Below are 72089 nucleotides of genomic sequence, written 5' to 3'. Positions count from 1 at the left end.
TGTGATCTCTGTCTGTCAAATAAGTAAATAAAGTCTTAAAAAAAATTAAAGATGTCAGTGAGTATTAATTCAGACTAACTTTTTGTGTTAGTTCCTATGGCTGCAGTAAAAAATTACCAGAAGTGGGATAGCTTAAAACAACAGAGATATGATCTCTCACAATTCAGGGATCTGGAAGTCTGAAATCTGTTTCACCACACCAAAATCAAGGTGTCAGCGGGGCTGCATCCCCCAGAGGCTTTAGGGAGGAGCCTACTCCTGGCCTCTTGAAGCTCTATTGGCTGTTGGCATTCGTTGGTTTGTGGGCCCACCATACCATTCTCTGCCTCAGTGGGCACACTGTTTTTTAGTCTTCTGTGTCAAGTTATCTCTCTTCCTTATGAGAATGTATGTGATTACATCAGGGTCCACTCAGATAAGGCAGGATAATCTCCCCAGCTCAAAATTCTTAATTTGATCACATCTATAAAGTCTTTTTTTTTTTTTTTTTACCATATAAAGTAACATTCATAGGGTCAAGGGATTATCTTTGAGGGTCAATATTCAATCTTCCATACTTTCGTTCTTGATTGTTTAATCATGAGCTAAGTTTCTACTGTCTATTCAAAAGAAGCAACTATCTCTGAGGTAAAAATGAGATGTTCAAATTTAACTTTTTTAGGGCTCTGGAATCACTGTGAAAGTAAAATATAGAATGGCAGAAAGTATCCACATTTTCCAATGCTAGGTAGTTTGCTTAATTATGGTAGCTTCTTTTACTATTTTATGTATACTCTCCCTACCTTATTTAGTATTTGACCTCTGCCTTCTTACTCTTTTTAAAATATTTTGTCTTCCGTTATGTCTTTAAGTTGATGGGGGATAAATATAATGAGCTGAAAAAAAAAACCGTATCTACAAAGTAACATGTTTTCATTTATTTTTTGTTAAGAGCTACTCTGCTGAAGTCCTTTAATTTTCTTCAGATATTAAATTTTTTTTAAAAAAGGGACTTTTTTGACTTTTGAACATATTTTGTGGGTATGCAGTTTCTGTTTACTTGTAGTCTGAAGAATGCCTCTAATCACCAGGTGTTTAAAACTCTATCCTTCTACAAAAATAATATTATGTCATATTAGCCATGTTAGACATAATCACAGAACTCATAATAAAAATCATGTCCCCTTTCTCTCATATTTGTCTTGCCCTTTCTTAAAATTTGTGAAAGAAAAGGAAGAGAGAAAGAGAGAAAAATTAAGCCACATAGAAAAGGAATATTTGGAGGAGTTTCACAGGTCAACACCCCAACACATTTATTTGCCCAAACTCTGCCACTGACTGGGTCTTCCAAGGTGGTGCCAATGTCCCGGAGCAAAGAGAGACCACTGTGGTTAAACAAGTGGCTAAAACTGAAGGTTTTCGTCTGGATCTCAGAGGGAGACCTGGTACTCTGTGCAAATATGGATGAATCCTGCCACTTATGAATCACTGATTATTGGTTTCTTCAACCAAGTCTTGCCTTGTCTTAATGGATACGTAAGTTCTAGGGACTCAGTGAGAAAGATACTGTTTTCTCTCTCCTGTTGTGTCTGTTCTAATAAATTCAAAATATCTTAAGAGTTGGTTGACTCTGACAGATTAATGTCAAGCATTACTTGCATGTGGAGGGTGTTGTTCCCTCTCAGGTGTTAGTTTTACAAAACGGCTTCGAGAAAACACTTGCCTGATTTTCCAACCTAGCCCTTCCTTTGCAGTGCTGAGAAATTGTTCATCCTTCTAAATATCAAATCTGAAGTGACATTCAATTATAAAAACATGATTATTTTCATATCCTTAACTTGGTTTCTACCCTAACCACGTGTCTTCCCTGTGTTTGTGTGTGTGTCTATGCATCTGTCACAGAGGGGAAGGAGGAATGGGAAATGGGATAAACATAGGTCACTTCACTGCTTACACACACTCTGGTGGCTCCCAAGCTCCTCCTGTGGCCTACAAGCCCCTCTGTGATCTGACTCCAGCTTCCTCCCCTTCTAGATCTAATAGCAGCCTGTTCCTCCAACACCGTGATCAAGATCTTCTCTTAGTTCTCCTGATGGCCTAACTTTACCCCCGGGCATTAATCCTTACTGTTGCTTCTGCCTGGAATGCTTTTTCTCCCCATTGCATGGCTCACCCTTTCTTATTACTGAGGTCCCAGATCACATGGTATGTCCCCAAAGAGGACTTCCCTTCTCACCCAGTATTACCTCGACCCTTAACTCTCTCCCGTAAGACTATTCTCAGGAATACTCAACACTATCTAAAATGTTCTATTTATTTGCTTATATTTTCATTTTCTGTTTCTTCCACATGAATATAAGCTTTATTGATCGCTATACACCTGGTTCCTAGAAAGAAGACTATTATGAAGTAGGTATTGCATAAGCACATATTGGAGAATTGAGTCTTTTATATTTCCTTCTCTTCTTACTTTGTTTTTTAATTTTGTGACCAAGAGGTACAGGAGTTCTGGAGAAGCTCAGAGCATTCCAAGTATGGATCCAAGTATAATAAAAGGTGCCTTCGGGTGGAAGATCAGGGAAGCACTTGGAGTGCTAGGATCTTGAACACTTGGGGATTTGGAGGTGAATTCTGCCCCTCCACCCACCACTTTCCCATCTACCCACACCAACCTCAGCTGGCCTAGCCTAGCCAAGAAACATCTTTTTGGTCACCTCTTCCCCCAAAAGACACTTGCAATATGGAGCACATACATCATTTAATCATCTGGGTGCTCTTGGCCACTTCCAATAGATGTGCTTCGGAACAGCATGTGTAAGCAAGCTGGAAAGATGGCACAGGCTTCTACAGGCGGGTAACGCACACCCCTGCCCTGTGTCCCACCCTGGAAGGGGCTGCTTTGCTGAGTCACTCTGGTAAGGCCAGGCTGAGGAGACAGCTGCAGGGACAGCCTCCTTTCTGGAGCTGTTTTCCTGGCCTCAGAGGAGGAGAGCCGAAATGGAAACTTCTAGCTAAATAGAACTGAAAGGTGGGGAGCAAGGACAGTGGTGGTCCTGGCTTTCTGCCCTCGGTAAATTACTTTTATTATTGCTCAATTCGAGTTACGTTAAAAGCAGACAGATTGTCTTTTTCCTCTTTTTGCTCCTTCCAGTAGGTATCCAAAAGTCTAAAAATTGATATAATTTAAAGTTAATGAAAAGAAAGTTCAGCAGCTGCATCAGATTTCATGCTATTCTTTCCCTCTTTTTAGTCTGGCCACCCCCAGCCCCTGCAGGCTTCTGTTGTGTGGCCAAGGGCACCGCACTGAGCAGAGCCCGTTCCGAGGCCATGGCAGGCTTCCCCGTGGCTCAGTCCACAGTAGCAACTCACTGTGCAGAAGGCAAGTGGGAGTCCTGTGCTTTGCTCAAGTTGAGTAGGTGAAGAATATTTCTAATTGTTCTGGTGGCACGACCGATGATGGTGCTCATTCCTGTTTTACATACTGTCTCCAAAGTGCCGTTTTGGGCTGTACGTTGCATATTTGATTCCTCCCGCCCGTGCAGGGGGGACGGTAAGTTCTGATGGCTTTGCAAGGAGCTTGCACAATTTACCGGATTCTCCAGTCATTGTAGGCATTGCATGTTGGTGTTAATGGTTGTACACAAGACATAGATTAAAAAATCCGAAGTGGTGGAAGGTTTTCCTGAAGCATGTAATTATGTGATACCTTCCGAGTGGTCCACTGCAACCCTACGAAAGGCAACAGGACTGACACAACACTGGAAAGATGGATGATCTGACGACGAAGAAAAATGGCTCATTTTTTGCACACTGAACCTTTTCGTGCAGCGAGAAGGGCTGGCTCTGTAATCCTTGTACTCCTCAGAGTATGTATGTTCTGGTATGTGTCTCCCCAGAATATGAGTCCAGCTTTGAAAGGGACATCACCAAAGGCAAAGGAAAGTGACTGGGAAGGATTCTCCAATGCCAACTGGCAACTGAAGCATTTGGAAGAGAGTCTATAAGTGAACCCACATTTGAAGACATGGGGTTTGGTGGGACTGTGCTTCCCTGCTGCAGATCTGGAGCTCCAGTGAGGAGACTTGGTTCATACTAACCATAGAGATGCTGATTACATCAACCCAAGACCTGACTCTAATCTAAAAGTCAGGCCATGACTGTGTTGATTTCCTAAGTACCTGGTCAAACATAATAAAACAATTCCCCTCCTCTTCTATCTTTGGCCCAGATTTTCAGATCAGCTGGAAAACAGGGTTGATAATAGGTAATGATAATGCTAAGCATAGATTATGCCCTTAGAATGTTCCGGCACTCTTTCCAGCACATTATAAATATGAAGTCATGTAACTGTCACAACAACCCTGTGGTAGGTTGCTCTTATTACTCTCATTTTATGAATGAAGGAAATTAGGGATAGAGTAATTAAGGTATTTGTCTAAGAGTCTAGAGCTAGTAAATGGTAGCAAAACCTAGACATGGACCCCAGGCAATCTGACCATTTCTGGGGTCTGTTTTTAACCAAGGTAAACAGGAAGCTCCCTTGGGGATTCCAGTCACCAATGTCATATAATCACCACCATATGCAGGCTCTCAAAGAAAGAGGCTGCTTTGGCCACCCCCTCAGTATTCCTGCTAACATTTATAGCTACTCTTCTTCAAACTCTTGGGTTACCATGAGTCACCTTTTTCATTTCATTATTTCCATTCCTTCAGGGTCACTGAGGTTGAGATCAGATAAGTAAATTTTATTTTATTTATTTTATTCTTAAAAAAAATGCATAGGAGAAATGTCCCGGAATACACTGGGAACATGAATGTGGAGTTTTCACCCTGTCCCTGGTCTTGCCTAGCCTCCATAAGAATACCGAGCAGGGGTTTGCAACTTGTCGAAAGAAGAGTGTGTGTAATTGCAGACCCCAATCAAACGGTAAAATATATTTTTTTAAGATTTTATTTATTTATTTGACAGAGAGAGATCACAAGTAGGCAGAGAGGCAGGCAGAGAGAGAGAGAGAGGAGGAAGCAGGCTCTCCGCTGAGCAGAGAGCCTGATGCTGGACTCGATCCCAGGACCCTGAGATCATGACCTGAGCCGAAGGCAGAGGCTTAACCCACTGAGCCACCCAGGCGCCCCAAACGGTAAAATATTTTAAATCATATCGCAAAGAATAAAGAAAAACATCGGGAAGGAAATTTGTGCCAGTTTTGAGCCAAATGTTTACATTAAAAAGGTAAAAGAGAGAGAGAGAGAGAGAGAGAGAGAGAGAGACGTTGAGTCACATGACCTTGAGCAAGCCGCTTACTCTCATCTGGGCTTCAGTTTGTTCTTCTATAAAATGAGTAAGTTGGACAACAATGATTTTTTCCAGCTCTAATACAATGATTTTAAGATAAGACATAAATATTAAGGGAAAGATTTGGGAGTAAACAAAGAGATTTGTAAAACATTTTTTCCCCTTTTTATATTTTCCCCTTTTTTGTAAAACAATAATAAATAACTTTTGACTGTAAATAACCAGATTCAAAATTTAAATCTTAAGAGCAGAAAAACATTTCTCCCTTTTGCCTTATGTCAAGGGCCATGACTGCACGGGGAGAGAAAAGCACAGATGTTTAGTGTGATTGGAAGTATAATCGGGGGTGGAAGAGAAATATTATTCCTAAAAAACATTTGAAAATCAGATAATTTCATTTAAAAACCCACCTGAAGCCTAATTGCTCTTACAAAAGAGTACAGGAATCTTCAGTAAATCCTAGGCTCCCATACAACACTGGTGCCTATCTTAGAGCCACTCTGACCTTCCAACTCTTCCTCATCCAGAACCACTTTTGTGTCATAGGAGGAAAGAATACAAAAAACTACAGGCAGATGTCCAAAGGCTCTTATGCTAACGTCTCTTTGGTCCCTTCCCACTGGTAGTGGTGTTTCTTCCTCAGCATGAAAGAAAAGCAGAGGAAGAGAATAAACTTGGGGCAAAAGGGGAGGTGGTTTGGGGTCAAGTGCAGTGTAGCCACGTCTCCTTTTTGACATCAGAGTTCTACTACTGTCAAAGCAATGGGTGTGGCTTGGAGTGTCTGCTCGTGGTCAGATGAGATCCTATTACATTTCTTCTTAAGGCAAGAAAGTCACCTCTCCTCCAACAGGATGGTTTGCTCATGTCTGTATTTCGTTTCTATTTTTAATTCACAGGCATGCTGTGAATCCGAATCTCGTCTATCTTAGCTCTTCAGAGTACCCAAGATGTCAATTTATAGAACTCTGCATTTAGGTCTGGACTAAGGAGGCTTGCATTTTGGGCCCACTTCTGGGACCAGCCCCAGGGGCCTCTGGCACAGGCAATGTGGCCCACTGAAGGCAGCTTTGGGCAAGTCTTCTGCTGGTTTTCTCTCTTGGATTCCAGTACTGACCTTGGCTATTTGAACATGGATCCATAAAATGCAAGGATCCCAATTTGCTCCAAACCATTCTATTTTCACATAGAGGTCCCTACCAGGACGTTCCCCAAATCCTGCCTCTATAGGGAGCCTGAGGTCTTGCTGCTGGGCAGGGTTCAACTAGGGGATGGTATGAAGAAATGACTCTGCCAGCTAGCTTTGAGGTCAGATCTATCGGTGCAAACACTTAATTCATAAGCCTGCCAGTGTCTCCAAAGCCGAAAGTTTGGGTTTGCCCTTCCCAGTATGCCTGGCCCACTACTCAAAGCTCTTTGTTACCTTTTTACTCCCTTAAAGGCTACATGAGGTATTTGGTATAGCCTGTAGTCTCCTGTATCTGTGGGAGTAGGGAAGAAGCCCACAGGATAGCTCTGGGCCCTAAAATTCTTACTCTGGCCCTTGCATGTCACTCCCCTGGGTCAGTGAGCCTCGGGGCTCCCAGATGCCAGGACTCTGAAGCTCCAGTTTACCCACTAAGTAGAGATCATGGCTGGGGAACAAATACAAGAAAATTATCTATATTATACTTCCCATGCTTACAAGAGGCAGGGGGATGACTGTTCTGTACATCGGCTGTTAAAGATAGAGACTACTAATCCGTGTGTTTCTTCAAAGTTCTTTGCTCTAGAAATTTTAGAGGTTACCAGTTTTCCTGGTTTCCTAATGAATTTCAATTTGTTGATAGTTCATACTCAACATTAAACACTTCCATAGCATTAATCACAGGCACTCTTTCTGAATCTATTACAGATAATCATCCCTTCATTCATTCATTCACTCTTCACAAATACCCAATGATTAGCCTTCAAAAAAACTGAGGCAGGGAGGTACAGAGAGAGTTGGTGGTTTGCTCATGGCCAGGTATGCCCAAGAATCAAGTATGATTCCAAAACCCTACTCTTAATGGCCATAATATATGGACTCTCAAACCTACATTGACACTGAATTCAACACGTCCTTAAAATATCATTCTGAGATTTTCCAAGCCCAGTTAAAGAGGATCATGGTGTTGAGTGTTATTTGCATGTACGTGCTTAAAATATGTAGTCTATATTGAAAGAATTTTTAAATTTAATTTTTTTTTTACTATTTTTTTTTTATTTATTTGACACAGAGAGAGAGGGAAACAGCAAGCACAAGCAGAGGGAGAGTGAGGTAGGAGAGAAGCAGACTCCCCGCTGAGCGAGGAGCCTGATGTGGGACTTGATTCCAGGACCCTGAGATCATGACCCAAGCTGAAAGCAGAGGCTTAACCAACACCCACCCAGATGCCCCTTAATTTGTATTTTTGTTGCTAACTTGAAGTGATAATTTATTGATATTTAAATTCTACTTTCTAGGGTTGGCCCCTTAACTTCCCTATTTTTTATTCTGTCTCCAAAATTCCTAAGCCATAAGTATTTTTAGACATAGAAGAGGTCAAGGGACATGTAAGAAAGGATGGCAACACAATTAGAAGTCTGTTGGCTTGGTAAATTCCCAGGAATTCCAGTTGAAAGAACTGTTTTTCTGGGCTTTTAGGTAAGGTTTGAAAAAAAACATTCTAGGAGAAGATTTGTGTACTTTTTTATTAATAACTCTTAGATAAGGTTATTTCATATTCTATAGAGATAGGGATTCTACAAGTTCCATTGGTAATCGCTTCCCTACTTTACACATTCGTGGTTAGGAATTTCTTCTTAATGTCTCTTCTAAATCCTTCCTACATAGCAAATTAGCATTTTAAAAAATCTATTATTTATTTATTTATTTATTTATTTATTTTTTAAGAGAGAGAGGGAGAGAGAGAATCTTAAGCAGGCTCCACACCCAGCAGGAAACCCAACACATGCTTGATCTCACCACCTTGAGATCATGACCTGAACTGAAATCAAGAGTCAGACTTGCTTAACAAACTGAGCCCTCCATTCCCCCAAGCCCCCCCAACAGCCCTCTTGCCCCCCGCACCCCATCCTGTTAGCATTTAAAAGGAAAACAGAGCTCACTGCCTTCTGAGCTATTCTTATAAGGGTTCCCACCCATTTTTTGAATGCAGATTGTATTCCAATAAAAGGGCAACTACCCAATTTTTTTACTTGAGGTCCACTTGAACTCCACCTTGTCTCCTGAAAATAGGAAACCAAAGAAGATTTATTCTTATTCTTATTCTTATTCTCGTTCTTATTATTTCAAAGCTGGTACGGTTTCCAACTTATGCGCCTTACAACTCTGCCGTGTCGTGTAGGGAAGCAGCTTCTTTTTTTTTTTTTTTTTTTTTTTTTTTTTAGGGAAGCAGCTTCTGCAAGCCGCTTGAGCTTCAGAGATCCTTGTGGAAATCGCTCTTGGAAACCCAGAAGGGAAGCTCCCTTTGTACTCTCAGCTTTTTCCAGCTCAGTGAGCCCAACAGGATGAGACGTGAGCCACATGGGTCCCAGAACTCAGCAGGGCGATGCTTCGCCCATGCTCAGTCTGGCTGCTGCGGTCCAGAGATCCAGGTGTGGAACTTGGTGGATCGGTCCGTGACGCTGCAGTGTTGAGGGAAGTGGCAGGGGCATCTGTTGCCAGGGGAGACAGCCCCTCACCTTTTCCCTCCGTGCTTCCTGGGTAGGCTTCCCAAGGCGGTTGTGGAGATGGCTGCACTTCACCAAGTTCCGGGGCCCCTTTCTGAGAGCTTCGGGGAAGACTCGCAGGCCACAGAGCAGGGGGAGAAATGTGCTTCCACCTGAAACTAATCATGTAGCTGGTCCCCGATGAGAAAATGTCTGCTGCTGCAGAAAGCAATCAGGAAGGGTCTTCGGGGACCCTTGAAAGACTATGAGATCCACGGGGAAGAGAGCGGGCTGGAGGAGGCTGGCCCCCATCTCTGCAGCTCCTCTCCCCAGGACTGCTCTGGCGGCTGAGCCAGATGAAAATGTCACCTAAGCAGACTTTTTTTTTTTTTTTTCATCCTGGTCTATACCCCTGCCTTAGACAGTGAAAACTCCTTGGCAACACCAGGCAGACGGAGCTTCTTTTCATTTTTAATTGAATCCTAAGAGGTATTTTTTTTTTCTAGAGGTGCCAGCTTAAAGTAATTACTAGAATTCCCAACTGGGCTAATCAGAGATTCATAGAAAATAAGATGGAAGAGAAGACCTTACCCAGTGGGTCTCTCTCATTCTGCTTGGAAGGCTCTCACAGTCCAGGGCAGTGATCACCGTTCTTGGCATTGTGGACCCTTAACGGGAGCTTCGGAATAAATCCCTGCCCTGGGAGGGAAGAGAAACTGATTTCCCTCCCTGGGTATCTCTCCTATGATGACCAGACACCTTCCATTTTCATCAGCTGTTTATCAAAATCAGTTTAGTAAAAGAATCATCTGATCAGCACTGTGTGTGCCTGTCTCAAGCTTGAGTTACAGATGACTCTCCCATGGGCTACTCAAGCAGAGTACCGTGACCCACAGATAAACCAGGCTTTGCGTTTCTGGCAACTTGTCCTGAACTTATGATTCCCCCCAAAAAGACAACCGTCATTAAAGTCTCGTTGTTATTATTGATCTGAGTCAGATAGGTGAGGCCTGCGCCATGGGGGCTGTGGTTCTGTGGGTAAGAGATTGTATCTTTCTGATAAGTCAGAAGTCACTAACGGGTTATTTTGAGCTCTCCCCAGTGGAAGACAATGGAGCATTTAGTAGGTTGTACAGTTACGTAAGACATCTCTTTCCAAACAAAGAGGAGGCAGGATACCCAGCCAAAGGCTTGAGCACGGGAGGCTGTGTGGTCTGGTAGTTCCAGGGAGAGACATGGGGCCAGGCCTTCCTGGGTTCAGCTACCAGCCGAGACTCTGACTCAGGGGGAGCAGAGCCAAGTCTCTTGGCTTGAGGCGGATAGACTATAAAACCCAGGAGAGAGAAAACCGCAGGTCTGTGCTCAAGGACTCTGGGGGAAAAGCACATTTTGGAAATTAAAAAAAAAAAAAAAGATCGCTCTGTTAAGTTATAATTTGGGAATTTTTCAACAAGAAATGAGCATTTTTCTTGCTTATGGCCTGACACGTCCTCTTCTGGGCAGCAGTGTGAAGCCAAGCCAGTGTCTGAGGGCGTTCTGTGTAGGATGAATAGAGAACCCCGGGGGTCTGAGCAAAGTTAGTCAACCTTGGTGAGTTCTCACAAGTAATGCTCAGGGAGCCTGGCATTACCCTCAGGGGCAGAGAGGTTCTGCATGAATTCTTCTTGCCCCCTCCTCCCACTTTTTTTTTTTTTTTAAACACACTCATTCTGCCTTCCACAGTAAAATGCCCTCTGAAATCGTGGGAGGAAAACCCCTTCCCTTAGATGTCTGGATGCTTCCCTTCAACCAGTCTGAGCTGAGATTTGCTCAGCTGTAACCAGCAGCCTGTTCAGCTGCAGACCCACACAGGTTCCCAAGCCACAGCCAGAGCTGGGGCTACTGGGAAATGTTCTCCGAGTCTCCCCAGATCCGTGACGGGGACTCTTCTGGTCAGACAGAGTAGGTGGCTACCTACATGACTGAGTTTGAAGGACTACTGGGCAAGTTCCCCCACCTCCCCTCACTTCCCCGCCCCCCCCCCACCCATCATGCCTCATTTTTCTGGACCTGAAAAGCTTTCTCATCTTTAGGAAAATCCTACTACGATGAAAAGAATATTTATGGGGCTCTCCCTACTTAAGGTTTTAACCCCCAAGCATTTGAGTTAACAATACTTGAGCTGATTGTAAAAGAAATGGGACAGGGGATGGGAGATGGGCAGATTTTGCTGTGGGACAAGGTAGGGAGGGGCAGCAGTCTCTTTGCTGGAAGGGTAGAAAGAGCCCAGGAGAGGAGAGACATATAAATCCCAGGAATGGAGGTGGCCTTCTTGGTCACTTTATCCAGAACTGTCCAAAGCAATATTAAAATATGGTGGTGGGTGGGTGTGAGGGTCACGTCAGGATGGTTGCTCTTACTTCAACACAAACTAGGTCAAATGGAATCCAGGTTTTCACTTGTAGCTCCCTCATGCGGACCCAAATATGTTGATGTCATTCCTCCCTGCATTTGCCTGACTGCATGTTCCCAGTCATTGGTTAAATAGCCATGTTGGGCGTCCCAGGTCCTAAGCTTCTGTATATTAAAATACAGTCAGCTCTCTCTCTCTCTTTTCAACTGTAATCTAGAAAAAATTAATAAAAACTTAAAAATTGACTCTTGCCCAAAAGGTATCTGAGGAGTCATTGTTTATTTTGTAAGAGTACATGAATTCTATCCTGAGTGAAAGAGAACTAAAAATAATCCACTGAGGGGTGCCTGGGTGGCTCAGTCAGTGAAGCATCTGACTTGATTTTGGCTCAGGTCATGATCTCAGGGTCGTCGGATTAAGCCTGTGTCAGGCTCCACACTCAGCACAGAGTCTGTTTGAGAGATTCTCTCCCTCTGCCTTTGCCCCTCCCTCCACTCTCTGTCTCTCTCTAGAATCAATCAATCACTCAATCTTAAAAAAAAAATCCACTGAGGCTAGTGACAACTTTAATCACAGAATTTTCAGATTCTATTTCTTCTGTCTCAGATAATTCACTGTGGCCAGCACTCCACTTTCAGACCTTCTCTGGGTCACCTGCCTAGAAAGATATAGAGAGATCCGCTGGGAGTGGATTGCATGAGATGATGGGCATCTTCTCTGCTCAGAAGTGCCACAGCCTCCTGTGGTCCTTGCGAGTCAGCCCCTTGCTCCCCATAGTTATAACTGCTCAGTCAAGGACAACACAGGGGGGCTGGACAGAAAGCCATAAGAAGCAGAGCACCCTACCCAGAGAGAGGCGTCGGTCTCAATCTCCAGGTTCAGAGACCCCGGAACTGCCCATGGACATCTCACTGTTCAGCTCCTTCATTGGGCATTAACCAAGGCGCCTCCACAATTCCTGGAAGCGGCAGGTAGGGCCAGGCCCCCTCTCGGAAGCCTCCACCTCCTTCTCCAGCAGGGGTCTGCATGAAAGAGGCTAGCCCAGCACAGGGGCCACAGATGAATCTCCAGGCCTCCGCATCCCCCTGAGCCAGCCTGAGAGCCTTATTAAATACCAAAACTTCATATCTCAGCTGAAATTTGTGCATTTTGGATTATGGCCTTAATATCTGCTTCTCCCCAAGAATAACAGATGACTCTATGTCCCACATCCCTTGGATGAAAGGATCTTTCTGATGACCTTCCCAAACAAACAAAAACAAAAAAGACTTCCTCTAAGAACCCATGCTTTGGAAGGGATCAATAAACATATATAAATATGTGTTGGAAAGAAATAAAGAATAAGTGGTTGTCTTCATGCGGGCATCCCTACACGTGAGTTTCATTTTTACTTGCCTACGATCTGCATTTTAAAAAGTAAAATAGGGGCGCCTGGGTGGCTCAGTGGGTTAAAGCCTCTGCCTTCGGCTCAGGTCATGATCCCGGGGTCCTGGGATCGAGCCCTGCATCGGGATCTCTGCTCCGCAGGGAGCCTGCTTCCCCCTCTCTCTCTGCCTGCCTCTCTGCCTAGTTGTGATTTCTGTCAAATAAATAAATAAAATATTTAAAAAAATAAAATAAGTAAAATAGCCAACACTGGTCCTGTACTTCAGAAAGACTAACTTGTAGAGGATGAATCTGTGAAATGAAAAAAATAATTTATAACAATTTATTATAAATCACAAAGAGAGTTAGACTCTATCAAGGGAGAAAGATTTCTGACTGTATGATTTCAATAACTTGCCACAAATTTATAAACATTCATATGAGTGTTCTCATATCCAACTTGGAGAATAAAGCTCTAGGTGGTATTTGCTGACTATGCTGAAAAATAGACCTTTTTATGATTCTTGAATGAGAATCGGTGACCCACAGGGTCAAGCATACCAAAGGTGGTTGATAGTTGGTTTTTTAAATAAATGAGGGGTTGTACATCACAATCTAAAATACAGACGGCTGATAATGTATGAAAGCCCAATAAAGTTTCATTGTGAAATGTTGGGGTTAAGCATGCTTCTATGAAACTAAATTCGAAGTGACATGAAAATCAGGAGAAATTTTTTTTTTTTTTTTTTTTTTGAGGTGACTGGGGTGGTGTTCATTACCCATGGCACCAAGACTGGCAGAGGGTAAGGGATTTGAACCCAGCGCTCTTAGGGTCCAAATCTGTGTTCAGTTCTTCACTCTTTCAGCAAATATTGGTTCAGGGTTTGTTATGTGCTGAGCACTGTGCTGAGCATGGGGGATACAATAGTGAGTAAAAATAGACATGGATGATGGATGGATGAATGGATGGATGGAAGATGGATACATGGATGGATGCATGGAGGATGGATAGATGATGGATGGATGGATGATTGATCAATTGATGGATGACGGATGAGTGGATGGGTGACAGATGGTTGGATGATTGATCAAATGATGGATGATGGATAGATGTATGGAAGATGGATAGATGGATGGATGGATAGACGGCTAGATAATGGATGGATGGATGGATGGCTGGCTGGATGAATGATGAATGAATGGATGAATGGATGGATGGATGGATGGATGGATGGATAGATGGATGGATGGATGGATGGATAGATGGATGGATGGTTTTCCTGATTTTCTCCTTCTCCCTGAGAGAAGAACCGAGAGAAGATGGCCACATTTGGGAAACATCCAGCTGTGCAAACCAACAAATAGGGATCCAACCAGCACATAATTCCGTGCACTATCACCAATAAGAGTTGACGCTATCTTATTTTAAAGCAGACCCGTGCACTATCACCGATAAGAGTTGACGCTATCTTATTTTAAAGCAGAATTTCTGTTGGCAACCCCTTTGATAATGTTCCTGGATTATGAAAAGGGAGTCACAGAAGGGGATAGCAAAGCAGAGCTATGTTTCTAGTTGGATGTGGGGACAGGAGAAGTGGCATAGGGCTATGCAGAACTTAGCTAAGGATGGAATCAACCAGATGTTTTTTAAGCTCTCTCTGAGCCAGTCACTTTGCTAAGTGCTATTTCATTTAACTTTCCCCGTGTTATGTTTTTCTCTACTCTGCAAATGGGGAAGCTAAACATGAAATGGTTTGTCAAAAGTCATGCAGCCAGAAAACAGCCGTCAGATTTCCACCCCAGGACCTGCAGCCCTAACACTAAGGATGGGAAGTCCAGCTCAGAGAGTGTATCCTGAGTCGTGATAACAGTCTCTTCCCATTCTACAAGCTTTTCTAACTCAAATAAACAGGAAGAACTACTGCATTGTATGGTATCATCAACTATTTAAATTGCCTCAGAGTTTCTAAGAAGCAGTCCTTACATTCAGATTTGAAATGGAATTAGGCTGTCCATTTTTCTGTATAATTAAATGTAGGATATGACTGAACATGTGGCACTCAAACTTGTATTCCATTCTCTAGGCCAAGCTTTACTTGACATTAACAGACATAAATTAAGAATCAGCATTCTGAGTATTTTCTGCAAGATGTTTTTCAGCTCTGGCTCTCTCCGGCCCCAGGGAGCATTTATAACCTTGACTTCCACGGTGGGTGCCATGTACCAAAACAGAGACAGTCACTGGAACAATGAAGTCAAAATGAATACCAGTTCTCATCCACCCCAAAACCAATTTTTTTTTTTTTTTTTCAGAGAGAGGGGAGGAGGAGAAGCAGGCTCCCCGCCAAGCAGAGAGCCCGATGTGGGGCTCAATCCCAGGACCCTGGGATCATGACCCGAGCCAAAGGGAGAGGCTTTAACCCACTGAGCCACCCAGACGTCCCCCAAAACCAAATTTTTGAAGCAAACACTCATCTGAGAGATTTTATGTATACAAGTTCACGTGTAACGTCCTTCAAAACAAATCCAAACAAGGTGTTTGCAGAGATTATGAAAATTTTATTAATAAAGAAAATCTGCATATGTGCATCCCCTTGAAAAATGACCACCTCAAACCTGTGGAAAGCACTATGTTTTCTAGTCACTGTTTCATCAATGCCAGAAAAATGCAATCACAACAACAGAAGGCAGACCAATATTCTTGAAGGGGATAATCATTCAAAATAATAAAATAGTAGAAAACCAGAAAAGAAGACTCAAGGTATCCATTTCACAGGCTGAAACACTAAGCCTTCAGCCGAACAAATGTTTACACTGGGAGTCAATATATTTGGCAGCAGCTCTTTTTAACGCTGCCCTGAAGACTCCATATCTGTTCAGAAACAGGACAGAGTTCTCAGAGTCTGGTAAAAATGGATAGCCAGCACAACTGACGGAAGTTAATAGCGACCCAGCAGTAGTTCACAGGCAGTCCCGAGAAAATGGAAAGGTGGGCTTTGTGACAGGATAGCACCGGTTTTCCAGGGCAACTTGGAAGTTTTCTCCTGATTCAATGACTGCCCCACCTTGTCCTCCAGAACCTTCCTTGGATACCCTCTACCCCACGCTTTACTAACAATCTATAAACATATTCCAGATACAACACATGCAAGAAGGGAAGTACAAGAGTATTTAGAGATTCTGATGTCCCAGCTGTGAATAGAGAACACACATAGCACTGGTCCTCACTCTTGGAACCCGCTGCCATTGCAGCTGGAAACCCCTCCAAAGAGATCATATAGACGTTTAATTCAAAGAGGGGAGCACAAAGTCAGGCCTGTTACTTGACTACAGTTTCTAGGGCCCGGCATAGCTATATTTTTAGGCTTGGCTCCAAGGAGCTGCCTCCACAGATTTGGACAGAGCGAGGGAGGCACAGATGGCGGCGGTCACGTGAAGGCACAGACCGATCGAGTGGGCTCAGTTACAAAGTCTGTACATTTAGGCTGCTGTATTCCTCCTATTTCAAGTACTGCCAAGTCCCGGCAGTTTCTCCTCTTTCCAAAGTCTTGATTCATTTAATTCTCCTGAAGGAGGTGGAAGAAGAGGAGGATTGCGCAAATCTTACTGTTTTATGGTTTAGAAGAGACAGTCACCATCTTGGCTCCTTGTCAGATTTCAAATGTAACATTTTGCTAAGTGTAAAGCTGTGTATCTGTTCCTTTTCTGTTGCCGTTATTATAACTTCAATATTTGCAAAACACAACCTCAAAATACTTTAAATCCAGCGCAAAGCAGTTTGTTATTCATGTAACACATTTCTTACACATATCAATACTCAGTTCACAGCAGGGGACTCCTTTCTCGGTTTTCTTTTCCTGTTTTATTTATTTGTTCCTTCTTTCACTTATGATTATTTTTTCCCTCTTTTAGGAATTTAAGAATGATTTAATTACGTAATAGCAAAATTCCCCAGTACATATATATGTATGTACTGGGGATTTTAATATATCCTGATTATTACATTACTACATTATATATGTGTGTGTATATATGTGTATATTACATTATATATGTGTGTATACACATATGTGTATACACACATATATAATATGTATATATGTGTATATACATATTTACATATATACATGTATATATGTACATATATACATATGTACATATTTACATATATACAATGTATATACACACATATATAATGTAATAATGTAATAATCAGGATATATATATATATCCTGATTATTATCAAACTTATGTCAATCCTGCCTGGTGGCATCATTTAGAAAAAGAAAGCACATAAGCTAAAGTTATTCTACCCTTTGAAATACCCTGTGAATCGTATGTAAAGCACCGAGCACTTTGGTGAAGAATTTTAATTTTCTAATATAAGACCTGTAGTGTTTGCTTTTTACAAAAAGTTGTTGAAAGAAATCAGGGTGTGCTTCCAGTGGTGCCCTATTCATAGTGATCAGCATTAAATCACGCTCTACAGGACAGCTATAATATTTCAGATAAGCAGCCATTTTCTTCCTTATGTAGGAAACTGTTCAGATCAGAATGCATTCAGTTATTGGTATTGTTTTTTTAACAGCGCACAGAGTATTTATCAGGTCGTCATCAGGATGCTGTAGTTTTTGTGTGTGATCAAACCTCCGCCCCAGAGTCTTATCCACTAAGCCCTCCAATGTGAATTCTTGGCCTGAGCTCTTGTGCAGGAAGGCCATTTTTAAAGCGAGTCAATACATAAAAAAGGTTTTCACATCTTTTAATCAGGTGTTTTATCTGGAGAACGTAAAAGCTATTTACAATCCTCCAACTGACTTAACGTTTTTCTCTTTACTTGGATATTTATATTGTGCAGAAATTGACACTACTGTCGCAATCAATGGGATTGTTCGACTATCTTCTAAGGCAAACAAGAAAATGCTTTTCTTTTAGGTTTGAATTTCATGACTAGTGGAGTCTATCAATAGGCAATGTGGAGAGGCAAATTCATCTCCATTATTATCTTGAATCTCTGATTTCACTAGAGCATGCTAGTAGAGAAAGATCTTGATAACATTTATGCTGTATGAATTTGCCTTCTGAGCTCTGTCCTTAAAACATGGATATTGTTCAAAACTTGATAATAAGAGAGAAAAGATTCCCACCATAGGGTACTTGTGCTTTTTTTTTTTTTTTAAAGTCATGGTAACTTAAAAACAGAACAAAATAAAAACTACCTTCCAAGTCAACGGGCAGATGCTTAAGTCAGGACTTCAAAACAGGAGTTGAAGTCTCCGGGGGAACTGTGCTTACAAGTCAATAGTAGGATTACAAATCAGATACACTTTTATGAATGGAACGCATGGCCATCCCCAGTCTTCCTCAAAAGGACTTAGCTGCCAAGAGAGATACTCCACAACATATCACAAATGTGCTATTTGTACAAACATCACCCATTACAAATGCTCTTGCTTTTGTTTAAATGAGTATTTTTAACCTGAGCTATTAATAAAAAAAAAAAATTCTCTTCTCCCTTGTCAAGCTTGGCTTTCATAAGAAAGAATCTTTAAGCCTCCTCTCTTGTGAGAGTAATTTCTCTGATGGTGCTACTACGTAAGAACAGCCAGGGCTCATTAAGTAGGCTTCGGAGCATAATTATAATTAACAATTAGGTAGAAATTAGTTTTAATGATTTGTTTTAGATGATAGAATAGAAGCATAATGTAATTATTTTTGAGCCTTCTACATCATTAAGAACACAACTACCACCAACTTTCAATTATTGAGAAGCAGACAATCATCCAAAGCATTTAGCAAGGGATCCATTTGTGGAGCCAAACTCAGGGAGCTAAGGAAAAAAGGGCCTCCGCCCAGCCCAGGTGTTTATAATTATCGCGCCTTTGCGAAGTCTCTTCCTCTTCTCCTCTGCTCCTTCAAGCTGTTTCATGCCTTGAAGACATCTCCACCAGCGAAAATAGAGAGGCTCAACCTGGCTGTTCAGCTCTCCTCCCCCACCCCTGCCTTTCTCTGAGACTTAGGGCAGATCATGGAGGGAGGTGGGAGGTTCTGGAAAAGACGGCAAAATTTACGACGTGGGCCTGAAATGCCAATTCACACTATAACCTGAACTTGCAGGAAAGAAGATTATACAAATGAGGAATAAAATGAGGACAGGTTTTCCCCACTCTCCGAAACTATCTAGATGACCATCCATTTCTGCTAACTGAAAGAAAGCTGAAGATTTTTTTGCTTCTACAGAACAGCCTCTCCCTTTACACCATTTCGGTTTACAAAAGTTTTCATGGGACTGCTCAACTTTCAGGAAGCGGGGGACAGCTATAGGAGGGATAAACTCCAGACGGCAAAGATAGACATGTCGTCTTTCCCTGTTCCGTGTTCTTTTAATGTCCCAAAGTCAGTTTGGATGTTAATTTCCCTGTAAGAGTTTTTAAAAATATTATGGAAACCTGAAGAGATGCTTTTATTTCCTGAAAAATACAAAAATATTCATTTAGAACAGTGACTATTAGTTACTGTCAAAAGTTTTTTTTTCCTTTTGTTTTTTTTTCCCCTCCTCTTTCTTTCTTCCTTCCCTTTCTCTTTTTTGACCTCAGCTCAGCAGTGGGCTGCTTCGTCTCCCACCCGTGAGCAAGAACGTTAGACCTTTTGCTGCTGACCTTCAGAAGCCCTGAGGGAGCACATTCTGACCCCCACGTAAAAAACCTGGTACCTGTGTTTCCACATCACAAAGCAGGCCAGCAAGCACACAAGGCCACAGAGCAAGTTAAGAATCATCTGGATGAGCAAGAACAGTTTGAAAGTGCCCGTGATGCTGGTGCAGTCCGTCACATCCCTGTACACAAAGGTCCTGCTGAGGGGCTCCTCGGAGGGCACCTTGCAGTGGCAGGCGTCGAGAGCCGTTCCGCAGGAAAACCAGGCGAGCTGCGAGTAGTGGTGGGCAGCAAAGGCCACGGCCAGCACGCAGACTGTTAGGCCCACGGCACTCAGCAGAAAGTACAACAGCTGCGAGAAAGCAGAACAGAACCCTTCCAGTTACCAAAGAACACGGGATGACTCGTGACAAAGCTAATGCATCAAAGCTGGGCTTTCTCTTCTCTCATCAGGAAGGTCCTGAGGGAGGGGCTGTTTTCGCCTCAGAAACGGAGTCCCCAAGGCAGAGGAATTTGATTTAATCATGATCAGTCCTTAAGCCCTGATCCTATGTTGATTTGCCTTACGGATGTTGGGTGCTTTTCCTAGATTGAGCCAACAATGTTAGCTTGGGATGTTTCTGGATGTAGCAGCCTGTTTAGATGACTCCCAAACATGAGAGCTGTCCCTGAAAGGCAGGCTGTGACTGTTTCTGGACCTCAAAAACTGCTCACCTGCAAAAAGACTGGGAAGTAAAGAACACGTATGCAACGGAAACACTGTGTTGGCCAGAAGTGGCTGTGATTGACCAACTGGCAATGCGGGTTAATAAAAACAGCGGTGTTCAATATAGTGATTGCCAACCTGTGTCCAGGAATGTCAGGATCCCCAGTGAGAGGTTGCTGGAAAAAAATTATGGTTCCAGAAGGTAGATGACTGAATGAATGTCAGCTTCATCACCTATAACCATGTAGTTCCTGAGCATAAAAATAAACCCCAAATGGCCCTTTATAGCTGCCAAGAGATTCTGAACACCATTGGCCTATGTGACAGCCTTGTGATGGAAAAGTCTGGTTCAAGAGCTAAACTCTGCTGCTAAAGAACCATGGAATCCCTGAAGAGGACATTTAGCTTACACCTGAAATGCGTTGATCAAAAATTGAGAGTGCTTATTGACACGGTCACCATTTAAAGCATTTTATAGAACAAGAAATGTTCCTGGGAGTGCACTGACCTACTGGAAACATTTCTCTTCGTGGTCCCACCTGCTGAGGGTCTAGATAAGGAACAGAGTCCCCAGCTGTTGGGACTGGTGCACTTGAGCCCAGTTCTTTGTGTGAGATTTGCAATCCATAGTTAAAAGCTGCTCATAGAGTAGTTCTGGTGAAGGTGAACTCCTCAAAGTAAGATTAATTCTACTCATGTCCAGGTTCAGATTAAAGTAGCTCTGAAAAGATTATGCACTCTCTCCACTTCCAGCGATTTGTCATTTAAAATAAAAACACATAGGGGTGCCTGGGTGGCTCAGTGGGTTAAAGCCCCTGCCTTCGGCTCAGGTCATGATCCCAGGGTCCTGGGATCGAGCCCCGCATCGGGCTCTCTGCTCCGCGGAGAGCCTGCTTCCTCCTCTCTCTGCCTGCCTCCCTGCCTACTTATGATCTCTCTCTGTCAAATAAATCAATAAAATCTAAAAAAAATAAAATAAAATAAAATAAAATAAAAACACATAACTCAGATTATAAAACATGGGTTCAAAAGTCCTCCGAGTGGGGCGCCTGGGTGGCTCAGTGGGTTAAGCCTCTGCCTTCGGCTCAGGTCATGGTCCCAGGGTCCTGGGATCGAGCCCCGCATCGGGCTCTCTGCTCGGTGGGGAGCCTGCTTCCTCCTCTCTTTCTGCCTGCCTCTCTGCCTCCTTGTGATCTCTCTCTCTGTCAAGTAAATAAATAAAATCTTAAAAAAAAAAAAAGAAAAGTCCTCCGAGTGATTCTTCAAATGGTGACAATTTCAAGTGCTTTCAAGTCTTAAACACGGAATACTTAAAAATGTATTTTTTTTCTTTCTTGTGTGTGTGCATGTGTGCTGATGCCCTAATCATGAGTCTGGTTTGCCTGAAAGCTTGACTGAGGGCACAGGAGGGGAGTGGAACCCACTGGCTAAACCATCTTGCCTTAGCACGGCTGCACAACCAAGGAGAAGCCCGGCTTCTCCGGATTTTTCTCATCAAATATATCGTAAACACGTACACTAGCCTTCCTCCTCAATCACTTGAAGAATCGTCAGTTGGAACCCACTTGTTTCATCTGTGAAACAGTTTATTGCAATATCTTCTATCTCAGGGACACAACAAGGAGAACTTCTATGCAACTTGTCTAGTCTCCCTTGGAGAAAGGGAAGCAGATAAATACTAATGGGAACCATTAAAAAAATTTTTTTTAAGATTTTATTTTTATTTATTTGACAGAAATCACAAGTAGGCGGAGAGGCAGGCAGAGAGAAGGGGAAGGCAGGCTCCCTACTGAGCAGAGAGCCCGATGCGGGGCTTGATCCCAGGACCCTGAGATCATAACCTGAGCTGAAGGCAGAGGCTTTAACCCACTGAGCCACCCAGGCACCTGAACCATTAAAAATTTAAAAAGGAAAGATTGAATATGTGCTATTGAACTCATCCTCTCCCTAAATTTTCAGTGGCCATGCTTTCTGCAAACACGATAGTGCCCAGGCTAAAGAGTATGAGTTTATTTTTGTGGGACCATCGGGGCAGAATATATGAAATATTCTAGGTGGTTCCGAAATCTTTGGGTCTGATGATCGACTTCAAACACCTGATACCAAGAGCCAGATTAAAGTGTGCCCACCAGAGCCGTGTTTCCAGTGCAGGCAGCATGGAACTGGGAACTATTTGCTTTGGGGACGTGGATACATTGGTGCCTTTACCAGCAGGGAAGGCCCAAATTAAAGGGATAATTTCCCACCTGAGAGTCATCTGCTTAGTAGAATGGCCCCAACTGGAGTTTTGTCTGCACATTTTCTTGCCATCAATGGATGGAACTGAGGAGGTCTTTCAATAACCCTCCTACCTCCAACACACACATACATCCTCAGTAGATCTCTGTAACATTCAGTGGGACAGTATCTTGAAGCAATGACAATAATCCCTCTTCTCAATCTGCAAATAATTCGGATGGTTGCAAGAAGAGGATTCACTTGTAATCACAGAAATCCATTTGCTGAAATGAGAATTTTGCCTATTTTTAAAAGATCACCTTTTGGTTTAGATATCAAAAGATTTGCCTGAGACATTTACCAAGTGCACAGCAGAGCGATGGTCAGGAGTACAAACAGGGGAGCCAGACTGCCCACATTGGAATCCTGATTCTCCCCTTCTTAGCTACGGACCTAGGGCAAACTAATCAATCCCATGTGTACCTACATTTCTTCACCTTTAAGTTTGGGATGATGATCACCTTTAAGCCTTGGTTATTATAAGCACCCAAAGAGCTGATATTTGTCAAGGGTTTAGAACTGTGTCTAGTACAAACTAGCACTACTTAAGCATTTGTGAAATCCATAAACAAATTACTAGAGATGGAGAGAGCTGCCAGTTCTCCAGACTCTTAGGATATCAACTCTACTGGCTTTGTTTTATTCTCTGTCACGCGGGAGTAACAGGCATACTTGGCTCATAGAAAGGATGTAAACTCTCTCTCTCTCACACACACACACACACGCACACACACACACAGGGCTTGCTCAATCTTAATTGAGCATCTTTAAGATGCTAGAAGCCAAGGAGAGCACAAACAAAAGCCAAGCCACTCAGCCCTTGGAAGGTGAACGCATTTCCATCGGGGTGTCTCTCACCCGCTGCGACTCTGCTTCTCCCACCCTGTGAAAGCATCAGGCCCAGTCAACAGGTGGGAGCCATAGAATCAAATTTCTTATCCGTGTAAGACACGAATACATATTTGATCGCCCCCAAGCCTGGGGGCTACCTCTGCCTGCGCTACAGCTACCGTTGCTTTTACTTCAGCTGACAGCAACAAGCTTCTGGGTGAGAATCTGTAATTTAAAATCGAGTGGCTTGTTTTACCTACACGGCACGAATAAACTACCCATGAAAGTGTGGGCGATGACCTTGGGAATGCGAGCAAATACATCCTGATAGAAGCAGGGCCGGGACGCATCTGTCTTGTCCGCGTCGGCCCGCGTGTCTGGCGCCCAAACCCGAGGGTGGGAAGGGGTGGGGGTCCGCGGGGTAGGCGGGGGTGCCGAGGCCCCGGCGCTTATGTAACAGCGGCGCCCGGCGCGCCCCGCTCGCTCGCAGCCTCTGATGGGTACCCGGCCAGCCTCAGGGAGCAGGGCGGTGCGGCTTCGATTTAATGACCCTCCCCAGCGGCCGGAGCCGGGAGGCCGCAGCAGAGGGAGCGGCGGCAGCCCGGGGGCCTTATGCCCGGGGGCACGCGGCGACCGCGCCTCAAAAATTCTCTCGGGGAATGAGCCCGGGAGGGCCGCCAAGCACGAGACCCGCACACGTTTCTGAAAATCGGCCAGGTGAGCCCCGAGAAGACGGGGCCACGAGGAAAGGCAGGAGGCCCAAGCCCAGGCCCCGAGGACCCCGCCAAGGCCGCCGGCAGGGCCCGGGGAGAGGGAAGGAGCGCGCCAGCGGCGTCGCCGGGAGGCCAGTGGTCGCGGGAGGTGGAACAAGTCCCGTGGCTGTTGCCTCCGAGAGCGAGGGAGCGGTGTCTGCGTGCGCGCGTGCTCAGGCTGCAGAGAGCCGCGGTGATCCCCCTGAGCGACCGCCCGGGCCATCTGGGTCTCTAACAACAGCGGGGTGGGGCGGTGGCGGGGGGTGGTGGGAATCTGCAACAAAGCTCAGGGCATCAACAGGCAGGCACGAAAATGCGGTTATGCTAGTGAGAAGCACCTCACCAAGATGCATTTCATAACCCCCCGCCCCCCCCCCCACCTTGCAATGATGTGGAGGCACAAGGAAAGTCGGCTGTAACTTGTTGTGCCTTTGGAAACCCTGGAGATTGACTGAAGCTCCTTTTAGACCTGAAGATAATATAGCGGGCACCTTAGAGAGCTGTCAGCAAGCATCATTAAAGGTCACATTCAGGAGAAGGGAAAAGTGCTTTCGTATTTGTCAATGTCTGTCACAGGTGGGGGGAAAAAAGGTAGCTAATGAGATCTTCCTAGTGGGGAATTCTCAACCTGGCCGACATTGGCACTGACTATTTTATTTTATTTTATTTTATTTTATTTTATTTTTGTCCTTGCTCCTTATTTTAAGTGCAGGTGTTGAGGTGGCTTCCGGGGTCTCCCTGAAGCTGATGCGGGTGCTTCTGCTGGGTCATCTGGAGGGGAAACGAGGGCATTTCACATAAGGGGATGAACCTAGCAGAGAACACTTTTTACCCTAGTGAAAGAGGTTCCTGTAATTTAACAGGGCACTTCTTACTAGGCTTTCTGGCTTTTTTTTTTTTTTTAAATCATCACTAAACTTTGCTATGTTTAGTCAGACCTCTACAAAAAAAGTAAACATGGACTGATGTCTGCTCTATCTTGCCTTCTTTTAAGAAACACCCTCAGAAAAAGTAAAATTTCCAAATGTAGGCATATCCATGAAATTCTATCTATTTTTAAAAAATAGAATCCCTTATTTTGTTTAATTAGAAAAGTTAGATCTAACTATTGGAGAACATTACAAAATTAGAGCAAAAGACTACAAACTGCAGTTGTCTTCCCACCACTCAAAGATAACTATTTTTTTCTCTGCACTAAGAGCTATTTTTTTTTTTTAATTCTGTAGGATGATACCATACATTTTGTGGAGCCAGCTTATTTTGGCTGTTTAAAATAATGTGAACATTTTCATTCCATTAATTACTCTTTTACAACACGATTTAAATACACATACATATAAGCATTTTGCTTTTTTATGTCAACCACTTCAATTATACTAGAATACAAAATATCTTTTCTGCATCTTCTTAATTTCTAAATAAGAGCTGACTTACTCTTGTGTGCTGTTTTCTTGTTTGAACAAAGAAGTATCCAGTTATGTGTTTTCTTACAAAAGAAAAGTAAACAGTGTGAATGGACACACACACAAGCACACACACATACACAAAACCCTCAACGAACTAACAGTACAGAAACCGTTTTGTTCTCTGCTACAAATAGTTGAAAGAAAATGTAGGAATTTGATTTCTACTAGCTCTGATTGCTGAGTTGGGTGTTTATCTCCCTAAACTCTAAAAGGGTGTGTCTCTGTTTCCCTCTAGAGCAGATTTTACTGTGTAGTGAAAATGCTGTGTACTTGAATTGGTTCCAACCAAATGCACCATCTTTAATGGAAGAAAAAAAAAATACATGCATGGGAAAGACACACACTTGTCAAACCATGCAAATCCTATCCACCCCACCTTTACCCTCAGACTCTTGGCACAGATCATTTGGATGCACCCAATGTACTTTTTCTGTCTCAGTGATCCCACCTACAAGAGGAAATACACTTAGACTGCCTCGTTATTAAAATATTCTAAAAAACCCCCAAGATATGGAAGTAGGAACTAATAGAGACACCTTTTCCCTGGCCAAGTATTTTGCTGAACTGATGAATTTTCAATATTCCTTATAAGGGCACTGAAGGACAGATTTCATATGCTCTGAGCCAACCTAGTGCATGGAAATTAAGACTTTAAAAAAAATCAGCATTACCTTTGGGGTCTGGAGGAATGCGCTCCTAAAACATTTTTTTGGCCTGTGTAAAAATGCAATTTCTAGAATAATCTGATATGCAACCCCTTAAAAAGCATTCTTTTATTTTGTACTTGTGGGGTTTTTTTCTATGTGATGATAAAAGAGAAAGAAAAATGACAACTTACTTTCATAGCAAACTGGATCCATGTCCTTTCGTCAACTTGATATGAAACACAAAGCATAAACAAACCAAGATAGGCCACTAAGCAGACCTGCAAGGGAGGACAGGGACGAAAGGGTGTTATCAGGGACAGTCGTGCATTCTCATGACATCAATCTCAGCGTCTTTCCCCAGTAACAGCCTTGTTATCGAGGTGCTCATTTCATTTACTTATCTGTCTGTGTTCTTCCTTTCTCGGCTTGAGGAACAGTCTTTTTAAAATAGTAAAATCAATTTCTTTCAATTGACCTGGTATTTATTAAGCCCTTTTGATGCGTCAGGTGCTGTCCGAGGTTCTTTAGAGTACACAATGATCCTCAGCAAGGGTAGAGTCCAGTCGAGGCCGAGATAAGTGCAGGCACTATTCTAAGGCAGGGCTATATATGGCGAATGCCATTCAGAGAAGTACAAAAAGAGGGAAAAATAACATTGAGTCGGGCAATTTAAAAAGACTTCACTAAAGAGGTGGATTTGAAATGGTCCTTGAAAGGGATGATGATAATCGCGATAATGATCGTGGACGTTTACTGACTACTGACTTTGTGCTGGTGATCTTCGAAGGGCTTTGTACAGATTTCCTCGTGCAATCATCACAAAACCCGAGGAAGTAGGTGCTTATGATCCTCATATTAGAAATGAGGAAACAGAAGTACAAAGCTAGTAAATAATGAAACCAGCACTCATACGAGGTAGTTTGGGCGAATAGCCCAAGCAATCGCACAGAGCTAGGCTGGCGCCAATTGTGGGGGAAGAGTAGCCAATATATAACTGTAGTTGAAATAACAAAATATAGAGCAGAACGGTCAGTTAAAAATCCGGGGGGGGGGGGGGGGGGGGGCGGTGCCTGGGTGGCACAGTTGGTTAAGCAACTGCCTCTGGCTCAGGTCATGATCCTGGAGTCCTGGGATAGAGCCCCATATTGGGCTCCCAGCTCCATGAGGAGTCTGCTTCTCCTTCTGACCTCCTCCCCTCTCATGCTCTCTCTCTCTCAAATAAATAAATACTTTTAAAAACATAGTTAAAAAAAAAAATCCAGGGATGTAGGATTAATTTAGGGAGTAATGGGACTTGCTTAAAATTCTTTGACCAGACAAATGACATGATTCGAGACACGTTTCAGAAAGATGAGCAGTGGTATTGGGTGGGTTTGTGGTGAGAATGCCGGGATATCATTTTACTAATCAAAGCAAAATTAATCTATCAGGTGGGCCAGAGCTGAGATGATGCAGGCAAAGTCAGAGAAAGAGGCAGAAGGAAAGGTACAGTCCAGTAGAATCTGCCCATCGTGGCTACAGCACGACTGACAGGAGGACAGTGGCCAGGGAGAGAAAGGAAGTGCCACAAAGGGAAGGAGAAGGCTGGGAGGAGGATGACAACTTTGAGAGAAAAAGATACTCAACTGTTTTGTCAAACCAGATTTTTCTCTTTTTTTTTACTGCATTAGAGTTTCATAAATGTGATTTAGAGTTTTCTTATCAAATGTATCTATTCACACTTAATTTTGGAAAGATCAAAATGTTGCTAAGTTCTACTTCAGGACAGAAACCAAAAGCAACAGAATTGTATTTTCTGATAAGCACAAGTTTCCTAGAGACAGATGTTGGAAGTGTAGCCTAGCAGGTCAGTAAATGACTGGTTTGGTGATATTTCTACCCCTAGGGCTAGCTTTACACCCCAGGGGAGGAGAGCTGTTTATTTACCATGCCAACATAGCATTTGAAGGTAATGCTTCTATCCTATTCTCCCCTGAACATAATCAATAAGTTGCTTGTGGCCTCAGAGGTTCCCAAGTTGAGAGTTGTTTGGGTTTCTACTGGGCTGTGAAGCCAAAAGCGAAGCCTCCTTTTAGTACAGGCTTTTCCATCATTAGGACGGCTGATAACTTAACAGTGACATTCCCAGGGGAGAGATGCAGCATGAAAATGCATAAGTATGGCCCAGGTTGGAGAGAGCTGGGTGGAAAACAGAGTAGGTAGGACCCAGGGAGGCAGCTTTTCGGCCAAAGCACTAGCAGGTGCAGAAGTAATGACCCTGAAGTTACGTGTGCAGCCCACAACATGGTGGACATTCCCAAGTCAGGGATGGCTTTCTCAAAATTTATTTTTTAAAATGATCTAATTGAGGTATAAGCTTGATCAGGCCTGGAGAGGCTTATTATGTATTTTCACATTAAGAATTTATAGCACTGAAACAATAGAAAAAAGACCTCCTTTTTTGTTTGTTTGTTTGTTTATTGGCAACAAACCAGATGGAGGTTTCTCAACTTGCTTCTCTGCAGAGTGTTAAGTCCCTAAACATGTGCTCATACACTCCTGCTCATGTCTGTCTGCAAGTGCCCAGGGTCCAGCTGTCTCCCATATAACTGTCTTTGGCCCCAGAGGCTGCTGTGAAGTTGGCACTTGCCAAGACTCTCCTCTTTGCCTTCATGAAAGACACATTCCAATCATCAGGCCTAACTGACCCACATCTTAAAATCTGATTCTGTTTGTCTTCCTTGAACGAATTTTTCCCCTACAGTAGTATCTACTTCTTTGGAGCCTTAATTTAGGCTAGTTTCCAGCAAGAAGGTGCAAAGGAACATATAACCTCATTCTTGGGCATTTCTCTTCGTCGACCGACAAAACTGTTTTGAGGACATACACTAGCCAGACCCTGGGCATGGCTCTGGGAGTTGACAGCTGAGAAGACATAGCCTCAGACTTCAGAGAGCTCTCTGCCAGTGCAGTGGGGAAAGAGACGACAATGAAGTTAGACTACCACTAAGTACTAGGACCTCATCTGCTGTAAGACCCAGGAAGGGTGATCAATCCAAAGGCACCTTGGGGACACTTCCGGAAGGGTGATGGGTTTTGAAGGCTAGGCAGTAATCAGTTGGGAGAGGGAGGTGAGGAAGAGTAGAGGACATACTGGTAGGAACAAAAGCATGGAGGAAGGCAGAGTAAACATTCGAGGACTCCCATAGCCCCAGTGCAGAAGACGAGAGAAGAAACAGTGAAAGATGTGTTTACAGAGATGGACGGGAGGTGGGTCACAAACGACTTTTGTTTCCATCGAGGATGTTTGGCGCCGTGGAATGGTACGACCTGCACTGCATTTTAGAATGGTCCGGCCGGCTGTGAAGGCGGACTGGGAAGGGAAGAGCAGCCAAGAAGGCCTGATGCATCCGTGGAGGAAGGTGACTGCCTGAGCTCAGCTAGCACAGCTAGCAGCGGGAGAGACTGTGGGTCTGCTGAAGCCACAGGAGGGAAACCAAATTCTTGGGCTCTGAGATGAAGGCTGTAGGGGCGGGAGGGGCCGGGAAGGTGCTTCACGACGATGTGACTTGAGCTGCCAGGGCGATGGCGCTGACATTTAGGGAGATACAAGAGGAAGAGGAGAATGGGAGTGGAAAATTATGCTGCCCCCAGGGATTCAAGGCTCAGCCGCATGGGCCTCGAGCTCAGGAAGGAGGTCTGAGTGGGAGACGAGCACTGGTTAATCATCAGTATACACGTGAAGTCACTGAAACCATCAGAAATGTGAGACCATCCAGGGAAAGTCTAGTGAAAACAGAAAAGAGCCAAGGAAGTGGCCCAGTTAATGAAAAACTTCTGATTCTTTTGAGCAGAAATCATCTCATACAGACTTCTTACACTTTTCATGGTACATCAAAACATGTCTAAATATTACGAAACTGATAAGCCTTTTGGAGTTGGGGATTTTGCTTTTAGGCCCTTGTCTAGGGTCTTTGTTATAAAACCTGAATACATTCAACACACTTTCATTTCTTAGCCTTCTGCCAGGGCTCAGGAGGCTCCAGGAGGGGGGACCTTCTTTTTCTCACCTACAGATTTACGTGGTAGAGCAAAACTTCTTTATCAGACAGTTTATTGCTCTTTAGCACCTTTGAGAAGACTAGTATTTATTGAAACTTAAAACTGAAGGCTTTATGGCCATAGGGAGGAATCCAGACTTCTCATGCCAGACGAAGGGTCTCGTTTCCTGAGCTGGCAGGCCACAGACACCCCAGGAAGACAGGGTGTTCTGACTTCCCAAGCAGGGAGGAGGAGCTCATGTTAATGAGCAGCGAGACCCGCCAGGTCTCTCTGGACAACATTCCTGGATTCTAGGCCAGAGCTTCCATTAGATTCAGTGAGGTGAGGCCCATGGAACAGGAGAAAAAGCAGTTAGGTAAGGTTTTCAAGAAGGCTTTCTTTGGACCAGACACCCAGGGCTGGGGTGGACAGGTGGTGTCACTGCACACACAGCCAAACAAGAACGGGGTGGCACTAGGGAAAGGACAGGTGGCCTTTAAGAGCCTGGGAAGATTTAGTTCATGTACAGACGGATAACACAAGCTTGGGATGGTTTGTTGTTGTTGTTGTTTCTTAAATGGGAAAAAAGATGACTACTATCATCTTCAATCAATTTTTAGACACATGTTTTTACAGTTTGTTAGCATCAAAATAAAACCCAAGTCCTACATTCCACCTTCTGTCTAAAGACATTCTTTGTCTGCTCAGAGTGAAGGCTGCATTCTCTTTGATGAGTTAGAGTTAGACAGGGATGATATGTTCTCTGAGTGTTAGATCCATTTCTAGATGTAGGAGTCTTGAGTCTTGTCACACATTGTCTTTGTTTCCATCAGTTGGCCCTGATGTGCCTGCTGTGGTGTCTTGAAGGGTCAGCGTTATGCATCAAAGGTGAATGCCAGACCAACGTCTGGGAGATTCTACCTATGTATTACTTTTTTGTTTCCTTTCCATTCTCGCATAGCTAGAAGATACCAGCCGAAAACACCTTGTGAGAATGTGAATTACTGATATTTACTTCTCTCCATGTCCTACAGATTTATATTCTGGTCTTGTGACATTCACACAACCTCCAATTTATTTGTTTTCTTCTTTTTGTTGTCGACAGAGCTGCTTGACAGGCCTACCTGGGGAATACGACCTTCCCCTGTCAAATGCCTTTCAAAGTCTCTCTCCTCCTTCCACCCCAGCCCTTTCATTTGTGTACCTGAAATGTGACTCTCTTTCTGTAAGTTAATCAACTTTCACCTTTATATTCAGTCAGTATAGTAACAAGATGAACTCTCTTCTCATGTTTGCACAGAGAATTGATCAATGAGAGACATAGCAGAACTGTTAAGTATTTCTCTGGATGTTTCTTAAGAGAATTTCTGTGGATTTTCATCTGTTTAGTAAGATTGAAGGTAGAATATTAGAAATATTTTCAACAAATGATAAAGACAGCACTCTGTTGACTGAACGCAGTCTCACCCTGGAAAGTTGTTGATTAACACATAGTATATCAGAGATTTAAATAATACATAAAAGAACATTTCATGAGGATCTATTAAGGAATTTTTATTGAATCAAGATTTCAGAAGGATGGGAGAGGCTATTTTGACATAACTTCAGCATTTTTACCAGATTCTCATTGCCAAGGCCTTATGGTAAGACAAAATCCAAGTCAGTGTGTCAGAAATGCTTGGTATTAGACATGGTAAAAACTGGCATCCCCAGACTTTCTGATCCAATTGATCTGGGGTGGAGACCAAAAATTTGTATTTTTGACAAATTACTGGGCAATGCTGCTAGTCTCAAAACAACACTTTGAGAACCACTAGCTTAAGCTAAAAACAGTCTTCTACATGCCAACCCCTGATATCGGGTTTATCTGAAAGACTGGGATCTGGAGTGATACGCTGACAAGTGGAGTTTCCTACAAAACACTTGTTTATTATAAGTAATAATGAGATATAATAACAATAGTTTCCTCATAAAGAAATTTAGTCTTTCCTACTGCAGGAACCCTTAACACTAGAGGGAAAAAAAATCCTTCACTGCTATCAATGTAAAGTCAGTGAGCACGCAGTTGGGAAGAGATGTGCACAGGCCGCTGTCACAAGCCCTGGAGAACACCCCTGTACCCCGACCCCACTCTGCCTCTGAGTCTCTTCTCTTACAGCAGCAACTGGTAACCAAGTGGGATTAGTCTGCAACTAAAGAGGAAAGCTCGGCGCATTACTATGTCCTAGCTCTTTGGAATCCCGGAAACCAGCCTGCGGCATCAACTATAAAGATGCAAGGGAGAGACCTGGAGAGAAAGCCCAATAGTCATCTCCCAGTTTGCAGAAATGGAGTCAGAACTGGTATGATGTCATCTTTCAGATCTTGCTCTTAACTTTCACCCTCATCTTGGCATTACTTCCCACTGCATTTAGCTCAACAACCTTCACTGAGGTAGATGCTGGGACTAGAAAAAAAGTAAGATACCCTCTTTGCTCTTTGGAAATTCATAGTTTAATCCCTGCTTTGCTGAAGGACTGAGGCACAGGAAAATTAATTGCCGTGGGTAATGCCATTTGATCCATCTGGGCTGAGAGGGAAAATGAACAGTCAATAGCAGCTTGCACAAACCCCTCCTTACTGTTCACTAATCAGAACCCCTCATCTTTCCTAAACGTAAGGGGCAGTGAATCAACTGTGGGTTTTTTCCCTCCCGTGTATTATTTTTTTAAAGACAATAAAGTTTTTTGGTGTTAAATGGGACTTAAATTTGCTAGAGTTATGAGGTTATCATCATCATTATTATTAGTTATTATTTTAAATTACATTTTTGGGTAAAAGCAAGATAAAAGGACTCAAAAATACTCTTAATCAGATGAGGAAAGAAAGGTGAAAATAACTCTCAAAAGTATGAAACATTAATTAACAGTTCATTCAACAAGTGGTAACTGTTCTTTAGTTGTGTTAAAATCAAGTAGGAAACTATAATTAAGTGCTGCACAGGGGGGAACCTGTGGGCTACAGCTGATGCTTGACTCTATTATTTTTCTAGCTAATGATCTTGGACAAAGTTATTTACTCTTCTTAGCCTCAGTTTCCTTAACTATGAAATAAAGACAATAATGCCTTCTTTTGGTAGTTTATTCAAAGAGCAATGCTAATGTAAATAAGGTGCCTACAATCATGCATAAGAAATAGCTGGAGAATAATTGGTAGTAATTATTATCATTATTGCAAGTCACTTATATGTTTATTAGAGTAAGCCAAACTTCGAGCATACTGAGGGGCTCACAGATGTATTACCAAGTTAACCATGTTTAAAATTGATAACAAAGGGATGCCTGAGTGGCTTAGTTGGTTAAGTGGATGCCTTCAGCTCAGGTCATGATCCCAGCGTCCTGGGATCAAGTCCCCCACATCGGGCTCCTTGCTCGGCGGGGAGCCTGTTTCTCCCTCTGCCTCTGTCTGCCACTCTGCCTGCCTGTGCTCTCTCTCTCTGACAAATAAGTAAAATCTTAAAAAAAAAAATTGATAACATGTGTACTGTCTCATGACAAATAGCACACAGTCTACTTTGTATTAGCTGATACGGGGGATATTTGCCATGATCTTTATATTTACATAAGAAAAACGAATTATCAAGTCTAGGTGTTTAGACATTTTAAGGCCAATTTTCAGGACTTTTATGTGCCAGGCATTAAAATCAAGCATTCTAGGTAAATTATCCCATTGGGTCTTCATGAAAACCTATCAAGTAGACACTATTATTAGCCCCATTTCATAGATAAGGCAACTCAGCCTCAGAAAGCTTTTATGCTTAAGGTCACAGAGCAAATACAGAGCTGAGAGTGGCACCAAGAGTCCAGAGCGTGGCTCTTAACCATCACACAGCCTGGTCACCTCCAAGGCAAAATCTGGACTTCACTGTGAGTGAAATGGAAGCTGCAGAGATCTGGAGAACATTTCCGCCTCTGCTCCTCTCCTGTGCTGAAAGGAGCCCAGCACCACTCCTGACGCATGCTATACACAACAGTCTTTGAGAGGCAAATGACTGTCCAGGCTGGGGGAAGGCGATGTCATCTTTAAGACTCAGTCTCTTCATGTGCAACAGAGAGAAAATAATACTTTATCATTTGTGCTCGGGATCATAAATAACGCACCTGCAATTGGAGTAGGTTTTATTTTTTTTTTCCCCATCTCATAGGACCTCAAACTGTGCCAGCATAACTCTCTCTTAAATTTGAGCTAAAATGAATAATACATATAAATGTAGCCCTCTATCATTCTGTTCATTTAACAAGTATTCATTTGTACCTACTACTCACCAGTACTCTTTGAGGGTCTGGAGATACCTCAGTAAAGAGAAGAGACCAAAAGCACTCCCCGATGCTTCAAAGTGGACAGGCAGACCACAGACGAATAAACTGGGAGACCCGGGTCTATGTCATTTGTTAAGAAGAGCCATGGAGAACATAGGACTTCACATCATTGCTTCTTTTTCCGACAAACATGAGCGAAATACAAACAATAAATCCTCAAGGTGATACGTTCCCCCCTCAAACACTAAACTGGTAATGCCCAGCAACCCCTTTAAAAAGATGGTGGACTCACAGTTGTTTCTTAGGAGAACCCTGCTGTTTCTGTTATTTCAACAAAACGGACGCACTATAAGTTATCTGAGACCTAACAGGCTCCATAAAAGATAACACACACATGCCCCAGATAAGAGTCAATAGAGGGTAACTAAATAAAGTTTTACAGCAAAATGGGCTGCATGCCTAAAGACAGAGATGGAGGCAATATATCTTAGCTATGACTCTGACAGATTGGGGTTCAAAACCCACCTCCGCCACATTCTAGCTTTTTGTCTTGGACAAGTTAACCTCTTCAAGCCTCAGTTCCATCATCTGTGAGAAGACCAACAATGCCTACTTCAAAAATGGCTGTAAGGACTATAGGAGACAGAATATATAAAGGATGTCACAGAGTAACCAGCACATATGTCAAATGAATAAATGAATCCATTCATTTAATGACTTGGGCTACTTTTGCTTTCATAGCAAGGGCTTACTTCTCAAAAATCTTCCCAGTATTGCTGACATAAATAGTTTGTAAACACCTAAGAGTTATACAATTCTTTCTTTGCTTCTTTTTGTTTCTGCTTCAAACTCTTTAATCTCTACTACCCAGGAAATGCCAATCTTGGAACTATGCAAGCTGTATATGTTTCTCTGATGACACTATTATGGTTTTACAAGGACAAGTATTTAATTTCTGAAAAAAAAATGCTGTTCAGCTACAAATATTTTCTGTCCAGAGCAGATAGATCAAAGATTAATATTACTTTTTAAAAATATATAATTGTTTTAGCCAAACATAGTGCACAGGTATTAATGGGAAATTCCAAAAGCAAAGGGCGTGTAACTAAACGAAATGAAGAGCTTATGACAGAATTGAACAACGAGATGCAAGACAAAACTGTAACTATCTGTTTCTAAATGCTACAAATATTAATGCACAGGCATTAAAGCCCAGATCATTAATTACAAATTTGAAAAAAAAAAAAAAGGAAACATTTTTCTTGGTTTCTATTAAACCCAAAGCAAAGTAGTAGCTTCTTTTCCACTATAAACAAAACTATAGCAAGTAAACAACAACTTTTATATCTAGCAACTTTTGCTAAAGAGAGTTTTATTTGTCTTATCACATTATCAGGAAGAGATTCAGAGCCTTTTCTTTCTTTCTTTTTTTAAAGATTTTATTTATTTATTTGACACAGAGAGAGACAGAGAGAGGGAACACAAGCAGGGGGAGTGGGAGAGGGAGAAGCAGGCTTCCCACCAATCAGGGAGCCGAAGTGGGGCTCGATCCCAGGACTCTGGGATCATGACCTGAGCCACAGGCAGATGCTGATCGCCTGAGCCACCCAGGCACCCTGATTCAGAGCCTTTTCATTTGCCTTAGGAATCTACAACCCCAGAGCTTCACAATTTCACTCTTCTTATTTTTGTTTTTGTTTTTTCCTTAGAGTAAAAATTGCCAATTTTTAGTGCAGAAAAATTCTCTTCATTCAAGAACATTACTTGGCCTGGGAGGAGTTGGGGTTAGAGCACATTTCCTCATCTATACATTTTCCCAGCCTCCTATGGGGGCTGGGAGGACAATTTATAATATTTGCTTTGCAAAGACAAGCCAAGAGATTATTTTTAAAAGAAGCTGGTAGAGATTGAGGTCAAAATCTCTCCATGAAAAGGCAATTCTGGATAAGCAATTCTATCACAGAAAATTATTTCTTTTCAGAGTCTAAAGAGAAATGACACTTGCTCTGTCACACCTGAGTTTAGACCATCTATAATATCCTCTCAGTCTTTTTCTCCCCTTCATTATCATGATTATCCTTTTGACTGAGGAGTTGATCCCTGACAGGTCCATATCTGAATTACTGTAAATGTATGGACTTTCCAAATGTGGTATACAAAATAAATAATTTAACGTGATAATGAATTAAGTTGAAACACGAAGAAGGTCTATCACCTAGATCTTGGCTCAATCCGGATTTCTTTGGAAAATACATTGTAAACACAAGATTTCTAAGAAGTGATGAGGCAATTCTTAAGGACATTATTGCTCATGTAATCATCAACAATGAGATAGAGTCACCTGTTCTGTTGGGATTAAAGCTCTGATTGGTTGGTAAAGAAGTAAGGAGTAATGAGGCACCTCGCTGGCTCAATCAGTTGTGCCTGACACTTGATTTCTCCTCAGGTCATGATCTCAGCGTCTTGGGGTCCTGGGGTCAAGCCCTGCCTGGAGCCCACCTCAGGGTCTGCATTCATTGGGGTGTCTGCTGGAGATTCTCTCTCTCCCTCTGCCCCATCCCCCTGTGTGCTCTCTCTCTCTCTCTCTCATAAATAAATAAAAATTTAAAGAAGAAGGAGGAGGAGGAGGAGGTGGAAGGGTGGAGGAAGGAATATTAAGGAACACTTACATACCCGGCTGAAAGCTTTTCCCATGGTAGGTTATGTCCTTTCTAATTCAAAGTGTTGGCTTTTATCATGATTTCAAACAATCTGATAACCAGAAGTATATATATACTTACACGTATTATATATCTTTGCATACCTTTGTATTACATACACTTTTAATTTTAATTTTCTCAGCCAATGTTGCACTGTAATTTCATCACTGTGTGGTTCAGCCAGATCTGTTGTACCAGCACAGAAAGAGTGGGAAGGAAATGTGCTTGTCAAGTGACTGCCTTATTTCTCAGCACACATTGTGCTTTGCAGATGTTCACTTGTACCTCATTTTTGTTTTAAAAGATAATAGAAAACTACCCTGGTGGAACTGTTGAAAAGGAGTTGGAATTTGTGACCAGCAGCTGGATGAAGGGAGCCTGAATCCCCCAAATCCTGTGGATATAGTGTGCTTTTCTTGATGTCCCTGCCAAAGCAAGGCTGGAAAGCTAGGGAGATCTTTGAGAGATGTGCCAGCACGAAGTTGCTGCAATTCCTAAGTTCCAAAAACCTTGCCTCAAGATTACTGCAAATAGCTCATTTGAAACCAATGAATCTCACAACTGAACATTGTATCAACTCAGAAAACAGAAGAAAAATCCAACAACTATTCTAATGCATGACTTATCATGGAGACATTTAAGTAGAATCCTTTTGGTTTGGGTCTTATTTTAATATTATAACAGATCTGTATGTCTATATTAAGATTCATATTTGATAGTAACTACTGGGAATTTTTGCCATTACATCCTCAAAAAAACTGAACGAACACAAGCAATAGAACTGTGAAGCAATAAAGTTGGTTGTGGATGAAAATTGAGCTTAGGACATGAATTGTGTCTTTTACCTAAAATATCCTTTTACTTTTTTATCCTCCTGGTATAGTACTCCCCCTTCAGCTACTTTGAATCCAGCATTATTCATTCTTCAAACCCTGCTCAAGAATCTCCTCTACCCAGAAAGGGTACCTTTTGTGCATTACCCACTTTGCATATATTAAGCTCATTTATTCCCTGAAACAATGCCATGAGCAAAAAATATTACTCCATCTTATAGAAAATTGTGACTCAGAGAGGTAAAGAAACCTGCAAGTTGATCCAAACAAGATTTTTTAAAACATCGAGAGGTTTTATTTCTGCATAATAGTAAGGACTAACTGTTATGAAACCCTTCTAGCTATAAAATACTTTAAAATGCTCTGAGCTTCTATTGGCTAAGAGATGGAGCTAAGATCACGGCATAAAGCTAGGCCCCACAAATGGCTACACCCTTACATGGCTAGACAACAATGAACCCACTAGCGCTGGAAGTCATCAAGACAAGTGTTCTGTCTTAGTTGATGGGGGTGGGTGGAGATGGTTTTGAGAAAGTAGTCCTAAAAAAAACCAAAACAAACAAAAAAACCCCACAAAAAACCCTGATTTTTTTCAACAAAAAATTGTGAAGAGGAGAGAAAGAGGAAGAGAAGGGGGGACAAGGGAGGGAGGGAGAGAAAGAGTGGGAGACCGAGTGTGCTTTGATAGAAAGAAGAGAGAAAGGGTAAATCTTTGAGTAAAGGAAACATAAGAAATATATGAACTCAGGTATAGATCTTATTGGGATCTGATTCTGACAAACTGTGAAGAAATATCCATGAGTTAATCCAGGATATTTGAACACTGATTTGATCTTATTAAGAAATTGTTAACTTGTTAGGGGTGATTAGTATTTTGATTATTTTTTAGATGATTATTATTATTTTGATTATTATTTTTAGATAAATATTATTTTTTGAATATTTTTTATATTTTATTATACACACACACTCTCCAAGAATTAAAGCTTGTGAATTTCAAATAATGGAACTAAAGAATAGAGCCTCTTAAAAAAAAGTATATTCGAAATAATTGAAGCCATGGAAGAAGAAATAGAAAATATGAATAAAAAACAGGGCACTTTAAAAAACATTAGGGATATTTTAAAAAAGAAAACATCAGTAAACATAGAAGTTCTAGAAAGGAAAAAGAAAACCACTGGAATGAAAAACTCTATGCAATAGAAAGGTTCAACTCAACTGAAATCGGGAACAATGAACTAGAAGATAGAACTGAGGAAATAATTCAAAAAAATAGATATGACACAGTGGAGACGGTGAGAAACAGGGAAGATGAAATAAGGAGGTCCATACCTTTGACAGTAGGTTCAGAAGCAGAGAGACTGAAGAAAGAGATGGTATTTGAAAAAAACTAAATAAAAAATAAATTTTTTCAAATATTTAAAATATTCTGAAATTTTTTCAGAATTGGTAAAAACACAAAAATCTTAGATTCAGGAGACATAACAAGTCCCCAGTAGGAAAAGTAGAAAGCAAATCTACATTTGGACACCTTGTAGCTAAACTGTAGAGCATCAGGTAAATGAAGAGAGAGTCTTTGCTCATGTATATAAAGTATAAATTAAATGAAAATACCAAAAGTACTTTTCTTAAGACCTCAAAAGCCAGTTCTAAAATATAGACAAAAGGGAACATGGCTAAGTCTTACCAAGGGAATTTGGAAAAAGAACAAGATGGGAGTGGGGAAGGGTGGAGGAGAGCTGCTATGCTGCCATCTTCATCGCAAGGAGCATATCAGTGCTGTTCATTGAAACACTATGGTATCAGCACAGTGAAGGACAAATAAAATGATGAAACTAATGAGATTCACAGATACAATCCTCAGATCCAATATGGAAAGCTGATAGATAATAAATGGAAGTAGCTGTTAAGTATAGAAAGGACCAATTATTCATTACATAGTACTAAAACAATAATTTGTATGAGAAAAATGAGACACTACTTCACCTCATACACAAAAAGTTAGAATACATAGATTAAAGATAAAAATACAAAAGCAAACCTTCAGCATTTTGGGAACACAATCTAGAAAAATATCTTTATGACTTGGCGTAGGAAGAGATTTCTTTAAAATCTATCAAAGCACCCACCATAAAAAAGATTGTTAAATATAAATATGTTAAAATTAAATCTTATTTGCAACAAAGGCACCATGAGTAAGGATGAAAGGTATGGTACTATTTGAGCAGTAGCTCAAATCACAAAGGTTAAATAACAAAGATAAGAAATCCTATAAATCAATGAGTAAGAGACAAACAACTCATAGAAAATATTTGTAAATAAATGTTAGGAAACAAATAAAATGGCCAGTAAACATTAAAACATGTTCAACTCCTCTAGTGATCAGAAAAACATAAAACATGATAAACAAGATGGGCAAAAATGTAAATTGCCTGACAGTAACTAATGCTGACAAGTTGTAGATTGGTGGAAATTCTAATTTGATGCTGGTGGGAGTAAAAATTTGTCCTGACTTGGCAATAGCTAGCAAGTTGAAGATGCCTATATCTTATGATCCAATAATTCCAATTTCTAGGAATGTGCCGTAAAGTACCTTTGAAATATGTGTATGGGGAGCCATAAGAAATAATGTCCATTGCAACACTTTGTAATTGCAAAAGAAAAAAAAATCACTTTTGAAAATAACCTAAGTTTTCATCTACAGGAGAATAAATAAATTGTATTTCTGTAAGGAAATACAGTATAACAAAAGTGAATGAATGGTATTCATGTACTATTATAAATGAATCCCAAAAACAATGCTGAGCAAAAATGATGTTATGCTGCCATTTATATATGAAATATAAAACACAAGTAATTATTGTTTATGGTTATATACATATAAGAAAGTATAAAAACACTCATAGGTGTGTGATAAGTGCCAGATTCAGGAGAGTGAGTAACAGAAGGATGGTGGGGTAGATAAATAGGACTAAGAAAGAAACAAGTATTGTAATATTTTCTTTCTTAAAAAAAAACCACTTCTGACAAAATATTAAAATGACAAACCTGGGTATAAGTAGGTGGTTTTATTCTTATTCTCTATACACTATTACATACTTGAAAATTTTCATAATTTAAAAATAATCATAGGATTGCCTAAGGCTGCTTTTACTTATTCAAGCCCACACAAAAATGACAATAAGGAGCAAAACCAAAGGTTTTTAGAAATGGCTACAGATTGATAGAGCTAGGATTCTACCCACATTTGTTTCATCCCAAAGCTGATGCCTGTCCTGTAATTTCAGAACCCCCTCACCTTGCCTTTTCTGATCCTCCCTGAATGGGGTTAATCATAGACTCCATTGTGCTATCTTCTTCAGGGCAGGACCTTAGTACCTGGTTTTTTAAACTGTATGGTAGTTGGTTGTCTGTGTGTCCTCTCCCAGACACTGAGCTCCTGGGGCCACTGTACCTAGCATATGGAAAGACCAACGGAGACAGAAAAAGATGTGGAAACTCTACGGGCGCCTGGGTGGCTCAGTTGGTTTGGCATCCAACTCTTAGTTTCAGCTCAGGTCATGATCTTGGGGGCGGTGAGATGGAGGCCCTAGGCCCGCTCGATGTTCAATGGGGAGTCTGCTTCAGATTCTCTCTCTCCCTCTCCCTCTGCCCCTCCCCACCACCTCTCTCAACGCAAATTTTTAAAAAAATCTTAAGTATTCTTTCTCATATAGGCTTCTGTTTCTGTTCTTAATCAAGCACCTCACTCACTCTCGTGATGATTAATCAGAAACTAATTGCCAATGAATTCAATAAATACCTACATTTGCAAAATTATCCATTTTCAAAGAAAGTAAAAGAAACAAAAATTGTGTTCTAGCATGTCCCTTAAGTCAACAGGAGGGATAGAATTGCTACATATTTGTGGGGAAAATAAACAACCTATACTTCATTTGTTTCACTTTGGGATTTTTCAAGTCCTCAGAAGGGAAAGGAATCCTGTAAATGTGGATTTTTGCCTCGTCCTATAGTATAGTTAGTTATAGGCTGGATCTTATTACTCAGGCATATTTAAGCAGGTTCTCAAATTAGGTCCCACTTTATAATGATTGCAGAGATAATTCTACATGAATAACCTGGATTCAGGTATCTGAAATAGTATAATAAATAAACATTCGTGAAATAGTATAGCACGTAGAAATTATACGGTAAATCAATATAAATTCAATTATATAACACAGGAACGAGAGTGTAAACAAGAGAACCATCCTGTTCAACCGTTGAAAAATATTATCTAGTGGCTTTTCTAATTGAGAGCACTTTTTAGAAGAAAAAAAACACCAGGCTATAATGTAACATTAAGTAATACATAGTAATATTACTTCTCCTTTGAAAACTGTTTTGTCCTTTTCAAAATGAAGAGGTCAGTGTCCCCAGGCAGCCTGCAGCCTCTCTAGCATTTCTCCTGTTCCCTTCCATGGCAACATGGGTTAGGAGACACTGAGCTTTTTGTGATGTGTGTGAGGACAGGGAGAAGGGGAGCGAGGCCTCAGGGAGGTCTCGAGGTAGAAAAATTTGTGACGCACTGGAGTCAGTCACTGAATGCAAATAATTTATTGAGGCTTCTATAACACAATAGTTAACGGTCCCCCTGGGTTCATTTTTATAAAAATTCTATTTGGTCTCAGAGCCCTTAACTCAGATCGAAACACTTTAACAGGCGTCCCAAACTACTTGTTCACGAGAAGATTATGAGGCGAAGCCAACCTGTGTGGGTTTGCTCCTTCTGCCTCAGAATCTGACGAGCTGACTGCATGCGAGAAACACGTCACCTTCCTGAACGTGTAACATGTGAACTGAAACGGCTGGGTTCTGTCAGCTCCAGGCGGTCCTGGAGGGATTACTTTTCACTGATTATACTGTCTTCACCTCCCGGAGACCTGGTTTGCTCGCTCGAGGCCTCAGACTCCCGCCTTTCCCTGAGGTAGGGATGGTCGTCCTCCATTCTCCCTAAGGGAGCGGCTCACTCCCCCCCCAGCAGGAATGACGAGCCCTGAAATGCTATGTCCCTTATCTCGGAAAAGGCCTCCTTCCTTCCTAGCGTTCCCCCCCCCCCCCCCCCCCCGCACAGCTAAAGTGAGATAAGACTCAGCCTGAGCCTAAAGGCCTGATACGTGCGCCACCCCTGATCCTTTAGAAGGAAGCTGCGAGGTTACTTTGTTTCCCTAGTCAAAAAGCCAAAATTCTCCCCCTAGTCAGGGTATAGTTAACACACTAGCAAGTCCCCCTCTTTTCTGGTCACCTATGATTATCTTCCACACAAGAGAGGGCTTCTTGGTAATAACCTATCTTAAAGGGTTTTTTAATGGCTCATTACAATGAATGCTCAATCAAACACTTTCAAAACAATAGCTGAGTGGGATGCCAGGCAAACAACGTCCTAGATGTTTCTTGCGGCCTCTCCCAGTCAGGGTGGAGTGTTGCTCCTTTCTGCAAGGACAGAAGCAGGCTCCAACAGAACTTCTTCAGCAGTACCTGAGTATGGGGTCTGTGAGCAAACCCTTTGCTTTCCGGTGTCCACTCACGGACTGGCCTTTTGCCGGCACCCAGGAAACACAGCGACACTGGAACACACTCCAGGATGTCAGGCAGGGGCCATCTCTAGAGTGCCTACTTGAACTATGCTCAAAGATCAGCCCGGAGACACTGTGCGTATCCCCGGAACAAGGGCCATACCCTGCATGTGCTCCTCATTCCAGGCCTCGGACTGGATCAGCAGTTCAAGTCTCCTCTCGTCTTTCTCTCTGGGATAGTCTGGGCTGTGTGGCACTTGATAAAGGAAAGCAGAGCCCCATTTGGGATGTCTAAGCTGGACAAACAGAATCCTATAGGAAGGCGTGCTGAAGGGGGGGATCCACCAAGGAGACGCAGGCTCCCAGGCTGTTACATCATGAGACCCAGGTGGGAACGCCTCCAGAATTTCATTCTCACCCATTCTGTAGAACGACAATGGGTCATCTGGTCACTTTCAGAACCTTCGTCAAAAGTGAGAACAACAGCTGCACGGTATAAAGACCTGAGAGGCGACTTCCCTTGAGTTCTAGAAACACCAAGCATGAGTTCACTGCCCATCAGAGGCCGGTGGCCACTGCACAGCCGACCACCCTCACTTCCTTGCCTCAGAAGTCAAGGTATCATTTAGCTAGATGCTGACAGCAAGTCACTCCCAGAACAGAAAAGAAAGGCAGAGATTTGCTGAACAGTGGTTCCTAAGCCTTAAAGAGCTAAGACAGCAAAGAAATGCCCAAGCTAGCCAAAGAATTGTAGTCACTAGCTGAATCTACTACACTTTATTTTTACAGAAATCTGACAGAAGCAGCACTCTGTAAATGCAGTAAAAACCACCTCCTCCAGGGACGCCTGGGTGGCTCAGTTGGTTAAGCAGCTGCCCTCGGCTCAGGTCATGATCCCAGCGTCCTGGGATAGAGTCCCACATCGGGCTCCTTGCTCGGCAGGGAGCCTGCTTCTCCCTCTGCCTCTGCCTGCCTCTCTGCCTGTGCTCACTCGCTCTCTCTCCCTCTGTCCCTGACAAATAAATAAAATCTTTAAAAAAAAACAAAAAAAAACAAACACCTCCTCCATACGTCTCACTACTGGCATGAGCACAGAGCCCCACCACCCAGCTGCACCATCGTTATCAGTTCACTCGTTACAAACATTCAGACAGGGGCACACAGGGGGCTCAGTGGGTGAAGCATCTGCCTTTGGCCCAGGTCATGATCTCAGGGTCCTGGGATCGAGACCCGTATCGGGCTCCCTGCTCAGTGGAGAGTCTGCTTCCTCCTCTCCCTCTGCCCTTCCTCTTCTACTCATGCCCTGTCTTTTGCTTTCTCTCTTCCTCAAATAAATAAATAAATAAATAAAATCTTAAAAAAGAAAGAAAGAAAGAAAGAAAAGAAACATGCAGACTTCCGACTGTTCCAGGAACAATGGAAGCTGTAGGGACTTCAGGAATAAACTGGGAAAGGAGATTAAGAGGTGGTTGTACCAACTTACATCCCTCACTGAAAGGGCTATGGACAGAGCTGAATTCCTAGGTTTAAGCTCTAACCCCCAAGGTGACTAAATTTGTAGACAGGGCTTCTCGGAAGTAATTAAGGTTAAGTGAGGTCAGAAGAGTGAGGTCCTAATCTGACAGGACTGGTGGTCTTATAAGGGGGAAGAGAGACCCTACTCTGTCTCCAAGCAAGGCAAAGAAGGAAGCCCATGGCAGCACAGAGTAAGAGAGCAGCTGTCTGCAAGCCAGGAAGAGACACCAGAACAAAACTTGCTAAAGAAGAATAAGACTGAAAGAAAAATGCATTTTCGTTATTGTCATACACGTAGGTGTACACAGAGGAATTTTAAAATGAACCAGGGGGATCCACTGAGCTGCCTCACTCGGGAATCTGACAGTTACTCCTGCCAAGTTTTCTCTCAGTACACTGAGATGTGAGGCAGCATCCGAAGAATCTCAGAGGATAAGCCTCTAAAATAGGCTTTTACACAGTTTATGCTATAAACACTGTTACCAACATCCACTTTTCAAAAACAAAATTCACCTTCGGCTTGCGAACTCGTTGTCATAAACCTGGACCTGGATATTCATGGCAAGAAACAACCAGAGTTAAACTATGACATCATGATGGGACGCCTGGGTGGCTCAGTTGGTTAAGCAGCTGCCTTCGGCTCAGGTCATGATCCCAGCGTCCTGGGATCGAGTCCCATATCGGGCTCCTTGCTCATCAGGGAGCCTGCTTCTCCCTCTGCCTCTGCCTGCCATTCTGTCTGCCTGTGCTTGCTCTCTCTCCCTCTCTCTCTCTCTGACAAATAAATAAATAAAATCTTTAAAAAAAAAAAACAAAACTATGACATCATGAGGTCCCATCCGCTCTAGACTGATGGACCCTTTCTGATCAGCCTTTCTCTAGTTTGCAGTGAAATGATATCTAATTAAAGTTTAATGACGAGATTCCATTCCTGTCCTACAGCAACACAGAAATACACATACTGAGCTCCTCACAGGGCCTCCTGTGGATCCTTTCACATGGATGCTAACTCTTCGAGGGTGGAGAGAGGGTAGAGAACACCAGCAATGGACCCAGGTTAAAGAACGCCCTTAATACAAATGTCACAGACAAGGCTAACAGCAAGAAAAGGACTAGAAAACAGCCATATCATCAGAACAAATTCGAAGTGGATATCATATTGGCAAACTATGAAACTCTTACGCTAAATTAGGAAATCTATGCCATTGCTTCCTTTGTAGAAGGAAGACATTGGCATTCAGCCTCGTCAATCCTAGTTTGCCCTAATTTATTCTACTTAGACATATGCAAAATAAGTCAAATGACCTCTTTTTCCTCTTTTTTTTTTTTTTTAACCTGTAGTCATTTTAGAAGAGGAAATAAAACATCTCAGTAATGCTACATTAGTGTATCCTGGATATTTCTGGAACCCCAGAGCCCAAAATGGAGTGATAACACATTCCTTATTATTCCCTAGTAGTTCTTTAAAATGTTATCAATAAACTTAAATCTGTCTGTATTGCAAAACGCAACTATATGTCATTCCTCAACCCATTGTTTAAAAAATGGGTTTTCGGGGCACCTGGGTGGCTCAGTGGGTTAAAGCCTCTGCCTTCGGCTCAGGTCATGATCTCAGGGTCCTGGGATCGAGCCCCACATCGGGCTCTCTGTTCGGCAGGGAGCCTGCTTCCTCCTCTCTCTCTCTGCCTGCCTCTCTGCCTACTTGTGATCTCTGTCTGTCAAATAAATAAAATCTTTAAAAAAAAAATAAAAATAAAAATAAATAAAAAATGGGTTTTCTCAGGGTGCCTGGGTGGTTCAGTCGGTTAAGCGTCTGCCTTCAGCTCAGGTCATGATCCCAGGGTCCTGGGACCCAGCCCCGCTGAGCCCCACAAGCAGGGAGGCTGCTTCTCCCTCTCCCATTGCCCACCACACACCCCTGCTTGCACGTACGTGCGTGCTCTCTGTCAAATAAATAAATACAATCTTTTTTAAAAATGGGTTTTCATAAGTTCAAACAGAAGCAAAGATAATGGGAAGTATGGAATAGAAGGGATTCAACTCAAAGCTGATCAGGCACCCATCATGTGTCGGGGGATACACAAGAGTCCCTTGGACATACACTGTACTTAAAGAGAATAAATAGCTTTCTGTTTCATTTGATTACCCCCAAATTCTATGCACTAGTATTTCTACCATAAAAAAATAAAACCAAATGATGATTGATATCTCAAAAGTTTCCAGAGATTAACTTTCTGCGTTGAATATATTCACTCGACAGACCTGAAAAATAGTAGGACCCACCATGTTTCCTCCTTATTTTAAAAAGAGAAAGAAGATCCAGGGATAATTTCCACATTAAACAAGCCCTTCCTTGGCCCTTAGCAAGTGTGGCTTAGTATCAGGCTAGCAGCAGAGGTGAAAATACATTTCTCCTAATGAGTCTGTCTAATCTTAAGCTTTCTTATTCTTTTTTCTAATATTCTTTCAGGAAACAGATCACCAAATTCTCAAATAATCCCCTTTATTTTCATACACTGATTATAATTAATCACTTTTGCCAAATTAATTCAGTTATATTCCATTTTTACACTTGGAGAAATTCATGTACCAAAAGATAATTTTCCTACCATTATTTATTTTATATACTCAGTGGGGACTGAGTTAGGCCATATAATTACCACTCCTCAGTTTCTAAAAACTTGTGACAGTTGCTATAATAAAAATTATTTCCCAGTAATGTCAGAGATATAATATTAGGTTTTGAAAGCACATCAAAATCCCAATATGAAAAATAATGTGTTACTATGTAATATATTCCTAAAAACATAATTTGAAGTTAACTTTTTCAAATATCAATACATCTATATGGAAAACTGACACCACTTTTGGCTTCTTCACTTTTTTAGGGTCTATCCAAAGTCCAAATTCCAAACCTTCCTCACTTCCAGTTTCTCCTATAACCATGATCAAATCTTGTACCCAAATCATCACGTCTTACTTAGTTTTTCTACTTATAAATTATGGATGATAATATCTGTTCCTTACTTGCTACATGTCATAGATCTCCTTGTGCATTTCAGGATATAGTCTGTTTTAAAATAAATAACCACCCAATTTTCCCTTCCATTAAGCCAAGGTTAAAAATAGATTTTAAAATCTGAATACACCTGCATTTTGAACTCCTTAGAGTAAGTTAACATATGAAACTGTTATTGAAATTCTTGACAGGACTCTTAATCATTACAGATTCATACAATGAATTTTATGAATGACATTAAGCAAAGGAAATATTCTTCCCTTCCTTTGAAGCCCTTTCCTTAAACTTTCTAATGTGATTAATGTGGTGTACATCTCAGGGTTTTTATTCTCGCTGAGTGCGATATGGGAGCAATGGAGAAAGTTATGAGGAAAGCTGAAAACCACAATAAGGCAAATTTCTGCTTTCCATGGGAATATTCCCTACAACGGCCAAGAGACTAGCAAATACTATGCATCTCCATCAGGGATGAGAAGCAAGAGTTTGCTCTGAAATTGACTTCAGAGTAGAGATGCCAAAGCAAATAAATCACTGTAAGTGAAATACTTTGAAAGGTAATGGGTTTTAAAAATATTTGTGCAGGTTAAATTTTTTAATTGGAAGTATTCATTACTGTCAGATGTGATGAGGGCACATGCCCATCAGATCTCTAGAGATCTCCTTCTCCTGGTATATGACTCATTATTTTTAGACCAATCCCTAGAACAGCAGACACCCCCAACAAATGTTACTGCATGAAGAAAAATAAGCCAAAGTTCAAACATTTTACACTTCACCTAAGCCAAAACTGTATTCTATCGAGCAAGAATTAAGTAAAGGCCTCAAAGTTCTTAGATTCCTTCAGTCCCTACACGTTTTTCATCAGTAAGAATTATGATGAGCAAACTTATTTGCCTATTTGACCCAACTACTCAAACCATGAATAGAATAAAATGCAAAACAGACTTTTATTTCCTAGGCTGCCCTGCCCTGAGCCAAGTTCATCCTCAAAGACTCTGTTTCACTTTGTATTGCCATTGTGGTGTGACCTACAACACTTAAACCATTTATAAAGAATTTTGAGAGAAGAATGGCACTTTTACAGGTTACCAAGTCTCTACAGTGGCTCCATTCCATTTTTTTTTCTTTCCTTTACAGGAATCTTTTGTAACTGAAGTAAAAAGCCTTCAGTCATCTCTCTGATGGAGAATGAGGGAAATCACATCTATGGATAGACAGGAAATAACCTATTTGTTTTCCTAAAATTCCACTGGACATAAATCTCTGATCATAGATGATCAAGGACTTCTCCAGTTTATAATGAGAAGTTCACTGTATAGTCATCAAGTCACCCAGATGTTGGTCAGTAAGTCACCTAAGTGGCTTCATCCACCTACCCAGATTCTATGATGAGAACGGTGATTCCCAAATCCCAAAGTAATGGGAAAATAACCTTTGTAAAGTGAAGGAAGTACTATATGGTAAGAGGCAACCTGTACAAAAAGAAAGAGAAGAGTGAAGCATTAAACATGTTGATGGACTGGGGGCACAGTCTGGGACCCCTGCTTATTCAAATTCAGCCTAAATGACCTAAGTGGATTTTGACTTTGTCTCAGCCCCTGGGACTGACCTATACTGCTTTGATCTAGCAGATCTAAACAGGGCAAACATTTCAGTATTCCCTAGAGGATATCCCAGACCAGTCACTCCATATCCCTGAGGGAAATGATCCTGAGGAGGTCCCTTTCCTCCAAGTTCATTGTTGTAAGTCTCCAGAGAGGTCCAGAAAGTACTGGACTAATTGAATACCATTAAGATTGCTAAGAGTAATTTGGCTATGAACAGAGAAATTTAAGACCGTTGAACTGGTATCACCTTCAGAGTTCAACTGGTCTAGGACATGTAAGTGAGTCTGAAATAACTATTCCGCAAGATTAGAGATAAAATAGAGCTGCCTCTAATTTGAAGAGTGATTGCCACTCCCAGTGATTGCTACTCTGCTAATAAAAAGAGCTAGTTCACTGAATGCTCTAAGCCAGCACTGCTCTAAGTATGAGAACATGTATTGATTTGTTTAATTCTCACGACAACCCTAAGAGGTAGGACTTATTACCATTCTGATTTCATCAACGAAGAAATGGAAACTTAGGTTAAGTAACCTGTCCAAAGTTATTCAGCAAATAATGTCCAGCCTGTGGCTCAGTACCAGGCTTCTTTCTGTATGTTCTCATCCAGATGCCCTGTCTCTTACTTCCCTGAAAGTCTGGAAGAGTGCCTGTGACCAAACACAGAGAGCGAGATGCAGACAACAAGCACAGGGTCTGTGGCCCAGCTGGGAGGAGAGTTTTTCCTTGCCCAGCTCCTTGAGACCCTTCTCACCAGTCTCCACTATTTTTCTCTCCACAAAGTCTCTGTTGAAAGAAAACAGATTTACAGATAGCATGAGGGCCACACAGCACAGGCAAGCTTCAGATGGATCCTAGTTTATAAACTAGAAAACTGGAAAGAACAGACAGCTGGCTGTCTACAATGCTCTTTGCATCACACCCAGGGAGCTTCCAAGGCAATTAGGAGCACGTGATGCTCCCAACAGGTGCTCCTGAAATTTCAGAATTGTTCAGTTTGTGAAATTTCAGAATGGCACGATCCGTATGTATGTGACTTAGACATCAAGATGCACTTTTCCCTATCAAAAAAGTGCTTTTCTGGTCCCAGACTTTTTAAAGTTGACATAAGGAAAGGATAGAAGACACACCTGTAAGTGATATTCAAAACCACTGAATGAAGGACTCTTATTCCTTTGTTTCAACTCGCCTGCTCTTAAGGAAAGACTCCCCCCACCGTCCCCTCCACCGTTGAGTATCTTGACAGTCATTTAGGTGACTAAAATACCCAGTATATCTTAGTGAAAAGCTATTTTTAAAATTACTTGATTTAGAAAACTCCAATCATGATAATTTCATAGGAATTCTTAGTATACAAATTAAAAGTTTTAAATTACTCGGCAAGAATTTGTGAGTTCAAATAATCTTAATGAGAAAATACCTGCATCGATGCATATTTATCAGGTGCTTTTAACATCTGTCCCTGATACAAAATTATTCTGAGGGTAGCTTTATGAGTTGTACCTCCTGTGGTCAGTAATAGCAGTCATGACACAGTTGATACTAGGAGCCAGAAGTAGCCATTCTAGTGTCCCCTCGGCTCTGCCACTTTTAATGTCAGGCCTTGAGAATGTCATTTAACTTCTCCTAGCCTGCTCCCCCTCCCCTCACCGTGCCAAGAGGGTCCCAGTTCCCACCTCCAAGCGTAGTTTCACGGATCAAATAAGACAAAAAATTGTTAACTAAATGCACATGAAAGAGACTGTAGTCAGCCTCAAGGCACTAAAACAGACTATTAAAATTACAAACTGAATGGGGACGGCAGTGTGGCTTGGTGAGGAAGACGCAGGTGTAGTCTGCTGCAAAAAGGAATCCGTTTGGCTGATTGGCCAACTTGGTCAGCTCACAACCCTGGATGAGTCCGCTCTCAGTTTTCTCGTCTGAGAAATGAAACAATACTAACCAGCCCCTAAGGATGATGTGGGGATTAGAAATAATAAATGTAAGGCCTCTATCAGGACAGGCAACATGAGGTGCCCAGTAAATGGCACCCATTTCACATCAAAGAAGCCATTTAATGAAGCCAAGTACACTGTGTGTTTCAACACTCGCAACAGCTGACCAGTGTTCGCCTAGAACAGAACATCCATTAGCAGAGCCCCAAATACCCTCCTGCCATAGCCAGCCCCTGCCTTCATCCCACTTTAGACTCCAGCAGATTAAGGCTGTGCTTGCTGTAGTCACATTTCCTGCTTTAAAACATTATAAAACTTACTAATGAAATTTCAAATGTAAAAAAATCAAATTAATACCACCCAACGTGGCAACCCCAAACGCAGGTTTTTTCCTAACCTTGTACTCCGTGAACTTCTTCACTGTTTGTTACTGATCTGGAGACAAGGGTGGGGTCCGGGGACCAGGGTAAGGACAAAGGCAAAGTGAATCCGCTGCTGTTACCCAGAACGTTGAATATGACCACAATAAGCCACCTCTGGCTCGCCTCCCCAGCTCCAGAGCGCCAGAGGCAGGCCCGTGAGAGGCGCGGAGAGCTACAAGCTGGAGAGGGGCTGGAGTCCCACCGCGCCCAGCCCTGCCCCCGGGCCGGCACCTTCACCAAGCAGAGCGCGAGTTAGAGGAGTGGAGCTGGGGAAGGGCACATGCAGTTGGGTTAGTCTGGACTCGACCATGCGGCCGTGCGTTCCTGCTTGGCACACGCGCTTAGGCAAAACAGACTTGATGCTTACAATGATCCCAGCCCAAAATGGAGTGTCTCTGACTAGCAGGGAGGAGCTGATGCTCGCCATGAGGAAGCCCACCACGGTCACGGCGATGCCCAGGGCCAGCTGCAGCAGCGCGAGCAGCAGCGGGAACCGGCAGCCGCAGCACGTCCGGGCCTCCTCCTCCCCGCACTGCTTGGGGGCCCCTTTGCCCGTCTTCGGCCCCATGTCGTCGGGCCCGGCGGCGTCCGCGGCTGGCCCCCCCTGCCTGTGCTGGCCGCGGGGCTGCTTGTCCTTGCCCATGGCCGCTGCGTGGGTGGGTGGGTGGATGCGTGTGCCGCGCGCTGGGCCCCGGAGCGCGGCGCTGGGCGGGCTGAGCCTGCCCTGGTATTCGAATTACGGAGGCTGAACAAATATGGAAAACATTTGGAGCCGACTCGCCGGGCCTCCAAAGGCCACAGGGAGCCCGCAGCAGAGGGGGAGTCGAGGGGGGTCGCCAACTGCCAACGCGCCGGGACGCAGCGCCCGCTGGGCCCACCGCAGGGTTTGCCGACCCCCGCGGGAGTTGGCGCGGCGCCCTTGGCCTTCTAAATCCTGTGGGCCTTATGCACTTTAGACAGGCTACGTGTGTGTGTTTGTGTGTGTGTGTTTTCCTCACTGAAAACCCCAGGATTTTTTTTTTTTTTTTTGGCTTTGTTTTTGTTTTCTGAGAGGTGCAATGCAAGGTGATGAATGTTTAGTCATTTGAGTTTAATTAACAGACAGTTTAGTCCAAAATAGGCATTGCTGGGTTCCAAGCTGCGAAGTCATTTCCAGAAGTTAAATTGTTCTTATTTTCCAACAAAGGAATAGGCTCTTCTTTATGAATTCTGCAATCCAGCTGACAAATAAAGGCACGTTTCCCATGGAGGATGTATCTGCTTTTGAAAGCACTGTTTATGAAGATGTTGGGCTAATACACTCTTCCCAGTGCATCTGTTTTTAAAAGTTCTTTCGGTTGTTTATCTGGACTTCCCAACCAGTCTTCAGTAATCTCCACATCAGTGCCGAGGGGCCTTGTGATAGCCCTTGGACATGGACAATTTAATGCAGTCCACATCAGAGAGATTTTTAAAGCACCTACCATGTGCTACAATGGGAGTTCAAGATAGATTCGGTCCCAGCCCAAAGTCACAGAAAGAATCAATAAAACCAATGATTCTTATTCCCACATACCTGTGCTCAGTAGCACTTAGTGCTCATTTCAGGGAAACCACTAAGAAATGATCCCATCATTTTGGAGTATTTTATATCTACTTTGGTATGGTCACTGTAACATTCAGAAAGACATGTTTAAAAAATAAATGATGTTGATGCTGGGATAAATAAAGCCTGCTCTTAGACTGCTCACTATCCGCTAATTTAAAGAAAGTCTCATTCCCTGCTTTGTTTTCTTAGAATTATAAACTAATCATCAACTCTTTTTGTAAACTACTAGATACTAGCAAAGGCACCTTTGAAGCTATAAGATATAATATTAAGTTATGAACTTCAGTGTTTTCTTATACGTTCCTTCTGGATCAGTGAGAAAAATATAGTCCACGGAATAAACTCGGTAGCTCGAAAGCAGAATTCAAACCACACAGGCCAGGGTTCCCCCTGGAAGCAGCAGCAGCAAGGCTCTCTCACAAGAGCAGCACAGGGGCTGAGGTAAGGTCATTGTCAGCTGTGGGGCGGCCATACCGCTAGGATTTCTAGTGAGAACAGACAAATAAAAGCGGCTGTTAACACCAAGGTACCTGCCCAACTTGGGCCTGAGAACAACCAAATGACAAAACTGTACGTGGTTTTTCTACATAAACATGGAAAGCATCTTTAGGAAGCTGATTACACAGAAATAATTCTTTGTTGTTATGAATAATGTAGAGATCAATAACCGAGTATCTACTCTGTATCAAGTATATGCTAGGTGCTTTACACACTTGACCGTCACTCCACACACCACCTTATAATTATAGTTTCCGCTTTTAGAGATGAAAAAATTGAGTGCCAGAATTATTAAGGGACCAGATTATTAGGCTACCCACCTAATTAGTTAGGATGGGGGTGAGGGGAACTAAATGTCAACTGTGGTGGATTACCTATTTTAATAATTACTTCCTATAGGCAAACAAGTGGATAGTGTAAATTATTTGTGATTTTAAACAATTTAATGATCATAGGTGGTATTTTATCCATCACAGAATTGGCTATTAGCCTTAAACCTAAGACTATCTGAGAACTTTACACAAATATCTTGATTCACCACCGTAATGTATATACAACAGTGGATGAAGAGCATTATTTCCGTTACTCATTTGTAACTAGACACGGGCTCTATCTGCTGACCATACAATGAAACCAGTAGCAGTGGACAGGTGAATTGTAATCCTTCTAGTCTGATTACAACCACCAACTTCAATTTTCAGTTTCCAGTGAAGGAAGCAGCAGTGATACAAGGAGCCTTACACATGCTCCAATTCCCAGCTGCTTGGTTGACTCTGTGCTTGAGTGGGCCTGGTCTGTAACCAGGAGATGATGGTGATGAGAAGATGAGATGTCAACTGACATGGGGAAGTGGAAGCAAAGAAGAGGGTGAGAAAAGTTGTCAGGAGGTTAGTAATAAAGAACAATCGAGGCTAAAATGGAAGGGGAGGGTTGTTAAGGATACAACAAGGAAAGCTTTTCCTTTATTTTTAAAAATATTTTATTTATTTATTTGACAGAGATCACAAGTAGGCAGAGAGGCAGGCAGAGAGAGAGGGGGAATCAGGCTCCCGAGCACAGAGCCCGATGTGGGCCTTGATCCCAGGACCCTGAGATCATGACCTGAGCCGAAGGCAGAGGCTTTAACCCACTAAGCCACCCAGGTGCCCCGCTTTTCCTTTATTTAACATGTCCTTTCCACTGAGAAAAATCACCATTTCCAGCTCATCACATAGTTGAACAAAAATGAGCAGGGCTTTTTTAGTTGTTCATAAATTATAATGTCACTGTTTTATAGGTTAAGCAATAATCTCTTCAGATATTTACACTACCGGGAAGAAAGGCAAAGTAGAAACCAAGTGTTTTCAGATATTCTACTGGCTGCTCTCATAACTCAAAACTAACAAAGGGAAAAAAACAAACCAACAAAGGCTATAAATTAGAAATTGAAGGAGAGTAGTTAGTGTACGATTTGAGATTATTTTGATCCTCTGGGGAAAATAACAAAATTAAGCTTAGTATCTACCTCTGCCGTGTCCCCAGTTCCACATTATTGGGAAGTATTTACACTTCAGAAGTTCAGAACTGGGAAGATGATAACTCTTTTTATAACCAGTATCATTAACAAAAATGTCCTAGGAGACCCAACTAGAAATAATCTTTAAACCAATGTTTTTCTGAACCCATGATCTTAAGTTCGCCAAGAACAAAAAAGATTTCATAGAAAAATTATTACAGTTCCAAGGACTGTATCAAGTGTCTTTAATATGTAATTAAATGTATCAAAGAGGTCAATTAGATTTGATTTAAAGAAGTATCAAATACTCTACAGAGAACAGTTGAAAACTCATTTATGATATGCAGCCCCACTGGCCCATACGTAAAATGACTTTACAGGTATTGCTGATATGTGTGTCTGTGTGTGTGTGTGTGTGTGTGTATAAGAAATTTTAAAAACTCTCATTTTTTTCTATTTTCCTTTTTTTCTATGTCATTAATTTTCCATGTGTCTTTGGTTCATTTTCTTTTTCCAAAAGAACTGACCCATTTGTGGGTTTTTTTTCATGACAATTTATATTTTCAGGTTAAATGTTATATGGGAAGTGTACTCTTTATGGTCAAGAGAGGGCTTATAACTTTCTCATTCTACAGACAATTTACAAAGCTGTTAACTACCAGTCATTTCCTAATGCATTCAACCTCTTTATATCATGTTATTTATAATGATATCAAATTTTTCAACATATAATTTTGTTCATGTAGCTTTATCCATGTAATTTTGATGTTTTCACTGCATATGATGAAATAACTAAATTAATTTTAAATAAGAATACTGGGAGAAGAATGCATAAACAAGCTGTGGTATATCCATACAGCAGAATACTACCTGCCAATAAGAAGGAATGTATCAGTCACTGTATGTTAATTATACTTCAATTAAAATTTTTAAAAAAGAGTTAACTATTGATATAAGCAATCATCTGAATGAATCTCACTAACAGTGTGCTAAGAGAAAGAAAACATAAAGAGAAACATAAGAGAAAGAGACATAAAATAATATATGTTGCATATTTCTATTTATATGCAAATTTTTGAAGGTCAAAACTAATCTTTGATTATTGAATTTAAGAAGTGATTATGGACTTGGCATCAGAGAATTGATTGGAAAGGAGCAGGAGGGGACTTCTGGAATGACAGAAGTCTTCTTTATCTTGACTTAGGTAACAGGTATGTGAGTCTAAACATTTGTGAAAACTCATCGAACAACATTTAAGATCTATGTATGTTATTTTATGTAATGATATCTCAATTTTCAAAATGTGATAAAAAGAACTATAGGAAGTCACTGTATATCCATCAGGAATTAACTTGAACAAGTTGGGGATTTTTTAAGTTTATTATTGAAGTACAGTTAACATACAATGTTGTAATAATTTCAGGTGTCCTCAGATTTCACAGTTCTATACATTAATCAATGCTCACTGTGATAAGTCACAATAGTCACCATCTGTCACCATACAAAATTATTGCAATATTATTGACCATATTCCCTATACTGTACTTTTAATCTCTATGACTTATTTTATAACTGGAAGTTTGTACCACCAATCCCCTGCATCTTTTTCACCCATTCCTCCACCCACCTCTCTTCTGGTAACCACTGTATTCAAGAGTTTGTTTGTTTTGTTTTTTAGATTCTACATGTAAGTAAAATCATAGGGTATTTGTCTTTTCCTGACTTATAACACTTAACAGAATACCCTCTATGTCTATCCATGTTGTGCCAAATGGCAAGATTTTCACTCTTTTTGCTATGGTTGTTCCAAATGGCAAGCTTTCATTCTCTTTTCCACTATTATGGAGAATAATATATATATATATATTTTTTTTTTCATATATCACATCTTCTTTATCCATTCATGTATGCATGGACACTTGGGCTGCTTCCATATCTTGGCTGTTGAAAATAATGCTGCAATGAAGAGGAGTTCATATATCTTTTTGAATTAGTGTTTTTGTTTTCTTTGGTAAGTATCCAGTAGTGGAATTACTGGACTATATAGTATTTCTTTCTTTAATTTTTTGAGAAACTATACTGTTTTCTATTGTAGTTGCACCAATTTACATTCCCACCAAGAGCACACAAGGACTCCTTTCTCTCCACATCCTTGCCAACACTTATTTTTTGTCTTTTTGAGAACAGTCATCCTAATAGGTATAAGGTGATTCCTCATTGTGGTTTTGATATGCCTTTCCCTGATGATTAGTGATGTTGGGCATCTTTTACGGGTCTGTTGGCCATCTCTGTGTCTTCCTTGGGAAAATGTCTGTTCAGATCTTCTGCCCATTTTAAAATCAGTTGGTTTTTTTTTTTTTTTTTTGTATTGAATTGTATAAGTTCTTTATATATTTTGGATAATAGAGAGTTGGATTTTTTCAGTTATCTTACCAAACTCTCTTAATTTTCTCCTACCTTTCTGGCTCCTCTGTATTAATCATCTATTGCTACATAATAAATCACCCCAAAACTTAGTGGTTTGAAACAACAATAATTATCTCTTATTTCACAGTTTCTGTGGGTCTCATATTCCAATGGGGCCCAGCAGGGATGGTTTGTTTCTTCACATTATCTGGGGTCTCACTTGGAAGCCTTGAAGACTGGGGTCTGGAATCATCTCAAGTTTTGGCTGAAGCAGATGGCTCTGCTTTCAAGGTGACTTAGACCTCCAGCTAGCAAATTTAGTCCTCTCCATACGACATCTCCACTGACTGGCTCTCCACTGGACTGTTCCAGTATCCTGACAACATGGTGGACTGCTTCAACCAGAACAAGAGAGTCAGAGATGGAGGGAACAAGGTAGAAGCTATCCTTTTCGTGACATGACCTCAAAAGTCTGAGTAACTTAGTAACTCTTACTCACATTCTTTTTTTTTTTTTTAATTTTATTTTGTTTAAACATATAATATATTTTTATCCCCAGGGGTACAAGTCTGTGAATCACCAGGTTTACACATTTCACAGCACTCACCATAGCACATACCCTCCCCAATGTCCATAACCCCACCCCCCCACACCCCCTCCCCCCATCAACTCTCTCTTACTCACATTCTTTAGGAGACAGTCACTAAGTCCAGCCTACACTCAAGGGAAGAAGAATTTAAATCCTTCTATTGAAAGGAAAAGTATCAAAGACATATTTTAAAACCACAACCCTCTCCTTCTCAGCTTTCTTCACCGTACATTTCCTTCGCCAAACTCCTAGATGTTGGTGTTCTTTGTCTTCTGTCTTCTTACACTACACATTCCATGACTTCACTGCAGATCCCCAACTCGAAGAATCCCAGACTTCTGTCCTCAGTTCTAGGTCTGCAAATATAAATACCTACTCACATCTTCATTTCAATGTCCCAAATGTATCCCAAACTCACTCCCTCCTTGAACTCCACAGAGAATCAAGTAAGGGAAACATAAAATGTCCAGAGGCTTTAGTGGCAAGATGGCCACTGATTGCTTTTGCCAAAAGCAGTCCCATATAGTAGTTTTTTTTTTTTTTTAAGATTTTTTATTATTTATTTGACAGAGATAGATCACAAGTAGGCAGAGAGGCAGGCAGAGAGAGAGAGAGAGGGAGAAGCAGGCTCCCCGCTGAGCAGAGAGCCCGATGCAGGGCTCGATCCCAGGACCCTGAGATCATGACCTGAGCTAAAGGCAGAGGCTTTAACCCACTGAGCCACCCAGGCTCCCCCCATATAGTAGTTTTAAGATTTCAGTGAGTTTAAGAGTGAGTGGGAAGGGACAAAGGGGAAGAACGTGTGTAAAGAAATCCATGGGAAAGCTTAGTGGAGAAAGGAAGAGGGGAAGAAAAGCTGTAGCTAAAGGGATAATATAAAATTGAGGAAAATTTTGCCTCTTTTTATTTTTTTTGGATAATTGATCAGATAAGTTCCTTGAGGCAGAAGAATTAGTCAGATGGAAATTCCCTGCATAGGCTGAGATAGGAGGAAAGAATGCAAGACAATAGAATGCAGTTAAGTTTCCAGGGTTGGAAAGAAGGCAGCTGAGAGAATTCAGATCTTTAGCCTTTTCTACAATATGTATATAATGAAGGTAGCATCAAATATTTTTCTTCTAAATGGTGTAGATTTTAGATATAGAGCCTTTTTACTCTCAGATCCTATCTCACAGCATATTTTATCACTATATCTAACTGTAGATATATTTTCATAAAACCACATCATTTTCTGAAAATTTTCTCTAAAAGAACAAAAACCTAATTTTCTGTGAATTACAAAAATAATTATGTCTGGAATTTGTATATATATTTTTATACGTTACAAAATTCTCTCGCATATTATATATTTAAATCTAACCAAAACTCTATGAAGTCAGAGTTTCTTCAGAGTGGTTAAGTGATTTGCTCAAGGCTATGTTTTTCCTTTTTACTCTAAGACCAGTGTCCTTTCAATATGTATTTTAGCTGAATGACTTGGATTTTGTTAGATATACTGATACACAAAAAAATTGTACAAGTTTAATGTATATCTTGAGTTGAATTTTTTATTGCATAAAGAAACTGCTTTAGCACATTTATGTTAACATGTATGTTTGACATGTTAGCACACATGTTAAACATACATGTTAAGGGCTTTGCTCCCAATTCCAATCTGTGGGTTTCTTCCTTGATACCACCAAGCAGTTCTCCAACACCAGCTGGGTATTCTACATTTCAATTCAGTTCTGACTCTATTGACCTGGAGACAGCCTTGACTCCATAGGTTAAGAACTCAGTCCCTCTTAGACTAAGATGAGCCCAACTTCAGATGTTGTTACCTACGCTTCTGTCTTCCTGGCTACCAATCAGAGGTTCCCATGATCCTCTCCTTGGGTTTGATTAATTTGCTGGAGCAGCTACAGAACTTACTGGCTTGTTACAAATGATATTAAAGGATGCTAACCAATAGCTAGATGAAGAGATACAAAGGGCAAAGTCCAGACCAAAGGAACTTCTGTCCTCATAGAGTTTGGGGCCTGGCACGGTGGCATGTGAAAGCATTCTAGTTCACCAGTGATCCCTATCCTTTGGGTTTTATGGAGGTTTCATTATATAGCCTGATTAATTCATCGATTATTGGTGATTGATTCAACCTCCAGTCCCTCTCATCCGTGGAGGTCAGGGGGTAAGACTGAAATTTCTAACTCTCTAGTCACACAGTTGGTTCTCCTGGCAACCAGTCCCCATCCTTAGGTACAGTCCCAATATTATCTCATTAACGTAAAAAAGACACCTTCATCACATTCATCACTTAGGAAATTCTGAGGATTTTAGGAGCTCTGTGCCAGAAACGAGACAGAAACCAATATATATTTCTTATAACATCACAATATCACAAGGTACACAGCGTTTTGTACGCAGAAATCCCCACCAAGTCCCAGGGTACCAAGGACAGATGCTGTCTAGCGTTCAGATTATAAGCACTGTGAGGCGAACACCATGCTTTCCTAATCACCACCAGTCCTGCAGTACTTATCACAGTGCAGAGAACATTGTACGGTTTTAGTACATATTCACAGATCCTAAATAGTCGTGCTGTTTTTACACTATTCATGTGGATTCAGATATTTCTGACACAAACAATATTTCTTTAAAATCCTTAAATTTTATATTTTGTTTGCCCATTTTTAAGAGCTGTCTTTAGGAATCATTCAAATGGACACTTTGGATGAATTATAATGAGGCTTTCTAAATAATAACATTAAAAACACCACAAAATCATTTTAAATATCCTATGTGTTATAAGCAAACTCTATGATTTTCACTCTGACCATGAACCCTCCTCCTTAGTTAGAATAACTGAGTCACTGTCTGACTCTAAGCCAGACTGACGTCTTTTATCTTTTTCATAATGTGCAGGTTTCCATAGACTTAAAACTCCCGCATTTGGTTCCATATCCAGTCATCACCACCTTTAAAGACATCTTTGGCCCTAAGACAAATCTGCGCCGGCCATGTTCTCTTTCTCCTGCAGTTCTTCCATGAACTCTCTCATATGTAGCTCTGAAAGCAAACACCAGACTCAGGCTGCCCGAGTTCCAATCTCAGCTCTAACTCTCACCAGCTGTGCGATGCAGACACGTTCCCACAGCTCTCTAAGTCTTGATTTCCTTTCTATAAAATGTGAACATTACACTTACCTCAGAAGGTTGCTATGAAGTATAAATACAGTAGTTCATGAAAACATGAGACCATTTCCTGACATGGATAAGTAATCAATAATTGTTAGCTGTTATCTTAGCCCTGCCCTATTTTCTTATTCACTTTCCCTTCCCTATGCATTATCTTTCTCTTTGGCAATTCCATCCTCGTGGTTTCTCCTCCCACTTTCTCCACAGAAGAGTAGAACGCTCCCTATCCTCTTCTACTCACTGCCTGATATCGCTCAGGTTTTAGCTGCTAAATCAGTGCTTTGCTTCGCAATATAATTTTATTTTTCCTCACCACCACCCACTATACTCTCACCCAACTTTGTACCTGGGACTTTTCCAGAATGATCCCTAGAGAAAGATGATTCAGCCTACTCTCTTCTATTGCTTTAGAGCGCCTTCCACCTGAACTTTGACCCCACCCGCTGCTTCAGGGTAGTGACTGTCCACAACGCTGTCTGACACCCCAGCCCATTATATAAGGGGCTGCCGTTTTATTTATAAGCTTGTGCTATGCGCCCCGTGAAGGTAACATCAAATTAAGACAGAAATTCACACTTGACTTCCCCAATTGATTTCAAATTACTTCCCAGAAGTTACTAAATTGCCAGCACTTCAAAAACAATGTCTTGGTAACCCAATATTAAGCAAGATTAGTTAAATTATGACAGAAAAAGTTTCCATTTCTCAAATGTTATACTCCCTAAAAGATCACACGTGATACGATGGATGACACTGTTTTTGATGACCTAAAATCCCTTTAGTGTTGGAGGATGACCCTTCACCCATCTCAACATGGTCTTGGGAGACTGCTGCCCACACCATGACCAGAGAAATTGCCCTTTGGCCTGGGTCTGGCCAATCGCAGTATCCCTGGTCCTACCCTGGGTTTAAGGGTCGGGTACATGAAGGAGAAGCCAAGGCAGAATGAGTAAGAATCCTTCCATGAAGCATGAGGTAAGGATGCTGGGATGGGATGCAATCCTCTCTCTTTCTCTCTCTCTCTCTTTTTTTAAATGGAATCTGCCAATTGTAGGGTTTCTTTCCCATAACTCGGAGAGAGTCTTTCTATAGCAGGTGAGAATACGCTCAAGGAGCAGAGAGAAACAGAGGTGAGAGAGAGAGTCTGACAACATTATTTCAGCCTCAGAAAACAGCTCTGCCTGAAGCAAGCTCCTTGAGTTTTCCAAGTCAGCACCATACCATCCTTCTTGGCACACACAAGGTGCTCAATCAAAATTTGCTGAATGGTTAAATAAATGAACAAGTCAAAAGATATTCCTTTTAAGTGAGTTATTTTTCCCTTGAAACTGGAAGCTTCCATAACTAATGCATCCCTAGGTAAATTTCAGCACTGCCCATGAGCACCCCGATCTCTGCAGCAACAGACCAGCAGTCGCAGAAGAAAAACAGAGAGAAATGACAAGTGTGGGGTGAGTTCATTTCCAAAAAGACAAGAATGTTAAAATAACACATTTCTTTTTTCTGTCAAACTGTGTAGAAAAATATGAAGCCATTATAGGGTAGGAGAGACATTTTAGAAGGTGTCTATTTACAACACTTTAGCAATATGGCACGTGGGGAAATGCCAATTGCTATTTTATAATCTACACCACCACTCGCTCAGGTGTATTTGTATGAATAAAGCATCGTGCTCAATTAGTTAATTATACCTGAAACTTTTGTTGCTCTTTTATGAGCCTAAATCATAAAATTAAGTAGTTATGTTAACAGACACTTGCACTGAGCCAAGAATGTAGGTCAGAATCACCTACAGAGTATTTAAGATGTGTTGTTGTTTTTTTCCCTACATGCCTGATTTCGTTATATTTGGGATGCAGTCTAGGCATTGAGTACGTCTCGGATGTACCCTCCTGCTTAAGTTTCACTCTACAAACCTGCCCAGGACACACCCCAGCCAAGCTCAACACTCTGGCCATCTCCTTATGCAATTCCCTTCCCAAAGGCTAACTGTTTAACTATACTGTTTTAATTCTTCTTGGTGCCTCTTTCTCAGTCACGAGCTGCCTTTACAACATTCCTTCCTGCATTCATTCACTAAACATTTATCGAGTGCCTAGTATTGCTACATAACCCAGGGGGCACAGATGGTTAAAAGGCGGGTTCCCACCCTCAAGGAGCTCACATTCAACTGGAGGGAGCCACCTCCCAGGAAAGCGTAATAAAGTGTGACATGTATGAGAACAGGATTGCGTGTAAAGTCCAGTGAGGCACAAAGGGCCAAGTGACTCTATTACAGTGTGTCACAATCTGAGGTACACAGATTGGGTAGTTGGGAAATGTGTGGCCCAACAGAGTGATCATTCATGCCTTGGGGTTATTTATCTATGAAGTGACTCTGGAATGTATCAGGTTGGACCTGCTGGTTCATGAACTCCTGTCACTTAGCCAATAGCTCCTTCCTTATGCCTAGTTCTTGGAGACTCTCCTTCCCAGTTTCATTTTGTTGCTCCTCTGCTTCCAGGGTGGTAAGGGTATAATCAGATCAGGCCAAGGTATGGTGGCAGGGGGGTGACTGACTAAACACCCAACTCTATGGTTGGGCCCTGGGGGGAAAGCCCTCTCGGAGCTCCCCTGAATACTGAAGATCCAGTTTTAGCTAGAATTCATGAACCCCATGCCTCTCAATCATCTGCAGCTTTCTTCAACATCTATCTTTTACTTAGTCATATTTTTTGTCCATAAGCCATCTTCAATAAACATTTAACACATCATGTAAGCGGTCAGAAAGAGCATTTTTTTCCTTTTTATTTTTGCATTTTTTTCAATATTAGGTATGATTCTAAAACTCATGCATAATTTTAAGTTTGGTCCCTAAAAACCTAAACAGCCCATATTTTAAATGAAAATAATTTTATCCTCTTACACACCCTCTTTAGAGAGAGTAGGGGAAGCAACACAAGGGAATGAAAGGGAGGAAATGTGAAACATTAATCCAAGAGAGTTGCTTGGGTTTTAATAAGAACAAAACGGCCCCTAGAAAACAACTCAATCAAAATGTTAAAAGCAATCGCTTGTGGGGCAGTGGGACATGGATGATATTTTCCCCACTTCCTACTTTTCTGTTGTCCTCTAATGGACACACTACCTTATGATGTAACCAACCAACCAAGAAAAACAAATTAAAAAACAAAACAAAACACAAAGCCCCCTTAGTTTTCAAAAGAAACTCACTTCTGTTGTTCCACAGTCTGCCTTTCATTTTTGCTCTCTTTCTCTTTATGAGAGAAAATATTTCCATTTTACTTATTAGTATTTATAACAGTCTTTCCTCTGTGGATGCCCATCTAGGAGAAAAATGAACTACACCATTAAATGTTCTACATAATGACCACTGATGGTCTTTGGTAAGATCTACAGCTTCTACTCACTTTCAAAGTCCCAGCCGTCTCGTCACTATTCTACAACATCCAAAGGTAGAGTTCACAGACCCTGGTCACAGGTCAGATGTTCGTTCTGTAAATATGAGGTTGACTCTGTGGAAAGGCCTGTGTCAAGCCCACCCTCTCTGTAAAGATTTTCCTCACTCTCCATGTCATCGAACTATTTCTTTTTTGAACTTCTAGAGCATTGTATGTATGATGTAAGTTATTATTTATATGATCCTACAGTCTGTATTTGCTTTATAGGATAACCTTCACTTGTAAAGTATCGTTGTTTACCTACTGTTTGCTAGAAACTGTGTTAGCTCTAAAGAATGAACAGGATGGGGGCGCCTGGGTGGCTCAGTCAGCTCAGCGTCTGCCTTCAGCTGTAAGGATCTCAGGGTCCTAGGATCGAGCCCCACATCAGGTTCTCTGCCCAGTGAGTTGCTTCTCCCTCTCCCTCTGCCCTTCTCTCCCCTCCTCCCTGCTAGTGTTCTCTCTCAAATAAATAAATAGAATCTCTTTTTTTTTTAAAAAAAAAGCATGAATGGGATGGATTACAGAATAGAGTATAATGATAACAGCAATTTGCAAATATGCACAGTGCTTTGCAAATCCAGAGAGTACCTTACTCTTGGCCCATCCAGATAATTTTTTACAGGCTCTGGAGCTGCAATCTTCCCATGTTCCACCCTCCACCTTGACCACCACCCCCAGGAAGCTGTTATGGGCTTGTTAGAATCCAGTGCTCCCACTGGCATAGTGGTTGCCAGCAGGACAAGCTTGTTTGCTCCTCCTGTCCTCCAGTTTTCATTCATAAGTGAATGAGACAAGCCAAGTTGGGGACTGTTTCTTTGGGAAGCTCATGGCCCCCTGGTGCTCTTATTTGAGGACCAGTTCCTTTATTCCAGCTTCTTCCTTCCATGTGGTCATCTTGAATATAGTACAATTTGGGATGCTGACCAGAAGCTGTGACAAGGGTCAGGATGGAGGGCTAGGCCCCGCTTCGAGATCCAGCTCAGAACCACACTGCAGCCTACAATGCTGTCTGGGTCCAAAGTCCAGCCAGCAACTTAACCACATTCTCTACACATTCATATCCCTTGGGAAACTCCTGAGGAAGGGAAGCTGTGGTTTGAAGTAGATCTAAGTATTCTGAGGACCCATTTCATAATACTATCAACAACCTCCCTAATTTCTAACATGGGCCACTGGGGGTAGAGATTGGATCTTAAAATTTTTTTATAGTTATCTAAACAACAATTAGATACATAGAGGATGCTCAATTAAAAAAAAATCACAACTTAGTAGATGGAGAAATTCTCTCTGGACCAGATGTTAATTGAATGTAGTTTTAATTATAAGATGCTGCTAAGATAATACTTTTAAAAGAAAGTTTTATGATAAAAGAGATAGCTACAATATACTAAGATAAAGGTAACGATTTCTGGAAGCATAAGGGGTTCGAATCAGTCAGTGGTTTTGATTCCTGACTGTGTATCAGAATCACCCTCAACATTCTTTTTAAATGCCTGTGACCTAGACCTTTCTTTGGAGATTCTAATTCAGGAAGTGGATTACACATGCAGCATTTGTACTTTTCAAAGACTCTATAGATGATCTTGATACATGGCTAGGATTGTAAACCACTGTCTCAAATTTTAAAAAAAGAACAAAGTCCAGACACCAATTAATGCATCTGAAACAGCTCTGGTCCCTCACCTTTGTCAAAAAAAAGTTAAGCTTTTACTTAATAAACCTATATAGTTCCTCCAACATTTGGAACTTTTCTTGGAAGTTTCATCAAAGATGATTTAAAAACTGTTACTTAATCACTGTGTAAACCTAGCCTGTTGTTTTTATTTTGTTAAAGACTGATCACCAACTTAGGACAGAAATTTAGAGTCAGAGGTCATCAACCCATCCCTCCATTCCTGTATTGAGTTTCCCACAGTGAACGCTCAATAAACCCCGCCCTCTTGAATGAATGAATGAATGAATGAGTGAATGAGTGAATGATTCCACTTCCTCATTTTTACAAATGAGGCTCAGATTAGTTGTGTCACTGCCTATGCTCTCACTAAGCATTGATGGACATGTTGGGACTTACAACCAGGTTAGCTCACTCTTCATACTCAACTCCTTCCATCCTGCCACGTGCTTTACTTTACTTCCAAATGGCTGTCAATTGGGAGAATGCTATTAGCTGCCATATAGAGTATTAAAAATAATGTACCACACAGAGCTTAAGAACAATTCTCAGAAAATAATTAACAAAAATACTTGTTGCAACAGGAACTATGTGAGTGGAAAGCCTTCCAAAGCAACTGCTTTGGAAGGGACACACTTATTTCTACATAGAGGTTCTTAAAACTCAGATTCTGATTCTGTATTTCTGAATCGCACAATGTTATGCTCTACTTATAGGTGTTCCAATGAGAAGAATGAATGTGTCAGGTTTAGTTTACTTTGTATTGTTCTTTCAGGCCATTATCTCACTGGACAGTTTGGCTCTGATCATCCTACAAAGCAAAAAGCAAAAACAAAAAACAAACAAAAAAACCAAAACCAAAACAAACAAAGAAAAACTAAATCTTTATCTTTAATTGGTGTCTCTGTAGCTATAATCATACATTTTTAGGTAAGGCTGCTAGATTACCTCCTAATAGCCTTTTGTAAACCATCCTATAGAACCATGAGAAATTGTGGTTTTAGAACGCATTCTGACCACACATCCTTTTTTTTCCCCTAAATTTTTTATCTTTTTTATTTTTTCAGTGTTCCAGAATTCATTGTTTATGCACCACACCCAGTGCTCCATGCAATACATGCCCTCCATAATACCCACCACCAGGGTCACCCAATCTCCCACCCCCCTCCCCTCCAAAACCCTCAGTTTGTTTCTCAGAGTCCGCAGTCTCTCATGGTTTGTCTCCCCTTCCAATTTCCTCCAACTCACTTCTCTTCATCTCCCCATGTCCTGCATGTTATTCCTTATGCTCCACAAGTAAGTGAAACCATGTGATAATTGACTCTCTAGGCTTGACTTATTTCACTCAGCATAATCTCTTCCAGTCCCATCCATGTTGATACAAAAGTTGGGTATTCATCCTTTCTGATGGAGGCCTAATACTCCATAGTGTATATGGACCACATCGTCCTTATCCATTCGTCCGTTGAAGGGCGTCTTGGTTCTTTCCACAGTTTGGCGACCGTGGCCATTGCTGCTATGAAACATTGGGATACAAATGGCCCTTCTTTTCACTACATCTGTATCTTTGGGGTAAATACCCTGTAGTGCAATTGCAGGGTCATAGGGTAGCTCTATTTTTAATTTCTTAAGGAGTCTCTGCATTGTTTTCCAAAGTGGCTGCACCAACTTGCATTCCCACCAACAGTGTAAGAGGGTTCCCCTTTCTCCACATCCTCTCCAATACATGTTGTTTACTGTCTTGTTGATTTTGGCCATTCTAACTGGTGCAAGGTGGTATCTCCCACACCTCCTTTTTAAGTCACCACTGAGAAAACAATTACAACAATAAGACAGAAGAAGGTGGCTACCATTGTCACCAATCTCCTTCCAACAGTCCGAATGTCAGAGTAGGACTTTGGTCCTAAATAATTTTGTTTTCCAATGTAATTTTTGCTATCTTGTCTTTCAATAGAAGATCACACAGCATTCATCCAGGTAAACAAAGAAGTGGATAAAATGAAAGTTTCCCCAACTCTATTGACAACAGTTTCTTTGGGTAAAAGGGAAAAAAGAAAAAAGAGTAATAAACGCTAAGAAGAGAAAAAGATTTTCACAGAGATCACAGTCTGTTGCTGATATGACCAAAGCAATAAATAGACCTCTTTAAACAAAAGTAAAACTTGTATGAGATTCTGTGCAGTGTAAGAAAATCATTCTGCATTCTGCGAAGCCTGTTTCTTGTCCTCGAACAATAGGGTCTCTTCCCTGGGAGCACAGCCAAACTGGTGAGCATTACTGTGGTACACCTAAATGGACTGGTAGATAGTAGGGGTTGTTTCCCCTTGGAGACGCTTGATGCTTCCCTTCCTGAGCTATACATTCTGCTACATCGCTCCCACATTTATTCTTACCCTCAGTACGCTCTATTCCTGCAAACAACACCTGATCCATGTTTTAGCTTGGAGCTGAACTCAACTGTTGCTGAGTCCCAAACCGTGTTCGGAGTGCCATATGATTACAAGATGCTGCCTGATTATTGAGAAGATGAAAAGACAAAAACCCAACATCCTCTCCATGCCTCTCCAAAGATCTCAAGCACCTTTCGAGTTTTTGTGTCTCTTAAAATAATGTTTCTTTCACCCCGGAATAGATCTCTGACTAAAAATGCTTAGTTATGAAACTGTGAACATTAAAGCTAAATACCAGCTTGGGGGAGGGGATACGCTGCGTGCCCAGAAAGCCCAGGGGACAGTTAAGAGAGAAAAATCAAGTTTCTTAAGTTTAGTGGTTTAGTTTTGATGTTTTGTAGGATGAGATTATGTGTGTGTGATGTACAACGGTGGGGCGTTTGGGGCTTGTGTGGGAGATGAAGCAAAAAATCCCTTCCCTTGCTGTCGCCTCTGACGAGGTTCTGCAGGCACCCTAGTGTCTCAAGGTGTCGGGACACTCTGTTCATTGTGTCAAGAAAATAAATCTCGCTGCTCCGCACACAACTGCGCGAATGAATATTCAGTACCTCCAACTCAGATCCACGGCTAATGATCCCGATTCTGTATCTTCCAGGGCCAATTGTGTGGCCTCCCTCTTGCACACTGCCTTTCTTTTTTAGCAGTTTCATTATTTGTTCACACCTCCAGGAGAAGAAGTGGAGAAAGAAGATGAAGCATAAATTCACCAACTTTTTTCAACTTAGATCCTTGCCAAGTTCTCTGGTTCCAACAGGGCTGTGGAAGAGCCGGGAGCTCCTGGCGGGGGAAGGCTTCTGAGGCACCATCACACACCTACCACCCAGCACATACCCTCACCCTGGGACAAACGGACGTCCTCTCCATACAAAAGGACAGCAAGCAGCCTAAGTAAATATTTTACTACAGAACTGCCAAAAAAAAAAAAAAAAAAAAAAAAAAAAGCCAGCATACAAGTAATAAAAGTCTGGCTAAATTCAGGATCCAACCCATGTGAAGGTTTCAGTCACCCAAGAGTTGAACATGAGCAGAGAGGGCAACACCCAGTGTGTGTGTGTGTGTGTGTGTGTGTGTGTGTGAGAGAGAGAGAGAGAGAGAGTGGGGGTGGGGGGTAGTGGCCTTTGTAAGGGTAGTGGAGAACCCACAGAGAGGCGCCCCTCTGCTGGGTCTGTTGCCTTCTTCAACAGGCAGCCTTACACTGAGAAAGATGAAGTTTAGTATGCTTGTTTTTGATGGCTTTCATAGAGTTTGTGGGCACCACATTGTAGGACCTCTTACAAGGCATTTGGCACTTCACGTGCACCGTAGAGCCAGTATTTCTGACACTGGATGGGTGCAGTCATGAGAAATTGAAAAAAAGCCCAGGCACAACTTTTGTTTCCTGGGGAGGGATTGAAGAACACAGCAACACTGTGAAATGTGAAATGGAGGAGGTTTCTCTGGACATGGGACCCCCTCGCTTTTGAATCCTCCTGTCTTGATGGTACCGTGTCACTTGCCTCCACTGCCCACACCACAGCACCTGGCTCCTGTCCCCAGAAAAGCAGGAGAGGGCAACCCATCGGCATGAGCGAAATCCAGTCTACGTGGTCCAAGCTTAACTGCTTCCACCCCTTCCCACTGCCCTCAGTACAGAAAGTACAAACCTCTCAGCATGACTCCTGCCTGGCCCCTCCCTGCTTACCCTCTCCTCTCTGTCCAGTCTCCAGCCACAGGAGGGTACTGTCCTTCCCCAAACACTGCTCCCTTCTGGCTGAAAGGCTTTGGAATGTTCTACTCTCCCTGACCGGAACACTTTCCCCCACTCCCCTGCTAGCTCCCAGGAAGCCTGCCTTGACCCCCTGGCCTTAATTAGCTCAGCCCCTCAAGTCCTTTCCTAGAGCTGCGTGCAGCTCCTGTCCAGGTCTCTGTGTCAGTGCTGGCTCGTCATGGGATGCTGTGTGCCTTCCTCAGCTAGAAGTCTGTGTGTCTCTGAGCTCTTTTTTTTTTTTTAAAGATTTTTTATTTATTTATTTGACAGAGAGAGATCACAAGTAGACAGAGAGGCAGGCAGAGAGAGAGAGAGAGAGAGAGAGAGAAGCAGGCTCCCTGCTGAGCAGAGAGCCCGATGCGGGACTCGATCCCAGGACCCTGAGATCATGACCTGAGCCGAAGGCAGCAGCTTAACCCACTGAGCCACCCAGGCGCCCCTGTCTCTGAGCTCTTAACACAGACATATTTATTGTTGCCCAGCACAGAGCCTGGCCAACAGCAAAGGCCAACACTCAGAATGTCACAGTAGGACTTTGGTCCTAAATAATAACTTTGTTTTACAACGTAAGTTTTTGCTGCTTTTTTTTTTTTTTTTTAAGATTTGATTTATTTATTTGTCAGAGAGAGAGCACAAGCAGGGAGAGCAGCAGGCAGAGGGAGAAGCAGACTCCCGGCTAAGTAAGGAGCCCAACGTGGGGCTCGACCCCAGGACCCTTGGACCATCTTGCCTTCAAATGACCAAATGATTCAGCGAATTAATCTAGCCCAGATATCTATACTAATACATCTTTAGAGAATCTAATATCTATATCTAGTATCTTTAAACTCTTAAGAAGGCTTTCAGGTTTTTACCCCAAGCCGGCTGCTCCTACCAGGAGCCAGAGGCCACACATGGTGGGGAAGAGACCACAGAAGATGCTCGAGGCACATCTGAGCTTCTGTGTTCAAGCAGCCGAGACATCTGCCTGCATCTGAGCCAGATGACTCTGTTCCGCGTTTCTCTCCTCGCTCCCTAACCCCTCCCATATTTCAGTCCCCAAAATTTCAACGGAGGAATTCAGAATCCATTCTTACTGGGTTCATTCATTTGCTTTCCT

At 41.9% G+C, this 72089-nt stretch overlaps 1 protein-coding gene across 1 annotated transcript; it reads right to left on the bottom strand.

Moving 5' to 3' along the window:
• Positions 1 to 19251: 19251 nt before the first annotated feature.
• Positions 19252 to 52572, bottom strand: LOC111159968 (sarcospan). The gene is made up of 3 exons (XM_022522688.1): positions 52297 to 52572; positions 26222 to 26308; positions 19252 to 19703 (listed from the first exon to the last, which is right to left on the bottom strand). The coding sequence occupies exons 1-3, from the start codon at positions 52570 to 52572 to the stop codon at positions 19338 to 19340; spliced, it is 729 nt and encodes a 242-aa protein (XP_022378396.1). The 3' UTR covers positions 19252 to 19337.
• Between the last annotated feature and the right edge of the window lie 19517 nt (positions 52573 to 72089).

Source organism: Enhydra lutris, unplaced genomic scaffold (genome assembly GCF_002288905.1).
Source record: "Enhydra lutris kenyoni isolate GAN:26980312 unplaced genomic scaffold, ASM228890v2 scaffoldscaffold72, whole genome shotgun sequence".
NCBI classification, from domain to species: Eukaryota; Metazoa; Chordata; class Mammalia; order Carnivora; family Mustelidae; genus Enhydra; species Enhydra lutris.
This window is presented reverse-complemented; position numbering and strand designations above follow the sequence as displayed.

What these genes read in the sequence shown, in the direction of transcription:
- LOC111159968 (XM_022522688.1), bottom strand. Translation starts at nt 52,572, where the DNA reads ATGGGCAAGGACAAGCAGCCCCGCGGCCAGCACAGGCAGGGGGGGCCA. An exon ending in CATTTTGGGCTGGGATCATT is followed by an intron (nt 26,309 to 52,296) that starts GTAAGCATCAAG and finishes CCTCCCTTGCAG; the next exon opens with GTCTGCTTAGTGGCCTATCT. An exon ending in GGATCCAGTTTGCTATGAAA is followed by an intron (nt 19,704 to 26,221) that starts GTAAGTTGTCAT and finishes GCTTTCTCGCAG; the next exon opens with CTGTTGTACTTTCTGCTGAG.